This window comes from Ixodes scapularis, unplaced genomic scaffold (genome assembly GCF_016920785.2).
Source record: "Ixodes scapularis isolate PalLabHiFi unplaced genomic scaffold, ASM1692078v2 PGA_scaffold1__304_contigs__length_218370807, whole genome shotgun sequence".
In the NCBI taxonomy this organism is placed as follows: Eukaryota; Metazoa; Arthropoda; class Arachnida; order Ixodida; family Ixodidae; genus Ixodes; species Ixodes scapularis.
In genome coordinates, this window is record NW_024609846.1 from 213,546,090 (window position 1) to 213,618,178 (window position 72,089).

General features: G+C 45.3%; 1 long non-coding RNA gene across 2 annotated transcripts; it reads right to left on the bottom strand.

Moving 5' to 3' along the window:
- Positions 1–26,923: 26,923 nt before the first annotated feature.
- Positions 26,924–42,378, bottom strand: LOC121836204. Of its 2 annotated transcripts, none has more exons than XR_006077839.1 (3): positions 42,359–42,378; positions 38,673–38,815; positions 26,924–27,086 (listed from the first exon to the last, which is right to left on the bottom strand). It is a non-coding gene; the product is annotated as an uncharacterized LOC121836204 (long non-coding RNA). The 2 variants fall into 2 exon arrangements; XR_006077838.1 differs by having other exon boundaries at positions 42,318–42,370.
- Positions 42,379–72,089: the final 29,711 nt, after the last annotated feature.

Consider the following 72,089-nt stretch of genomic DNA (forward strand, 5'->3'; position numbering starts at 1 on the left):
GTCGTCCACGTCGTGCGGATGAAGCCGTACTACCTTCGATAGGACCGTGGACCTTATGTGTTCCAAATGACTCTTTACCGTTATTTCTGTTTGCTTTGTTTTCGGTTTGTGCTGCATCGGGGCGATGCGCTTTTAAAGGGGGGTATAATGCTGGGCGCAGACTTGCAGAAGGTTCTGGTTTATTCTTGCTGCGAACATAACTTCTATCGTTATCCCTGCTTTTGTTGTTCTAGAAAGTGCGTGTTCATTCTCGCCCCAAGCTCGCTACGCTCGAACCTTCCCCGCCGAACTTCGAGATAGTGACTCACTCTAGATAAGAGGCCGCCTGCGACCTTGTCCAGTCAGTTTTCGCCTCAACGTTCGATCCTGCTGCTCCGCCGCCTTCGACGCCCCCGACGCTCTGTTGTTATCTTTCCTTTTACGTTTTATTTTTTGGGCACAAGTTCGCCCCATTAAACGCTTCAGTTTCCCCAGTTATTCTTTCTTTCATTTGTTCATTCGCGACAGTATTACTGTCTGTGACTTAAGCCTAGGAGAGGTGGTGCAACCGCAAAGAGAACAATGTCGACAAGGGGAAAGTGCTGCCTTTGCAGCACAAGATCGCTCAAGCTGTCACCGAGGACGAGTATGAAGCCGCCCTGCACGAGCTGCTATCCTCCTCCTGATGGGAAAAAAGCGAGCAGCTTCAGCGCTACTTCTGTCACCAGTGGCTGACGCTAACATAATCTTGGGTGGGGGCTTCAAGACAGATCTTCGGATCACAACCAGCTATGGAACCGAAGCTCAGAATGGAAAACTGAAGGAGTGTTATCTCAAGAACTGCTCTGGACGCCCGTAACGGGTCTTGTTAAAGTCCTATAGCTTGTCTTGTGTGTAATATATCTGTTTCGTCAACTGTACCTGCTTTCGAGTCATTGTTTTAGTTCCTTTGCATGCTCTTTTCAGGAAGGGTGTAATGATTTCATTTCAGTGGATAGCCTCGAAATACGAAAGGCAGACCGGGGGTTGCCAGCTCACCTTTTTCTTAACAGGAATTGTACGGGTAGACCTGCATTACGGGCGGACCTGCATAACGGTTCGACCCGCATAACAGGTCGACCCGTATCTGGTCGGCTGCTCCTGTTCGCGACCGGTTCACATATAGGACAACCTCTTTGCATACGGGCCCCGTATGCAATTTGGGTCATACCTAAATGTATGACCCAAATGGGAATGCAATATTACATTTATGACATAGTAAAATAGTAACAAAAATAATTTTAACGTATTTCATGCGATATGACCGGTGAAAAATCAACTAACGGATTTATCAATTTATTAGTGTATTAAAAGGTAGCGATCAGCTGGGTTAATTTTTTAATCAAACTGCAGTTTCAATCAACATTCAATGTTTTGTGAAAGCTTTGTGCTATATGACGAACATATGTGGGACCAGCGGTTGTGTACAAACCACAACGCTAAGATTATGGATGCATCCGACTTAACAATAATCGCTTTGTTGAATTTCCACGCCTGTTAAACGATACAACGCAACCTTTGGTAGGAAGAAGCGACAATAAAAAAGTGAAAGCCGTTTACAACTCCCTGTAACACCGAATTGGAGCGCAGCTCTTGAGGAGGAGGAGGGAAGGGTACTGGGGTGGGGGGGTCAAGTGACCTGGGGGGGGGGCACGTGACCTGGGGGGGGGCACGTGACCTTGGGATGCCGATGATGCCAGTAGTGACGTCACTGATGACGTCATCAGTGACGATGACAATGCGGATTCCGATGACGTCTTCAGTGACGTCACTGATGACGTCATCAGCGATGATGACGATGACGATGCCGATGTCAGTGACGTCATCAGTGACGTCACTGATAAGGTCATCTGTGATGATGACGATGACGATGCGGATTCCGGTGACGTCATTAGTAACGTCACCGGCATACCCATCGTCATCATCATCATCATCACTGATGACGTCATCAGTGACGTCACTGGTGACGTCCACGGCATCTGCATCGTCATCGCCATCATCACTGATGACGTCATCAGTGATGATGATGATGATGACGATGGGTATGCCGGTGACGTCATCAGTGACGATGACGTCATCGGGGAGGTCATGTGACCTCGGCGGGGGGGTCACGTGACCTGGGGGGGGGTCACGTGACCTGGGGGGGGGGTCACTTGACCTCGAAGGAGGGGGGTCACGTGACCTCGGGCGGGAAGGGGTCACGTGACCTTGGGGTGACCTTGGTTACGCCGACGCCGACGCCGCTCAAGCCGGGAACGGGCCCCCAAGAGCTGCGCTCTAAAACAAGACACGTTCAATGAGGAGGGCTCAGCTCAGCCGAAAACACACGTCGTCGAGGTCCATGCTCCTGAACGTGCGCCCGTAGCAGACAACGCATGGCGGTATCCCCGCTTCATGGCCTCCGATATCCCGAAGTACGCGCGCGCTTCGGGATCTGGAGGTTATGCCCGCTTTTGCGTGCTTCCAAGTTCGGCCGCACGGTGGTGACACGGTTCGATCTCGAGGCGAATAGGAATGATTCTTGAGCGCAGACTAGCTTTTTACCTTCTGACCCATTCTGAAGCGAAGTGAAGTGAAATTAATGCTCTTGGCAATCAAACGGGTGACCGAGGAAACACATTTGAAACAGATCCAGATTTGTTTCTATATTCCATAAATTCAACTGGATTTCAAGGTTGGTTCTCAAAGAGAGATCAGGGTTAACCCAATTTTTATAAAACTAGATGAGGGGCAAAACTTAGGTAATATCGGGTTTTGCCCCAAAAGGAAGAAACCCATGTAACAAATACGGCATAAATATTGGCAAACACGTATTTTATTTAAAGTGTTTATAGCCTCTTCTTGTATGTTGTACACCCAACTAAGTAAGGCGACCTTCCTCTAATGAAGCAAAACAAAAAGTCTCTGTTCTTTCAAACCGTTTCACAAGGGACGACTATTATGTCAATTTAAAAAAAAATTAGAAAAAAATAATTGTGAAAACAGCACACAATGACTAGGCATCTTTAACTCACCATATCTTTTCTTGACATGCTATGGTCCCCCCTGCTAGAACGAGTCAGAAAAGAGTTTACACTACAAAATGGCCTGAAAACCACAGAAACTTGACGGATAAAAAAAGAAATGTCTGAACAATAGTAACATTGTAATACTAAATTTTGAAGGCTGAACTCTTAGTACAAACAAAATGAGAAAAGAAATACTGATATTTTCAAAGGCGAAGCAGCTTCTGTCTTGGAGAAAGAGTATTGACCCTTTTTGTTCACCTTATTCAGTGATTGCATGCGCCACCAACATAAAGAGCCACGTGGCAGCCAAGCAGATTGGTGTCGAGCGCCTCTTTGTTCTGATCATGGTATCCCTGGATAGGTAAACAAACATGGCCGCCATTTGGCATCTCCCTCACAGCTGCCGCTATGCTATTGAAAAGATCGGTCTTTCTTTTCTCATTTTCATTAGATTCAGAGTTCAGACTTCAAATATTTGCAAACAAATGTAGCCCAATCCATACAATCTTAATAAGAGTGACTACTTGATAAATAAAATTTCTGATTCTTTTTACACCCTGTATATTTGAAACCAGGTCTTTCTCTAAGAGAGAAAAAGGAATTGCACATCCTTTTTATAGAACTTATAAAATATTTAAAACCTCGACACTTCGTGGCTGGTTTGGTCTAACTCAGGCCGATCAAGGCACGCTCCACAAAAAAAAAGTGTGTTATGCAACTCTTTTGGGCACCTAATATTGGACACGCAGAAAAGTACAAAGATGTAGCTAATTCCCTGTAGGGTTGATGCAACCTTGAACAGACCTTAGCCATCAACGTGGAGGTTGATCTCGCTGGCCGTCTGCACCAAGCAAGGTGCAGGAGAGAGAGACCCCGTATAACTACAGGAAAATGATTGAATTATACTGAGAGGCAAGAGGCGCTGAATGTACCATTCGGAAGGTACCATGAATAGAGCTCCAAAATAGGTTCTCACTCATTACATCAAGAGACCTTTAACAATACCTGGTCATTTGTCAGACCAAGTCCGATTGTTGATTGTATGCTATATGAAACACTGAAGGTATGCACTTCGAAAATTGGCAGTCCTTCATGCAACGCATGTGAAGAACCAACCAGTGATACCTAAAGCAACACTTTTAGTTAAAGGTAATACAAAAGTCATCTCCACTCCGGAGCTCATATTTTCAGTTTCAATGTAAAAACGTATGCCACAAATATGAATAGATAATATACGAGGGACATGGCGAAAAACATATACTATTGTGTAACTGCGGAATGCTGAGTGCACAAAAAGCGTAACAGCCCAGAAATTTCGAAACATTAAAGCCAACCATATCTGCTAAATCGAGTGCAGGAAGCTCCATTGCGCCAAAGCACGGCAACCTGTTTTAGACAGCCATTTTTGTCGGGAGTGGCCACACCTATAGGTCGCTGAAGTCACGCGTAGCTACAAATACAATGTGCCAAAACCGTTCAGACTTGCATTAGAAAGGATTGCAATTTTGCATATTCATCTAAAAAACATTTTGAAAGAGACGGTGTCCTCACTCTTGCGTTCCCTTAACTTTTAATCAGTGATGAATCAAACTAATATTACAAAGACCAACTGCTTTCAATGAACTGAACCCATCTTACGACAAGGCTTTTTTATGCTCAAAGTACGTCGAGTTGTTGGCCATATGTGGTATTCGCTGGAGGCCATATTTGAGGTAACTCCTTACAGCGCATGCCCGAGAAGAGTAGTTTCCCGTCTGCTCTCGGGCAACCGCAAGAGAAGAGGGGAATGAGAAATGCTTTTATTGCCGGAACTCTCCTTTGTATGTCCCAGGCTTCCCCAGACGTCGCTATTCACCCTCTAAAAAATTATAGAAGATTAACTTGCCACTCCAAATTCGTACAAAGGCATCTCTCCCCTCTCTCTCTTCCCCGGTGGTAAGAAAACAGCAGCGAGTTCAGCAACGAGCGCCAGTGAATACTCCCTATACCTTGTCCCACCTTCAGACCGAGTGCAGCTGACGCTACAAGTGCTATGTGACGTTGAGCTCCGCGTGTCACTCCGCCCAACCAGAAGATCACGGGATACTCTTCCAGTGCTGGGCTGGCTGGGTTTGCACATAGCGTCCCCTGAATATAAAACAGTGTACAGTTAGCCTTACTGCTTCACTCACATACAGTACTTACCTCGGTTACCATCTTTAGTTTTTCGGAGCATCTCGATGCAAAGCACTGCAAGCCTGCGAGGACTCTATAACCTGAAAAATGAAAATGAACCCATAGTTTTTGCTTGCAAAAGGTTTTCACACTTGCACGTTAAACCGACAAAGGACACGTGACATGTGTCAAATGATAGGACAGGGCATATAAGCTTAGACCACAGGCATTTTATTAATCAGGTATATTAACATGGGGTAAAGTTTATTCAATGGGAACAACTGTTTTTTGTGAAGAAGCCAGGAAAAGTACTGTTGAATATGAGAAGGGTGTGGAGACCTCAACCAGCAAGAGAGAGCCATTTGCTGAGACGTCGCGACCATAGACACATTACCAGCCTGGTTGCATGTGCAGAGTTATTTAGATATTAACATGACAGAAGTGTGCCATAAACTACATGCGAGGCTGAGCCCTTGTGTCAACTACCTACCATGTTCTCTCCCAAACACAAAGTGATCATGGTTGATGCACACTATGACTAACCAAGGAGCTATTGAAAGTGCCACCGGTCGTTTGTGTGTCTATTCTCAATCTTTCTTCGTTGATTCTTTCACTGAGGAACGCCACGTCTTTAGATGCGCAGCACTTCCTTCGGACGGAGGGGTGCGTCTCTAAGCTCGTGTCAGTTTTTTGGCATGTTTACTATAGATGCTGGCATTTTGCACGGCACATCCTTTTAATAGAGAAGTGCGCCTCAAAGCGTGTTTGTAGGTTTTCGCAGTATATACTATAGGTGCAGGAATTTGTTGAATAGAATATGAAAACGATAAGTTTGATTTAAATTAGCTACAAACGAAATAATGAAGTTTTTTTTTGTTTTTTTTTTTTGCGCGAACGCCTCTGTTTTTGTTCTCGGCTTTGAACATACATGGTTGGAAACGCTGCAAAAACTTTGACAAACGAAGAAATTATGGCGCTGCTAGAGCAAAGTGACGACGATGACTCGATCGGGTACATGTTCAATGAGAATGATACGTCGTCACTTGATGACAGAACGAAGGGGACCTCCCTAATATGCCGAAGCCGAGGACGGTCTCATCTTCTGCGTTGTTGTCGCAAGACAACGAGGAGTCAGTATTCACTTCTGTAGAAGTAGAGGGTTAAAAAGTGCTGAAAAAAACACACGTTAGAATATTTTGGTGCATAAGCAATTTTCAAGATTTCCTGTGAAGGAACTCTAAGAGGCGTGGTCACGTACAAGAAAAGTCTAAAAGCAAAGGTTGACAGTGTGATACGGTCATATTCAAATGAAATTGCGGTTATGCTTTGTCATCGGCAAATTTCATGAGCACAAATTGAAAAAAAACCAGATTGTGTCGTTTCTGGCAAATACAGAGTGAAGTGACCACGGCCCAAAAAAAGAAACCGTTTTGAATGCGTAATTTACAGTAATGGGTAAGTGGGGATCGAGCATCGAGGCCGCGGCTCTCCTGAGCTGAAGCAAGCACATCATATACAATCGGCACCAGTCTCATCAGCCTGTCAAGTAACATTAGAAAGAAAAGAAAAGACGCAGCTTCTATATGGTGACGATCCCCCTTGGTTCCGTAGGTCATGTAGACAGGCGTTAGAAATTTCGAGAAAGGCTCCAGGTCGCAGGCCGAGTGCAGCTCGTCGTCGTACTCACGGGCGCTCACTGAAGTAGCCAGGTGTGATGTCCTAAGATTCTTCATTTTCAACATATACATAACGTAAGCATAAAATACCCAGCCCTCGACGCCGCGTCTCGTTTCATCGACCAAATCGAACTCAACGTGGCAATCGCCATGTCGGCTAGTGTCGGCGGCGATGGGTGTTTCCGAAATAGGCCACATGGTTATGCGTGTAAGACCTAAACAAAACACATTTTGTACAACCTCGCATGACCTTTTCCCAAATTAATCTTTACAAAATGTGTAAATGTTTACTAATTTGTGTAAATAGCGTGTATTTCGCTCTCAAATATTCACCAAATACACGGGACTTGCTATCAGTTTAGTTACAGAGGCCTGACGACAGGCACAGTACGTCATACATGAAACGTGAGCCCCGGCAGTGCTAACGCCTTCCACATTCCTTGGGAGACTTCGTTGCTGTTGTAATCCCAGTGCGTTGCAAATCCTCTTCAGCTTCTCTTCTTTGGCTGGTCCTTCGCTTCAGCAATAAAAAATTTAAGTGCTCGATGTTTAGACACTTATTGTTTACCAACTCGTCCGTGTGGTTTGTAATACGTGTTGGGTTAGACCCACAGTCCCCTACATTTAATTACTTTTGCAAACTTCATATGTTTCTGCCCACCCTGCTATGTAGTATGCGTTCCGAAAGTATTGGAAACATGTACGTTGCGGAAGTAGCAAGGCGCAACACACAAGCATAAAAATAAAAGTAAAAACACAGGCGAGCTGGTGAACAATCAAAATGAAAAATTAAAAACGTCGATACATTGAAGTCAATGGGACATACACACCACTGTCTCAAAGCCAGTACAGAAGACTGTTGTGGAAGTACAAGGCAGCTGTGTGCTGTGCCGGTTATGAGACGGTTGTGTGTATATCGTTTGCGTTTCCTAGCCTCCTAGTTTTAAGTTTTTAATTAGGACAAGCATAGTCTTCATTGTATATGCATGTGGCACCCCTGGTGGTAATCATATGAAGCAGGCGCAACGGTGCCAAACCATGAGGAAGCCGAAAATTGGGCAGGCATTGTCAGTATAAAGGAATGGCTAAGCCAATCAAGAGCAGGCATGCACTGTGATCTTACTGTTCTAGTCTGTGCGTTTGTGCTTGTGTTTATTCTATACTCCGTTTCACTGGTGTGAGCTAGAGCCAACGTTCCTAGAACAACTTAGTTGAGAAACTGCCATAGAGCCTGCTCTGAGAAAGTGGCTTCGATCTGTACTCGAGAACCGAACTATACTCCGTTTCACCTTATGTTGTACAGCAGAGAAGGCTAGAAGCGCGAGCTCATAGCGTTGGGCGCTACTCTTAACGCACGAGAGCTTGTGCCGCCGAGATGTGCCCTAGAGCAGGAGCTCGCGCTTGTAGCCTTTCCTACGGTACATCATAAGATGAAACAGAGTAATGGTAAACGCAACACCGCCATTTCTCACGCGGCGGCCACTCTAGTCATGAGACGTCATTTTCCCCGCTAAACTTAGCGGGGAATGAGATTACTATTGAGGTCACGTGACGTCGATTTCCCGCTAAATCTAGCGGAGAAACTGAATTTGTTCATAAGTGAGGTGACACCAAGTCATGTGACGTCATTTTCCGCGTTAAATTTAGCAGGGAATTCAGTTGGTGTTGAGGTAACGTGACGTAAATTTCCCGCTTAATTTAGCAGGGAATTGAATTACTATTGAGGTCACATGACGTCAATTTCCCCTTAAATCTAGCGGAGAAACTGAATTTGTTCGTAGGTGACGTGACACCAAGTCATGTGACGTCATTTTCCCCGCTAAATTTAGAGGGGGATTGAGTTAGTGTTGAGGTCACGTGACGTCAGTTCTTAGCCGCCCGGAAACAGGCGGCTAAGAGCTGCGCTCTAAAATGATTTCATGGTCTCTTTAAGCTGAAGCGGAGGATTTCGAGTTCGACACTCTTTCCTGAATGAAAATATTTGCATATTACCTTGCTTCCTCCAGTGCACCCTGACTCAGATTCTGGAAAGATGTGTGGCCGCTCACTCAAAAGGTGTGCTTTTTACATTGCCCCATTTTGGCCTCATTATGCTTGTTTTGAGACGATACTTCTTTTTTTGTGTGTGATGTTAAGGCGTTTCCAGTCCGTTTGTTTTGAACTGTAGACCTGAGTGACGCTGTTTCTATGGGGACTTTGACAGTTTGGAAACCGTACCCGTTTACATGCTGAGCCGCAACCGTCATTACGGTTCAGGCGGTGTTAAAGGGGCGGTGCAACGATTTTCAGGCTTTGGCCAATTAACTGCGGAAATTAATCTGTGTCGCCCAAGGAACGAAGAACAGAAAACCGTCTTTTCTTGCGAGCGCCAGTTTTTATGTAAAAAAAATAAAACGAATCGAAGGTCAAAGGGCCTCTCAACTCTCCACGTCGCCATTCGAGTGACGTACTCTGGAGGATCCCGTAGTTTCCTCTTGGGTTCTCTCTTCAGAGACCCCAGCCGCTTCCTCCGCGATTATCGACTTTTAAAGGATTAGCATCGCCGAAGGTCGCGGCGTGCGATCGACACATAAGACGGTTCGCCACGGAATGACGGCGAGTGTAGCAACGGATGGTGAGAGCTTTTGTTGCCTTCCGCGTATCCCCGAGAGTACGTCAAAGATCAGTTTCGTTAACCACCACAAGCGGCTGCAGATCGGCAAATATTTCGTTTTCGTCTTTGCGATTACGCACCGGAATAATAGTTTTTCGCGGCAAGGTGACGCGTTTTTGGTCTCTTGTGCTTGGATAAACAATATAAAAAAATACCGATTGCCAATTCTTTCAACTCTAATATCGTTGCACTACCCCGTTAAGAATGGCACTTTGGTGACCTTCGCCCGGGCTTGGCGATTTCAAGGAGAGCTCGCCAATCTCCCTATTGGGAGCGGAAACGACCCGACCGGTCATCCATTGTAGGGGAGAAAGCACTTCCGCCTCCAGCCACACCCTTGGGCGCGGGCGAAGAGTCCTGGACGAGCTGCTTGGTTGTCCGGCTCCAAGAGCGTCTTCGAAAGAACGGGACGACCCCATTCGAAGAGGATCAGGCGTGACATATTCCCCGGCCCAGCCCACGAGATGTGGTTTCTGAGCTTCGCCGCAGCAGAAATGAGGAGAGTTCAACGCTTTTCCCCGGTGGGGAAATAAGAAGATTTCCCCCGAACAAAAGGAACCTTCGCGGCAAACTCACCCGACTGCCTGGCCGTTCTGCGAAAACGAGTGTCCACGTGTCCGTGACGTCAGTGGGACGTGTGTGAGTGTGTTGGTGCGCCGAGGAAAGGCAGAGAGGCGTGGCCTAACTGCGCGCGAACGTTTGCTGCGTCTTCATTGGCGGCAGTTTTGCTACCCTGAATTTCTGCATGGAGAGTGAGGGAAAAACGGACCCCTTAGAAGGCGGAGTGAGAGGCTGCTCCGATGTTCTCTGTGATTTTGACGTCTGTCTATTAACAATGGAAATAAACCGGTCGTTACGTTACCAAGTCTCCTACCTACACTGAACCGTCGGGTTCTTCGCATCGGCGAATGGACGTCGTCGAGGGCAATGAAGCCTCTCAAACCCCGCTTCTAACAGCGGGCAGAATGGTGCAAAACCAAAATAAACAAACTGGTAGTCACCTTCATCCCGGAAGTCATGAAATGTAGTGTTTAAGGAGCGGTCTTTTGAATTGGTTTACTACATTGAAGAGTTTTTGGGGGGAGTGAAAAAGGAGCTATGACCGATTACTTGCCAAAAACCTCCTCTACATCACCATGCACTGCGACCGGCAGATCGTAACTGCAATAGTAGACGCAGGGTACGCATTACATCGGTGTGTGGAGAAAATCGTCGAACTAGTGCAGGGGTGTGGCATCGTGTTGCGGTCCGACAGGTTGTAGATTGAATTCCTGGTGACGTATGTCTGGAAAGTTCTTTAATTCTGAATATGTGATTGTGAATGATTTTTGGCATGTGTTGCTATGGTAACCAAACCAGCTGCGCTTACATGCCCTGCCATGGGGCACGCACGGGCGGATGAACAAATGGTCAGAATTCTAGGAGTGGGAAAGTAGGGTTCCAATATAACTTATAAATCATTCGAGGCTTTTAAAATTCTCCGAATAATGAAGCTTCGAATTGTGGTCTAAACGAACAACACGAACACGCCACCGTTTCACGAGTACAATTATGCCATATGTACAATTATGCCATTGCTATAACTATAACTATGGAGTTAATCGCAATCGTTAACAACAGGAATAGCCCAAGTATTGAATGAAATATAACAAGACGGAATATATATAAACGGCCAGGTTGTTCTAATCACGGAAACGGGTTTTCGAAATACTCTACAGGGCCATTTTCTTGACGTTTTAAGTGAACTGAATGAACAAAACAATGTATGCGGTTGCCTCGTGTGAATCTTTTTTAAACAACTCTGTGCCTTTTTATATTTAGAAAAGCGAGTTCTTCCGACGAAAAACTCGCTTTTTTTTAATGTTTTTTCTTTAAGCATTTGAAGTCAAACAATGTCTGCGTTTAAGTTTCTTCTTTTTTTTTTTTGCGTTCGCGTTTCCAAATGCCTTTTTGTTGTGGCCGGAGAAAGAGCTAGGACATTTTTAATGCCAGCTGATTTCCGAAACCCTTTTTAGAACATGCGGACAACCAAAGTTCGGCCAATTTCCTTATATCTTTGTTTTTATTTTTTTCGCTGGCGTTATCGCTGCGGTATTGTGAAGTGCCCCAATGCCGTATTTTTTTCGGTTAGACTTAATTTTAGATAACGAGAAAATTCGAAGAAGATAACGGACAGAAAAAAAAGCGAGGCCAAGGCCCCGCAGAAGAAGAAGAAGAAAAAAAAAGAATCAGCGAGTTGGGATAAAAAGGGATGGAGGTCCTTGCGAAATATTGCGGCTGAATGTCGCAAGTTCCCAATTCGATTTCCTCCGCGGTCGCGCCCTTCTGGCTGCGCCTTGGCTCAGACAACGAGTTGCTATCACCAGGGTGTCTAAGCGAACCCGAACCCGAACTCAAAACCGGATCAAAACCGTTATTCTGATCGAACCGGAAGAGAACCGAAACCGTATAATAGAATTCTCGATTTTGACCCTAAACAGGAGCGAAACCAAAATCTCATGTGGTGGTCACCAGTTCATTGAAAACGGTTCAGCATAATGAAATCTCAGCTGCAACTGTTATTGCAGGTGGCTGCGGGTGACGCAGTGGTGATGGGGTAGAGACAGTTCGCGAATAATGAAACAAATAAACGAATTTAGCGTCTTTGTGAAGCGCGACTTGGTGTCGACGAGTCGAGCCGGGGGAGTACACGACCTCTGCCTGACTAAGCCAGGGGATGTCAGAGCTAGTTTTTGTTTGTTTGTTTTGTTGCTGCCAAACTATGCACTGCGAGGAAGTAGAACGTGGATGACACAGCCACGATAATAAAAAAATAGTCCTACTGTTTGCGCGGGTTTCTTTTGCGGTGGACACTCAAAGCGGTTTAACGGAGTGTTGCTAGACGCTGTTTGGGGAGAAGTTTCTTTTTTTTTTTTTTTTCAGCCGGTTCCTCTTTTATTTTTGTTTAAACCATCTTTCGACTGTCTTTGCCGGCTTTTCTCGTCTTTAACTCAGGAACTCAGTCAATCCAAACGTGTAGTGTAATACCCCTGTCAGACGGGCTAGTTTAGCGTCACTACAAGCGAGTGCACTTCAACCCGTCGAAACACACTCCATGTGTCTTGGTGCTGCACGGGAAAAATTATACTCGTGCACACAAGCAACTCGAATGCCATTTACAACGAATAACATTCGTGTGATCAACGAATCGGCTGGCGATCTGTCGCGCGTGGAACGCCCCACACTCGGAGTGTCGCGCGCTGATTGGCCGATCGTTCAAATGTCAATCGTTGTAAATGGCATTCGAGTTGCCCGTATGGCACGGGTATTAGTGTCACTAGAAAATGATTGCAATGACGATGGGTAAAGTAATGAGCAAGCAAATCATTAAAGTGCATACGCACATTTTCATAAATCACTTCGTCGTTATATTAAAGACACGTTACCACACATTGTTCCGCTAAGTCACGAGCTTTAATCCAAATTTAACACCAATTTGATAATTATGATCAGCCATCACAAGCCAGTGATACACATCTGCACGCCGGTAGGATGCTTATCCAGATCGAAAAGGCAGGGTGGGGATGGAACACAGGATCCCTAGGTTCTGCAGCGCCACCTTCCGCTCCGCGTGCTCCGAGCTGGTGTGCACGAGGCGCCGCGGTCCCACTCGACCACATAGCCACTCGCCACAGCGAAACATCATGGAGTGTGTGGAGGGCGAGCAGGAGAGCGATATGTGTGATCTTGGACATTAGAAGCGCGTGGTGGGGGCACTTTTCTCCGTGAGAGCCCAACGCCTTTCAGATATTAAGCAGCTGGAGCTGGATGCCAACGCACAGGCAAGAATTTCGAGTGCCATCGATCAGCAGCTGAAGGTCAATGCCTCCACCATAGCTGCTATCATGACCGGCAGCCTACCCGTGATCAGTCGAGAACGGTGAACTTTTCAGAAGAATGAACGGTAGTTCGAAGACACCTTGCCCCGTTTGGGCGAGTTCCATTTCAAGCCAGCCTTTCGCGTCTCTACTGCCACCTTCAGATTTCTGGGGGAGTCTGGCAGGTGCTCCTGGCCGTCGCTGGCAGTCGCGAAGGGGCCAAGGCAGGAAACTAGATTAGCCGCGTTTTTTTCTGCAATGCACTACTTTCTTGCCAACAGAAAACACGTGCGCAACTAACATTACTCCTATCGAAATAATACTAATTTCACGAAGCGTTACTTTCTTCTATTGTTTTCACTGCTTCAACACTTCATCGGAAGTGTGTTCTTTGGGCAGGGCTGGGGATTGAGCTCAGGATCACTGGGTTCTCCAGCGCGAGCTTTCTCTCCATGTGCTCCGATCTTATGTGCGCTGCCCACTCGGCCACCAATACCCCTAGTAAAGACACTTATAAACAATTAGACGTTTACATTTCTCTGTAATGCCGAATCAGAGCGAAGCTCTTGAGGACGAGGAGGGGAGGGTACAAAGGGGAGGGTATGCAGGTGCTCCCGCTCTGTACCCTCCCATCCTCCTCTCCTGCTTCCATCCATAGAGTTATTATAATGTACGCTAGAGGTTCAACTGGCGCTAGTGTCTGTGCGACGTCCGTGACGCAAATTGAAGCAGACAGCAACTAGTCTACGTTTCCAGTCTTCCTGTGTATTCCTTGGGAAAGCGCGCGTGCATTTTGTCTCTTCGCCGGAAAATAACACAAAACACTTTGGTTATTTGGGTCGTACCGAATAGTATGTATCTTGATTAACACTGTAAAAGTGTGATTGCTTTAGTTAGCGCATTTTTCTTCATCAGTGGCCGATGTTTAACTTCGCTACATTTCAGTTCCAAACGTGTGTTCCGCAGCAGGTGTGTAGAAACAAGCGAGGATTCGAAGCAAAATTACAATCGAAAGGAATGTAGAGTGTGTTCAAGGCTCGCCAGCAATCCGGTGACGCTTATATATTGATAATATGCCAGTCCTCTCACTATATAAAAAGGACCCCGTCGTGAATGAGCGAATAAAAACATTCAAAACGTAGAGAATAAAGTCCGTGGGCTATAAAAGTTGTCTCTTCGTATGGTTTCCTCTGCCGGGCAGCTTTTATCGGGCATTTGTTCTCAAAGATTTCAAGCGTGCGAGTGATATTTTGATCGTAGAACAAGCAGCTTCCCTCAGAGCAGAAAGAATAAAACGGAACTTACTTATTTAAAATAGGAGGGTGATTTCAGATAAGATCGACCAAATGGTGGCTGGTCGACATTTTTTAATCAACTGATGTTTTTATATGACATTATCTAGTGTCTGGTATAAACGAATCCACACTTAGTTTTGACCAGAAAAAAAATTTGGAGACAAGAAAAATCGTAAGGCAGGGAGAGGTGGACAGTTGCAATAACGCGCACTGATGGAGGGGACAAGTTTGAAAGTGAATAATTAAAACAATAAAATTAGGAGAATTTTAAAACTTTTTACAAACAAACTATGGGTACAACTTGCTTGTAATATAAAGTAATAATATTTATTAAAAATTAATTTAGTTTTCTAAAAATTGCCAAACATGCCTGCTCGAACGACAAATGGCAAAATTTGGAAATCTGTATCTCATGAAATAATTTAATCATTACTACATAACTTGCAGACATTATTTTACTAATATATGGCTATTATTGAAAAAATAAATTAGGTATCTGAGTGACACAATAGTTACAATATCTTTAGGCAAACATGGGAAAAAAATCAAACAAAGAAAAATTCCAATGCGAATAAAAAAAAAACACCACCTTCGATTTTTTTTTAAATTTGGGTACCCTGTTATACTCTATTTCGGCATTCATTTCTATTAAAAACATGTTGCATCATTGCACTGTGAAAGAAGAAACAACTCCCCAAAATAGGGTCCTTTTTCAAAGCCGCAGTGTCCTATACAAGAAGTGACTCTGAGCTCCAGTTTCATGAAACTTGCACAAATCTTTTATATACATTTATTCAGATGAGGTCATTGATAAAAAGAGCGATCGGTCACACAGTAAAAGGGAGGAGAAACTATATACAGCATTTTACATAAGCGTACAAAGTGGTATCATATTAGAGAATAATGATTTGAAAAAAGATGATGCAGTGTGAAGTTGTACCTTCCGGTATATTTTACATCGAGAGTAAAATAAATAACTTTACTTCCACACACAAAAACAAAGATATAATAGTAAGATATTTAGGTTGGCTGTGTATTTACGATTACAAACCATTTCAGGTGACGGATGCCACAGTGCCTAACTGGAGCAGCTTCGATGCTCTCGGTGTATGAATGAATCGTGGCAAGCCGATATATTTTATCCTGCTCGAGGATAACATTTTGAGATTTCTTTTTTATAGTGATCAGATAAGAATTATTAGTAACCACCAACAAAAACAGTAGGTTAAATACCCCGTGAAGAAAAATTTGATAAATAAGATGTCCCTGCATTCAAAATGAGCAGTCCTTGGGAAATCAAATTCGGCACTTTACGCTAAGGTTTTCCTCGCTGTACCCATTTAATAAAGTTGCTTCCAAGCAGATCCTACTGTCCGTGCTACATATACGTCACAAGTCCCTTCTGTTGATGACTTGCTGAGCCGCCACGCGTGCCAAGACTGTATGCCAGGGAAGGCGCGCACCGTCAGCCACTCTTCTTTTTTTTGTTCACGATACCGAACAACCTCATTTCCGTCCAGATATACAAGATGCACGCCTTTCAGTTTCTTTGATAGAACGCTCACCATTGTCCTGGCCGTCTGAATTGCGCTTACTGAACGTTCTCTCAGGTTGTTCAGCGTGGCCTGGTGCTTCCCGAGTCCGCCAACTCCGTCACATGCATTTTTCCCATGTCCAGATGCAGAAAATAACCACTGGGCTTGTGGGCAATCGTCCTTTGCAAATTGGTGAAGCTGGTAGCGATTCTTGAAATGACTGGCGGCGCCGTCACTTACGTACGTCACGTACGAGTATACCGCAACGTTGTCTTCAACCCACTCCTTCACTTTTTCTAGAGCCAAGCAAGCGTGAGCGGCGTCGTGACACAGGTCCTCACTGATGATGGCAAAGCTGTTTGTAGATTTTCTTGTCGTCACTACACATGTAAATATCGAAACTTGTTTTTTTTTTCCAGTGATATGCTTGCACTTCGTCAGGAAGCACGATGGTCCAGTTTTCAGCAAAGTCAAAATGAAAGACAATGCTCCCGCGTTGCGTGCACTGTTTTTCATCGTAGATCGCTTTACCTTGCGTTTGCCGGATATGGTTGTGAAGTACCCAACTTCCAACCGTCACTTGGATGACTTTTAGGAAAGTCTCAGGTTCCAAAGTTTTTTTCACAAGGTCGCCGGACTCCCATGTTGCAAGCACAATCTCTTCATCCTCCGGGATATCAAGTTCCTGGAGTGTAAGAAACTGGCCTTTTGGGCAGTGATCACAGTCTCCTTGAAGGCACAGTTCTGTTGCTGGGTCGCACAGAAATGCCGAGTTCATTTAACCAGTGTTGAATGTTGAGCCTGTAATGTTCTCTAGAGCGGCAATACAAAGATAATAATTGGCGCAGCGCACACAAACGTACACTTCCTGGTGTGGAAAACATTGGACCCATCTAGGGCGCAACGAATAAAATTTCGTTAGCCCAACGCCGGAATCGGGATGCTTGTCTTTGTGTATACGCAAGGCCTCTCGTATTGAGCGTGTCATGAAGCGCTTTGGCACGAACGTTTTCTCTCCGTTGAGCATGACAGAGATGACGTCCTTCTGGTTGGGACTTTGGCGCGAACATTGTAGCTCGTCTTTCGTGAAGTACTCTAGGGCAGCAGACAGGTTCTCAGTGCTCACCTTGCACCTCGTGTAAGGATCCGGCTCATACCACACGCCATGCTTTTCCTTGAGTTTTCGGGATTTACTGATGAGGTACATTGAGGCCTGTGGAATCATCTTTTGAACCTCATTCTTCGTCAGTGTTGACGGCAGGAGTGTAAGCAGTTGACAACGTTCCCGGAGAGAGGTGGCGGTTTCAAAGGCCTGCCGAAAGTTGTCCACCCACTCAGTGCATGTGGAGCATGTTGGTTCGGACGACCCCGATGGTGCGCCCCTGTCGTACGCAATACGTAGCCTTGAGCGTATATTCTTGACAGCAACCTGCTCCAGTTCTGTCTGCTTTCTCTTGACATAGGACGGCCTGTCCCGACTTCTTACGACGCTTGGTTGTCTCAGCGGCGACACATCTGTAGGTACTATGCTGCGATTTAGATCTTCAATTGCTTCTTCAGCTGGCACAAATATGCCAGGGCACTGCTCTGAGCTTCGCATCGAGATCTCCTTAGTGATGTGCATGAAGCAATGGTAGCACAGGTAGTCCGTCGCACTCACTTTGGTGGAACAGTCAGGCGAAAGAATTTGCTTCAACGAGTTTAGGTCCAACTCGCCAACACTTCGAAAATTCCGCTGCTTTGGTATAGTCTTTTTGTGTTTGCAAAAGTAATCTGCACAAAACACTCGTTCGGAGCTCCAGGACGTCTTCATAATGTATACATAAATAATAGAAATTAAACCCCAACTGATGGCATATAATTGCCAAGTGAAAGAACTACTGGGTGCACAAGTGACAAGTCCGAGGCTGAGGAGCTCACTCACTGCAAACGTACATTTAAAAAGAGAGGTCACAACTGAGGCTGTCGGCAAAGCTTGATCCACGTCAAAGGAAGAAAGGGGGAAAGTCTCCAGACAAAAAATTGTGGTCAGCGGCCTTCGAAAAAGACTTTCCGTAATCGCACTGTCGTCCATCCACGCGCTGATATGAAAGCACCCGAGCTTCTACCACGTGGTTCATGACACAGCCTGAGCCATGTCGGCGACCGGTTCGCGAGGGGTTGGCGGTGGGGTTACGTTGATGGTCACTCGGATTAGCCCTTGCTGTACTGAGCTACCGCCTGCAGTGCCTTATCGCCGGCTGGTGTCAACAAGGAGAACACACACACCCTGTCTACACCAAAACTACAAGCGCTCACCGCACACGCGTCGCCGCCGCTTTTAAGCTTTTGTGAAATTGCTTTCTTTTGCCGCGGAGAACCGCCTTATCTTAACTACGCGCCTGAAATCCTTCCAGGCGGGCGTACACAATATCAAGCGTTTCGAGAAATGCCCGTGGAGTAGAACTATGGGAAAATTCGTAGCCCGCGATGTCGATATCGTCGCCGTTGTGTTAGTACGCCGTCGCGTACTGCAGTCCCCCGTTGGGGGAGGGGGGGGGGCGGTCTTACTACGATAACATGGCGACAGCGTTTACACTCTATGTATTTACGCGAGGCTCGAGTATTTGGGGATAATGCTGCCGGTCGGTGTGCCCCTTTGTGCCTGATATTATCGCCCGTGACGCCAGCGAGTGAGATGGCGACAGGCATGACTGCTCAGTAAACAGGCGTCGGCGGCCATGTTTTGCTGGTTAAAGCGAACCCCCTTGTCCTTGACAGCGAGCGGGGAAATGCGAAAAAAAGATTGTATCGGCCGTTTTGCCAGAACTAGCGACGAGTGTCGTCTGCGGTTTCCGGTAACTATTTTGCCATAATCGTGAGCTTAGCGAGGAAATGATTTTTGCTAGCCACAGAACACTACCACGCAGAAAGGGAATGCCTGAACATGTTTTTGTTCTGGATATATATCAGGGATATATATGAGAGAGAGAGAGAGAGAGAGATGAAGGTAGAGCGGAAGAGGGAATAGCATATAGTGTCGCAGGAGAATAAAGTAAACAAAGTTCCTTGTGGCCGATGGCTGCATGATCTTTACTCGGATCACTAGTCCGTAATATGATACCTCTTTGTACACAGTAGTTTCTCCTTAATTTAAGTGTGTGAACGATTTCTTTAGTTATCATTGGCCTCATCTGAATAAAAATATATAAAAGATGTGTGTTGGTTTCATGAAACTGGAACTCAGAGTCAGTTCTTGTATAAAACACTGCTAAGTGTAGGCTTTGAAAAAGGACCCTACTTTGGGGAGTTGTATCTTCTTTCTCAATAAAATGATGATACATGTTTTTAATGGAAATGAATGACGAAATAGAGTATAACAGGCTACCTAAAATTAAAAAAAATCGAGGGTGTTTTTTTTTTTTTTTATTCGCATCGGAATTTTTCTTTGTTTGATTTTTTTTTTCATGTTTGACTAAATATATCCTAACTATTGTATCACACAGATACCTTAGTTATTTTTTAAATATTAGCTATATATTAGTAGAATAATATCTGCAAATTATATCATAATGATTAAATTATTTCATGAGATACAGACCTCCAAAGTTTGCCATTTGTCGTTCGAGCAGGCATGTTTGTCAATTTTTAGAAAAATAACTAAATTTTAAATAAATATGATTACTTTATATTACAGGCGAGCTATATCCATAGTTTGCGCCTAAAACGTATTAGAGTTCTCCTAATGTTATCGCTTTAGTTATTCACTCTCAAACGGGCCCCCTCCATCAGTGCGCGTTAATGCAACTGTCCACCATCTCATGCATTACGATTTTTCCTGTCCCCAAGTATTTTTTCTAGTCAAAACTAAGTTTGGATTCGTTCATACCAGACACTAGACAATAACATATAAAAACATCAGTTGATTTGAAAATGTCGACTAGCCATCCTTTGGTCGATCTTATCTGAAATCACTCAGGAATAGATTACGTGGCCTTCAATTAATTTCGATCGTATTTGCACGTGTAGTTACTGATCCGGTGTTACTGCGTAGTTCTTGCCGTCTTTCTTAATTTCCAGATGTTTTTCGTTCGTTTGGCACGTATATCCCCCACGCTGAAAAGCTCCGACGTTGTGTTCGCGCTAACAGTGTCCGACAGTGCACATAAATGCACGTACGAAGCTGTTTTAGCACCGTTTTTAATGCGATTAACTTGAAAGAAAAACACCGTAACTGACCAATTATTTCGTCGGCTTGACTGAGAAACGTTCCAAGCTACCTAGTACGTATGAATTATTCGGGATATTTGCTCTTATGATCGAGCGCAGAGAGAAAATGCACTCACTTTTTCCCATAGAAATGCATTGCCGGAAGTCAATTTTCGACTGGTTGCTGTCTGCTTCAATTTCCGTCAGCACGCTAGCGCCACTTGAACCTCTAGCGTACATTATAATAACTCTATGCTTCCATCCCACTTAACGGAAAATTGTAGCTAAATTTCCCGCTAAATTTAGCGAGAAAATTTTTCCGCCGAATCGACGTGTGACGTCACATGACGCCACAAGGGCAATTTAGCGAAAACTTTTCCGACAAACTTAGCGAAAATGTTTACCGCCAAATTCAGCGGGAAAATTTTACCCTCGTGACGTCACACGTGACGACAGACGTGACGTCACGTGTGACGTCATTTTGGGAAACATCCCATAATGCAACGCGTGGTTACGCCGACGCCGACGCCGCTCAGCCCCGAAACGGGCGCTTAGGAGGTGCGCTAAAAAGCAACGTTACATTAATGAACGATTTTTACGCCAATCGGATGATTCTGATCGGTCAATGCAAGCCAAGAAAAGAAAGAAGCATGTCAAACTTTGGCGTTCCGCTTTGTCCCATGGAAGCCTATGAGGAGGCCCTGACACTGCCTAATTAGATAATAATTATCGTGTTCTCTCGAATAGTTACATGCTGAAACAAAAGTAGGCTCTATCCTTCTCTGCTAACCAAGATAGCCTTGGAATGACTGACACTTTGTCGTCGTCTTTTATCAATTCACTGCGGCGCTAATCTTCGTTCAGATCAGCCCAGGATTGGGTAGAAATACTGAAAAACGTATTTGGAAATAAAAATACAGGAGTACATTTTAGGCGGGGGGGGGGGGGGGGGCAGAAATACAAATACAGAAATACTGACACTGAAATACATTTACGATAAGGAAAGAGGGACATTGAAGACAAACAGACAAGACAGGCTTTCGACTTGCAACAAAATGTTTACTGGCTCGACTTCGTCTCCTGAAGCTCGACGGGGGCGTCCGGGAGGTTGAGAGAGAGGGTGGTGGGTGTGGGAAGCGTGGCCATGTGGCCCTGCTCCCAGCTACACGTACACGGCGTAAAATGGGGTCGGCTGTGTGTCAATCGACACGTCGCCGTTACACGCAGGCCCGAGTGTCGACGATGCCCTCTTGGGGAAAGGAGGGAGTAGGGGGGAAGGGCGCAGAAAAGAGGAGGAGGAGGAGAAGGTGCACCGGCGTGGTCTCTTGGGGACGGAAGGGAAGTGGGGAGGGGGGGGGGGGGTGCGCGGAGAAGAAAAGGAGCAGAAGATCTTCGGAGGAACCCTCTCGCCCCGCAGGTAGCCAATCTCTCGATCGGAAAGAGAAAGGGATGGGCTGGACAGGTTTGAGACAGAAGATTTGATTTGTAGAGACAAGAATGTCCCTGCCGAATCGACATTATTTTTGGTTTGTTTGAGACGCCAAGTGAGATGAAGATTGAAGTTGGAAGGGGAAATTCTTGATCCCGAAATTACTCTCCCGTAGGCTTGGCACTGTGCCTTGAAGGTAGTGGTTTCGGACGTCAAAAAGTTTTCAATTGGCTCAAAAAAAAAAAAAAGGTACCGCCAAGGACTGATTGCGGTCCCTTCCCTGACATCCTGTCTGTCTGACGAGGGATGCGAACATACTTCGACCTCTAAATTAATTCTATATCATCCTAAATCCCATCAAAACGTCCCCACGCCCTTGTCCAATCAAGACGCCCCTGTCAACATTGATCACATGACGTCACGGTAGAATGAACTGGTATTCTTGATCTGTAGATGTGGCCTTGAACATGAAACTTTACCACGCTGCTGTATGAAAGGACAATACGTACTTTCGTTGTAGGTTACCTTGTTGGAGATCATGCAGGCAGTGTCACTTGGAATTTTCGAGAATAGTGGACCACCTGAAGCATTCTGGAGCACATGTCTTATCTCCTGTTACGGGTGAAAAACCGATACAGTGGTGTCCCTATTGTGAAAGTCCTTCCTGCCGACCCTCCACCACCGACGCATGGATTGCAATCCTCAAGTTTCGCCTAGCACCATCCAAACAGAGACCTCGTGGATTCTGACTTGATATTGCCGGCACAGGTGCGAGCTCTCCGAGAAACAGCGCGCTCGAGACGAGTCGCAGGTGTACGAAGAGCAGAGGGTCACGTTCACGTCGGCTGATGACGTACCCTTGAGCCGTGCAATATTACGGGCGCCGCCGCAGACGCATTCGAAGATGTGTTGAACTGCAGTGCGTGAGTCATCTTATACTATTTGAAGTCAACCACCGCCAGGCTCGTGCTGCAACGGACTGTGACTCACCTTTGCCTGCTGGGTGTACTGTGTACGCTTAGGCAAGAGAGACGGTTAGCCGCGGGCAGGCACGTAGCCCGGAGAGGGGGGGGGGGGGGCACGGAGCCTCGCCCCCCCCCCCCCGAAATCTTTCACTTTGCTAAGACCTCCTCTCCCCTCCCCCTCATGCAGCCCTTTGTCATAGACGGGCCCTCCCCCCCCCCCCCCCCCCCCCCGATACAAAATCCTGGCTACGTGCCTGGCCGCAGGCATTGGATGCGAGCAAACAATGACTTAAGATATCCCTACCAAAGAACCTGTGGCAGGAGATGCTCCAACTCCGCTCCTGGAACGCCACCTGGTTCGAGTACTCGACTATCACGTTTTACTGTTGAAACACTCCTATCCAATCGAGGCCATGCACTTGATCAAGTGAGGTGAGTTCGTCAAACTCACTCGAACCCAAGTGTGTTCCTCAGGAAGAAGCCGTTTGGCGCACTGCAGAAATGACACCAAAGGCGAAGTACACTTGGTTGAAGTGCTTGGAGTTGAAGTGCTTGGACAAAAATAATTTTAGAAATTATTTTCGCGAGAAGGTTAATAAAGCTTGGACTTGGGTTCGGGCTAGTTGGTTGCACATAGCTAAATGTGCTGCGCTTCGCAGTTCTACACAACAAACGGGTGACCAGAAAATGAAAGGAAAACCATGAGTTACATTGAGATGAGGAGAAACACAACGTACATGAATGGGCGCAGACTAACACCTGTTTATTCTTTTCTTTTTTGTCCTTCTCCATGCGTACTTTTTCCATGCGTTCTTTTTTTTTTCAAGTTCACGCAGGGGAAATTTCATGCATGGAAAAGAAAAAAAAAAGAGAAGATTAAACAGTTGTTAGCCTGCGCCACGATGAAAGAAACACATTTAGGTGATGACTCTGGCCGCACTTCCCGCGAAGAGCGAGCGACCAGATCGTGTTCGGAGCCTCAAACCGGGAGTAGTTAGTTCAGCGCTGAGGTATGAGGCGCCGCCTCGGCGGCCCCGGTGTCGGCGGCGTAGCGTGCTCACCTTTTTCGCGGTGTTGTGGTGTGGTGTGGTGGTGGTGTGCGGCCAGTGGCTGGCCTCGTGTTTTGCTTTGGGGCTGTGCCCATCAGAGCTGGCACCATCGTGCGTTAACCCGAAGAAGAGGGAAGAGAGCACAGACTCACGGACCCTGGCGACTTGGTGTCGGCGTGGCGGCGGTGAGGCACTCCAAGAAGCGGTGAGCGAGGGAATGCGGGACCACTGCTGGGAGAAACAAACAGACTTTGGGAGGGGCGTCATATTTGGGCGCCATCTATCCCCGTGCGAGTGCAGCGCGCTCGGTGCGCCGAACATAATGTGGTCGCCGCATCGGACAGAGTCATCACCTTATTGTTTCTTGCACCGTGGTCTGCACCCATTCATGTGCGTTGTGTTTCTCCTCCTCTCAATGTAACTCATTGTTTTCATTTCATTTTCTGGTCACGCGTTTGTTGTGTAACTTCGCAGCGCAGCACATTTAGCTTCGCGAGAAGGGGTCGATAGAAATCGTCAAGTAAAACTGGGCTCATTTAAATCACAATTGAAATCACCTTGATTTTCATTCTTTACCACGTAGTTTTAATGCCGCTTTTTTTTTTCTGCCTTTGACTCACAGGCAGGGAACTCGAGTTTGGTACAATCAAGGTGGAGCCCGAAAAATCATGACGATATAAATTGTAATTAAACTATAGGTTAAATTAAGATTTTAATTTGATAAATCATTATTAAAATTTTTCTTGCCGAGAAAATTGTTTTGGCGCATTTCCACCTAATGATGGGTGTCCATTTTATTTTTTAATACAAATATTTACGGAACGTTTTAACCGTGCACTTGGAGTAATGGTTTCGATGTATATTTCCACCAGTCCTTGTAACTGGGACACCGTCCTGCCATTTGGGACCTTCGCCTACAATGCGTATGTGCAATCAACCCCTCGGTTCTCCCCTTTCTGTTTGGTTTACGGGCGTGAGCCATCGACTACACTCGACTCCGTCTCGCCTTACCCAGGTGACGCCACTCACAACGATTCTTCGTCTCATATCGCCTACCGAGCAGAAGCGAGCGTCAACTCACCAGATCACGTACACTCCAACACGAACAACAATCCAAACTCGACCACGATAATCCGTACCAACATCGCTACGGTAATCCCAATGACTTCGTGCTAATGGATTTCCCAACTCGCCGAACCTGACGGTATGAAAAATATTTACCAAAATATATTAATATTTGTTTATATTAATTTACGATTACAGGTTATGATGGGGCTGAGAAAATATATATTCGGTTAACCATTACTCGCAAAAATATGCAGGGCACGTCCCAAACGTACTGAGTATAGCAATTATGATTGAGACAATGTGATTATTATGAGAGCACCTCAACACGTGCCACCAATAGGGCTTCACATCAGGAGCGACGTTGCTTGAAAACGTTCGTAACTCAAACCTCACGTACTGCAGGAAGCGACCCAAGCAGCACAATTCACCGGCTCAAGCTTGAGCCTGCTTGGGCAGCCGGGGAAAGTTTCCCTGGCCCAAGCACCGTTTTGCTCCAAGGGGCAAGCTAGCCCCAGCCTGGCTAGCCGGCCCGGCAGTTCGGTGGGGGTTCCTTGTACAGCCAAGCTTGGCTAAACGGTGTAAAACAAGCCTGGGCCAGGCTGGCAGTTCAGTGGTCAGCCAAGCTTGGCAAAACGGTCTAAATGCATCCTGGGCCACACTGGCAGTTCAGTGGTCAGTCAAGCTTGGCAAAACGGTGTAAATGCAGTGTGGGCCAGGGTGGGAGTTCTCTGGTCATTCAATCTTGGCTATACGGGGAATTTACAGACTTCTCCCAAGGAAGTCTATGTTGTCATTCAAAGGATGTTTTAGAGCGCAGCTCTTAGGGGCCCGTCTCCAGCCTGAGCGGCGTCGGCGTCGCCGTTGGCGTCGCCGTTGGCGTCGCCGTCGGCGTCGCCGTCGCCGTCGGCATCGGCGTAACCGCGCCCCTCCCTCTCCTCCTCCTGCCCTCCTCCTCCTCCCCCTCCTCCTCCTCTTCCTCCTTCCCCTCCTCCCCTCATTGTGTAGTATGGTCCGGGCGGGTCACGTGACCTCGGGGGGAGGGGATCACATGACCCGTTTCCAGCCTGTGCGGCGTCGGCGTTGGCGTCGCCCCTCCCCCTCCTCCTCCTCCCCCTCCTCCCCCGCCAAGGTCACGTGACCCCGGGGGGTGACTCCCCTCCCCCCGCCGAAGTCACGTGACGGCCCGCCCAAGGTCATGTGATCCCGTCCCCTCGAGGTCACGTGACCCCCCGGACCTCTGCCGGGTCCGGGGGGTCACGAAGGTGGAGGAGGGGGGGAGGAGAGACGAGGAGGCGGAGGCGAGGGGAGGGGAGGAGCTTGAAGGACGAGGAGGTGGTAAAGGAGAGGGAGGGGGAGCAGGAGGGGAGGAGGACTAGCAGGCATGATCACGAGGGAGGAGGAGGAATATACCCTCCACTCCTCCTCCTCAAGAGCTGCGCTCCAATTCGGCGTTACAGGAACTTGTAAACGGCTTTCACTTTTTTGTGGCATATGATATAGTCAGACATCTCCAATTTTTGGTGCTGTGTGCAGAAAAAAACTGGTTGCTACCTTGTTCCGGATTTAGCGACCCACGATTAATGGAGCTGCTCCAGTAATTTTCTCAGAATACTTAAACAATAAAATGAAAGTTGAAAACATGTGCGAGCTGCTGTATTTATTGTGCAGTTGGCATGCAAATGAAGCTGCAAAATCAAGTCAAGTTTGATACAGTGGTTTTTTATTTCATGTTCAGTACACGGTGCTAGCTTATGCCCCGAGTCCCACTACAGCGACAAACAGAATCAAATGACGACAAGTCTCAAACTTGAGTCTTTCGCCATTTCACAGGCTTTGTGGAATAAAGGAGGCTATGCTTAAAAACAAGCATCATGCACGCGAGGGTATCTTTGGCAGGCTTAGAATCACTCATGCTTATTTCACGAGCACCAAACGAATAAACGCCTGCCAAAGGTACCATCACGGGCATGCTGAATGGGTTGGAGGCTTGTAGCTGTCGTTTGTTTCTGTTTGTCGCTCTCGTGTTCCACTAGAGTGACAAAGGCTGTTTGCTGGTCGAGTATCTGCTGCCTGGCAACTGGGCTTCACAGCTAGTAGGTGGCTCTGCCGATTCGAGTACTTATGACAGCAGTTGTCCATGGTTCACCCCATGGCCACTTCATGGCTGTGACGTAGAGCTGGATAGCAGCACCTGGAGAAGGAACAAGATAACCAGTGATGCATGTTTAGTAAATATGTTTTACATGAACCATGCTCCTAATTAAATTATAACACAGCAGAAAGGCCACCCAAAAGTCTTGGTGGTATGTTCAGTCTCCTTCAATATAAAAGATGTACTAAAAGCGCGTGGCCGTGATGGCCGTGGGTGCTATGTGCGCTCCACGAGATTCTGTTCTGCCTCGAGGAAAGGACGCTCACTCGGGGCTCAACTGGTCCTGAACTTGTTAACCGTTTTTGGTTTAGACTAAAAGTGTGCTTCATCGGCATTGCGCCCAGAGTTGTGATCATGGAGGCTCGAAGTAAGCATGCTCATTATTGTTTTCGTTATCAGTTGTTTCTGGTGTAAAATTTGAAAACGGGCACAAATATTAACGTTACACCCGAGTCTCATATTTGAAAAATAAAATGTCTTGAAGAGCGGATTCATTAATCAGAAGGATGGCATAGACCATGCACTTTAAAAGTGAAAATAATTGCCTTGACTCGGGCCAGTTTCTCTCGGACAGCCATTTCAGAATTAGTTGCTGTGACATAATGCGAATGAACTGCTCTCCACCGTCAACCCGAAAACTGATAAGTGTGCATTGCGCTTTAGCTGAGCACTAAGTGAGTTCCCCCTTGGGTAGATTGGGATCTCCCAGAGCACACACAGTGCCCCCACCAGTCACTGCCTCGGCCAGGCGCTCCCACGGGGTCTTTCATACTGCAGGAGAATACAGAACGCAGGAACTACAGAACTTGACAGTGACAAGCATGATTTCCCTCCATTTGTAGAATACTACTGTCAGTAAATGCAAAATAAAAGCCAGTTAGAGCACCTCAATGTGAACACCACATATAACATACAGTACTGTGGAAGGTTGCTCAGATCGTTTGAAAGCAGACTGAATTGCCCCAAGGGAATTTTTCTTGTTTCTCTTATAGTAAAACCAAGCCATAAGTACAACTTCACTGTAAAGACAATGTTTTCTATCTGCTTTTCTTTAAATGCATAGAAGTACTTTTTGGTATTTATGTTACCTACCTCTAAAAAGACGAAGGACCAGTAAAAGGAAACACACAGACATAGTTACGTAGAAAACAAGCGTGTTGGTAAGAGTAACTAAACATGAGGAAGAAACATAAAAAGGGGAGGACGGACGGACGGACAACTTTGTTGTCCGTCCCCCCTTTCTATGCATCTTCCTCATGTTTAATCACAAACACAGCGCTGTGTCTTTCCTTTTACTGGTCCATCTTTTTTGCACTGTTTTAACCCATTCAATATGGCCATCAACCAACTTGCCCAACTTTACACCTTGCTACCTCTAAGGTAGCAATATAAAGTGGTCTCAACTTCCACTGACAGCTCTGAAGCTATAAACCCACAAAAAACCAAATTCCCTAGTAATTAAAACAACACAAAAGAAAATCAGATCAGAAAAACATTCAGTCTGATTTGATTATATTGAATCAATAAATACAATGAATGTGAGCAAGAATTCTTGTGAAAATGTATTATAAACTTTGAATGTAAAATGGTATGAGAGTCCTACTAAAGCAACCAAGAGGAACAACCGACCCCAACACGACTTAAATACATTCAGCATGCACACGAAGATACCTTTGGCAGGCCTCCCATTTTTCGAGGCTCATGAAGTAAGCACAAGTTATTGCAAGAATGCCAAAAGATATCTTTGTATGCATGCTGCATGGTCTTGGGGCTTAAGATGGCAAGTTGGCTATTCATCACTGAATAATATGCAAAAAAAACACAGACACAACAAAGGAAGATCTGGACAGGACACGGCATAACCTTCAACTGAATGGTTCATATAAAAAAACAGAAATACATATAGAACCTTTCAGGCAACATTTCATGGGTGCGCCGCTGCCACCTCGACGTCATGTGATCCTGCCGCCATAGCCGACCTTCAGTTTCTCGCAGTTGCTCCGCGTTGTGTGCGGCACCGGCCACCACCGGAGCTTTGTTCTCGAGTTCTTTTACGTTCTGCGTTGAAATCTTGTGTTTGCTTTAGGTCCTTTTGATATTTCGGGCTTTCATTTAATCATTTGATATCTACATTTGAACATCGCTCTTGTATTTTCTTATTTATAGAATGGAATCGGACAGCGAATGGATCGACGATAAAAGATTATGGCCTAGGCTTCAGAAACCATTAAGTTCATCACATTTTGTTTTTATGGCTAATAAGAGCAGTCAACACCATTGCGACACATAAAAATTTCAACTGACGCTGTAAGGCTATCGCAGTCGTGCTTCTTGCTGCATGTGCGAACTTTAGACATTGTTTCCATAAGTAAAAGCCGAACTGCATGTAAGTGCTCAAGCGAGCGGCGAGACGAGCAACCGCGACAACGATGAGAGTCAGCGACGAAGATTTCGGCACCATGACAGAACAGCACACGACATAACAGCACGCGACCAAACAGCACGGTCAAAACAGCACAGCGTCAAAACAGCACAGCGTCAAAACAGCACGGCGACAAAACAGCACGCGTCAAAATAGCACGCGACAAAACAGCACAGTGTCAAAACGGCACAGCGACAGAAGAGCACATGCCAAAACAGCACGGCGTCAAAACAGCACGACGTCAAAACAGCCCAGCAACAAAACAGCACAGCGTCAAAACATGACATTGACAATATAGCAGGGTTCGGCGTTTTCGGTTTGTATTATTTGAAATTCCGCGCACTTATTTCGGTTTTTATTCCAAAAAAGTTTTCGGTTTATTGCGGTGAATATTTGTAGACTCATAAACGTCTCAGTTATATTAGGTTTATTGACGAAAACCAGTATACTAACGAAAATGCAATATTTAAAAGCGCTTGTGTAAAATGCATATTGAGTACCAGGTACTGGTCTTCTTAATTGTTGCCGTCTTTGGCAGCCGACGCGACCTGTTCTGTAAGATGCACTGGGGCCTTATCGTATCTGACATTATCGTCGTGCGCTCGTATTTGCATACAGGACGAGCATGAGATTCAGTGCCACTTCGGTCGGAGAGGCAAATATCAAAATGGAGAAATTAGCAAGCATTGTGCTCGGTGCGTTTTCCCCCATTTTCACGACTGTGAGAGGTGATAAATTCGCGCCGACGGCAGAAATGACAATAAAACACTCGTATTTATGCCCACCTCTAGTAGACGGAAGCTAGGGGTGTTAAACAATGCGCGGCATTTACGGACGCTCTTGATTACCGTTGTTTGATTTCACGATTAAACTCTCTTCTTTTAACAAAGAATTCGGCACAAATCCCTATCAGGTGAAGAACCCAGATTTCGTTCTGAAGACCCCTGCGCCCCCGGAGCTTATGTTGAAAGTTGAACCGATCTCGCAGACAAGCTGAAAACTGCGAAAGGAAGTGGTCATATGGTCAGTATTCAGTAGGGTTCCGTGTTTTCGGAGTTCGGAGGGTGTTTTTCTGAGTTTATTTTTTGCCGGAAATTCGGAGTTTTTCGGAGTTTATTTTTGTTTGATTCCGAATTCTCCGAAATTTTGAGCTCAATTTCGCAGTGTTTCTTATTCAAAATAAACAAATAATATCAAAATGCAAACGTATAATGGAAAAAAAAAACGCGATTGTATCAACTAATATTTTCTTCAGTTCGATTTCGCGTTGGTGCAATTACTACTGGCAATACTAATTTGTCCTAGAACAAAAGTGGCACACAAGTGTTATTTGGATAAATGTCGATACCTTTAAATCATTAACCTACTGGAGGTAGTCGCTGGGAAGCCTGTATTCATTCCATGCTATTCCATCAACCTACGGCGCGGCTGCAAGAGGTACAGTGGAAAAGGATGAAATAGGGAAGTTTCAACTGTCCTCTTCCCCACTTTATGTAATCTCTATGGTCCATAGCTTTCACGGTTACAAAAACACAACGTCTCCTTCCTCTCAGACACAAATAGTATGACCCAAACCGGAAGCATAAACAGTGACTTTTGTCTTGACCCGATAGTACAATGACCTGTTGTCCTGACCAAAATTCGAAAGATATTTATTTATTTATTTATTGTACATACCCTCAAGCGCCGAAGCATTGTAGAGGGGAGGGGCAAAGCAAAATAAAACAAACTGACAAAACAATAAAAAACAAACAACAAGAAATTGAAATATCAAAAACACACAGCCATTGGCAAAAGCGGCAAGCAATATATTTTACGGAAAAAAATAAACAAAATAAAATGACTCATGTTGGCTCACCAAACAGAAATGTAGACAAAGATTGGCGAAAAAGAGAATAATCAGGTATAGTTGCGATATCTGCTGGAAGGTGGTTCCAGTCGTTTGATGTATGCGGGATAAATGAATAAAAAAAGTGTTTGTTTGGCAACGTGTTAATCCAACTTTATTCCGATGGTCCAGACGGGAAGAGTAATAGCTAGGCAATGTAAAGAAATGGTCTCGCAGCGACTGATGATGATACACTTTATGAAACAGGCAAAGTCGAAAAAACTTTCTGCGCAATGATAAAGAGGGTAACAATAAACTGGATTTCATTGATGATATGCTAGCTGTTCGATTATAATTAGACAGAATGAAACGAACGGCGTTATTTTGTCGACAGCTTTATGCAGAATCGTGTGGTTAGGATCCCAAATAGAGGCTGCGTATTCCAATTTTGACCGTACAAGAGTGTTATAAAGAAGAAGTTTTAAGTTAACTGGGGCCGTTCTGAAGTTTCGTCGTAAGTATCCTAACATGCGGTTAGCGTTGGCGATTATTATATCAATATGAGGCTTCCTGGTTAATGTCGACGATATAGTAACACCCAGATAACGGTATGAATTTACAGATTCAAGTTGAATGTCGGTTAGTGTATATTTTGAAGGGCGTGCGCCTTGCCGGGAAACGCGCATTAGTTTGCATTTGTTAGGGTTTAATTCCATACGCCATTTTTTGCACCAAAGAGTAATATTATTTAAATCAGATTGCAAAATGCGTACGTCATCATCATCATGAACTTCCCGATAAATTACACAGTCATCTGCATATAAATGCATGGAGGAAGAAACACAACTTGGTAAATCATTAATGAATATTAGAAAAAGAAGCGGGCCTAAAACTGAACCTTGGCGTACGCCCGATACAACATCAGTCAGGGATGAATTAACGCCATTTAGAGTTACATATTGTGAGCGGTTGGTTAGATGTGTGGTGGCATTTTCCCAGGACCATTTACTCCACGCGCTGATTAATCCATTAATTGTAGATATATTTGTTTGTGTGTGTGTGTGTGTGTGCGGGGGGGGGGGGGGTATTGGAACATCGAAATTCAGAGTTTATCAGATAAATTGGAATAGACGAAACTTTTACCGGCGGGTGTTTTTCGAATTTATCCGAAAACACGAAACCCTAGTTATGGGTCCCACTCCCCCCCCCCCCCCACCCATACACACACACAAACACCACTCCAAACGCCTTCGAAAATACTGAACTTTTTCAGTTAAGACCGATTGTGGAAAAATGAATTCGGCGTACTTTTACCGGTTGTATTCAGTTTAACCCGAAAACGCTGAACCCTAAATATAGAGTTTGAAGTTAAAAAATGCCCGTCTCAAATAAGGCACTGTGAAGGAATTGAGGTTCTAGGGCAATTCGTCGAAAGCCAACTCGTCGATGGCCAATTTTTCGAATCTGTTCTTTTGGAAGCAAGTTCGGAGTGGGGAGTATACTCGATGCGCGCATGACGGTTCCCTGGGCAGTACCGAAGCCCCCGCTGGTCCGTATTCTTGCTATTTTGTAGCGAGAGCTACACTGGCCGAGGTTGAGCAGTTTCGCCTGGCTCGCATAATGAGCCGTGCTCCGTGCTGCGCATGCACGAGGACCACTGACGTCACACGGCGCACAGCTGGCGCGCCAGAGCCGCCGCCACCGCGCCCGCCTCGCCGGTCTGCGCATTCCAGAGGAGTGACGTCATAGCCGCGGCAGAGGCACTGGCGCCACCGCGTGCCCAGATGTGCGCTTCCGTTGCGCAGTAGCCAAGTCTGACGCTGCACCGAAGCCGCTTGATAGCGCCTCTCATTTTGTGCGCATAAGCTCACGCTACGTATATCCTGGCATAGCCGAACTAAGCCACCGTAATTTTTTCGAGCAGTTTTGCTCATTTTGACGCGCAAGTTGGCTGGTGATATTCTCTACAATAAATAATTCAATCGCACGGCAATGTGCTCTGGTTAGTTGTTAAAAGAAAAAATGAAAGAGTGTGCGGCAACGGTGTGTTCAGCCCATGATGCAGTGTAAGGCTCAGCATTGAGGCTGCGGCATGTTACTGCTTCACCGGTTTCCACTCGATCAAGGCCTTCGTCGGAAATAATCTGTGAATTTAACTCAAAACGTACAACTTCTCGCCTGCAAGCTCCAGTCGCGTGTTTCCGGGAGGTTTTATTCACGGCGAATGAACCCCGCAGAATCGGTGCCCATGGTACACCTTGAATACGCTCCACATTAAAGTCACCTTATCTTACCGGTTCTATCAATGCATCTGTAATCGGCGCATCTCCCGCTTTTTTTTCTTTTTTTTTTTGGGGGGGGGGGGGGTTTACGTTTAGTTGGTAATTACGAAACGACGAGTACTACGGAACCTCACCGGACCGCCACAAACCAGGCAGTTCATAACTTGAACTTATGGATATCTTTTTCCCAATAACCTTTCCTCTTTCCCTGATACTTAAAAAAAGGGCCAGACAACGCAGCCAACATTGACGCCAAGGTATCCCCTCTAACTACCCAGTCTCTTCAGAGACTAGCGTAGTGAAGTAGTAGTAACTACTGCTTTATTTGTTTTTAGCAATCAGACAGCACCAGCACTTGGGACACTTACTTGAGTGCGATCCCGTCGCCACAAGCGTGCATTTTTTTATTGTTTCTCCACTAGCTATTAAATAATGCCATGTAATGTCCAACCTCAACTTTTTTTCTTTACGTTCTGTTTTGTTTTCATAAAACGCTGCCTATTACAGCCTTTTTACATGCGTGCTCTTTTGTCGTTGTGCTGTTTTGACGCCGTGCTGTTTTGGCACGTGCTCTTCTGTCGCTGTGCCGTTTTGACGCTGTGCTGTTTTGTCGTGTGCTATCTTGACGCGTGCTATTTTGTCCACGTGCTGTTTTGACGCTGTGCTGTTTTGACGCGTGCTGTTTTGACCGTGCTGTTTTGTCGCGTGCTGTTTTGTCGTGTGCGGTTCTGTCGCGTTCCCGAAGATTTCTTACTGTCGCACGTTGCATCGCTTGGTTTTTGGATTTCTAGAAAACGTCGCTCATCGTCTTGGTCGCTTGCGTGCGGTTCGCCTCGTCGCGCGACTGATTGAGCGAAAGCGAAGCGAGTCGCTTGGCTCCTTGCTCTCCAAACCACTTGCATGCGGTTTTCTAGAAATCCAAAAGCCGAGCGCCGCGACGGGTGGCAGTGTGAAACTTTCGTTGCTGACTCGTCGTTGTTGCTCGTCTTGTCGCTCGCTAAAGCGCTTACATGCGGTTCGGCTTTTATCTACGGAAACAATGTCTAAAAGCGCGCACATGCACCGAGAAGCATGACTGCGATAGCCTCACTGCCAAAAATTTGGGGGATTTGCGTGCCAAACCAACGACGGGCATCTGGAGATAGCCTCACTGTGTCAGTTGAAATTTTCATATGTCGCAATGGCGTTGACTGCCCTTTATTAGCGACAAAAACAAAAGAATGTGATGAACTTACATGTTCTCTGAAGCCTAGGCCATGATCTTGTATCGTGATCCATTCGCTGTCAGATTCCATTCTATAAATAAGAAAATACAACATCTATAATGAAACATAGGTATCAAATGATTAAATGAAAGCCTGAAATATCAAAGACCTAAAGAAAACACTCGGCTTCAACGCGGAACATAAAGAACACAAAAGCAAAGCTCCGGTGGTGACCGGTGCAGCACACAATGCGGAGAAACGGCGACAAAATGAAGGTCAGCTATGGCAGCCCGTTAAGCACGCCGACTGGTGGCAGCTCGAGTAACTGACTCTCTAAAAGCATCTATACAGATAAAAAACTGACACCTGCTGGCAGAACACTGTAAGGTCAAAATGCACTTCCTCAGAAACCAGTGCCACTAGTTCCACAGAGAGTGAAATTCTGTCAGACAATGACACTAAGGGTGCACCTCAGACAAGAGTTGTTACCCTGGTATTTTATCCAGAAGGTCACCTAGCAATTCACTGTGTCTATTGTGAGTGCAAGTCTAACTTAGAAAAAGACTAGTGTCATGGGCTGCTACAAGACAAAAATAAAGAGGAAAATTTACAATGCCTTCTTGATGAAATCTTAGAATAACAACTCATGTGAGCACACCCTCACTACTAACACATGACAAAGAATTCCACGGTCTGCGGAGCCAATGACGCTCGTTTCTGGGGGAGTGTGTTAAGACGTCGCATCAGCCAACTTCAGACGGCGCAATTTCGCTTGCAGATTTACACCTGTGACGTCACGCACTGCAGCTTCCCCCATGCCTATATTTCGCTGCGTGAGTGACGTCACAACAGCAAACTCGCAAGTAAAATCACACCATGCGAATCAGGTTTACAGTGTTCTGACAGCATGTGCTACTTCTTATCAGTAGATATATTTTTTTTACCAAAGTAAACTATTCAGTTAAAAGTTAAGACGTGTCCTGCCCAGATCTTCCTCCATTTTGTCTGCGTTTTTTGGCGTATTATCTAGTCTTGAGGCATATCAGTGTCAGGTGTTTTTCTTTGTCGCTCTAGTAGGACTCGGGCAGGGTGGGTAAACAGTCATGTCTCAATAATATGGATACTCTGCTATATAAAAACCGTTTTCGGGGACCAACCGGGTAAATACCTGCATTTTGTCCTGTTATTATGCACAGCTCACATTATGGACGCTTCTGGGTAGGAACGGAGGTGTCCATTTGCATGAGACATCACTGTCAAATTCCCTAGTGTTGAAATTAATGACTGCATGCTCTGAAGCCACGTAGCAGGCTTCTCCACTGAACACTAATGCGTAGTGGTGGCATGGCAGATATTTGTGGCTGCAGAACACACCGCAGGCAAATGATATCCAATGTGGACAATCATGGATATTTGACATTAGAATCAACCAACAAATAGGCCTACATGTTGCTGTCACAGAATTGAACGATTTTTTTTCATTGTTAGCTTCCGTTTTGTGTAAGATGCACGAGTGCCGAAAAACACGAGCTCGGAAGAGAAGAAAAAGAAAAAAAGAAGAAAGGAGGAAGCTGCGTAGAGCTAGGCTTCAGTGGTTGGAACAACAAGCAAGGCTTCAGTGGTGTGGGAGGTCGAACCCCAAACAAGGCTTTGTCAAGATGGTTGGTGGGCCCTGAGCAAGCTTCGACAACGTGCATGTGCTTGTGAGCGAGCGCTGTTCGGCACTATAACCACCCAAGCCACCACAAGTTCTTGACTCCGACTGGTGCCGCAAGGGACTGGGACCACTACCGACATCTTGCGACCATGATTCGACTTTCCTCATACGAAATGTATGGCGTCTTTGATTTGGCTTCTGTTCCCTCTTTGTTACGCTTTCGAAGCTTTTGTGATTTTCTTGCCGCTGCTACGAAGAGCAAAAGGCTTCCAAGGTATGTTCTTTTCCTTTATTTTCATTTTTTTACGTCCGTTTGTGCGTCCTGTGCACCTTTTCTTTAATTTTAAATTTCATTACTAATAAATAGTGTTTCGAAATGCCAGGTACAAGTCACTCTCAATTCCTACCGCCTCTAAGGAATCCATCACCTAGGTGTGGCCCTAGCACCTGGACAGCGGTCCAATTCAGATTACAAGTTGGTTTGTTTATGGCATCTTTTCCAACCGAACCTGTGACAAACTGGCATCCACTTACAGGTCTTGAACCTGACACAAGTTAGTCACAGGTTCAATTGGAAAAGATCCCATAAAAACAAACTTGTAATTTGAATTGGACCGCTGTCCAGGTGCTAGGGCCAAACCTAGGCGATGGACTTCCTGAGAGGCGGTAGGAATTGAGAGTGAGTCGAGCCTGGCGTTACGGAACACTATTTAATAGTAACGAAATTCAAAAGTAAAGAAAAGGTGCACAGGACGCGCACACAGTCGTAAAAAAAAAGAAATAAATAAAGCAATAGAACATATCTTGCAAGCATTCCACTCTTCATAACCGCGGAAGGAAAAACACAAAAGCTTTGAAAGCATAACAAAAGGAACAGAAGCCAAATCAAAGATGCCATACATTTGGAGGAGGAGGAGAGTCCAATCATGGTCCCAAGATGTCGGTGGTGGCTTGGGTGCTTGCAGCGCCACACAGTGCTCACTCACAAGCACAAGCACATTGTCTAAGACTTGCTCGGGGCACACCAACAGTCTTGACGAAGCCTTGCTCGAGGTTCGACCACCCAAACCTACGAAGCCCTTGCTTCGCGTTCCACCACAACCACACCGTGCGCGGGTTCCACCTTCTTTCTTCTTGATCCCTTCCTCTGAGCTTGTGCTTTCGGCACACGCACATTTTGCTCAAAACGGAAACCAGTAAAAAGAGTACAAAAACCACTGAATTCTGTGAGAGTTGTTATGACTGTGAATGTCTAGAGGGCAAAGTTGACATTTGCAACAAAACTTGAAATAATAAGGCATGTGGAGAGGGGGACAAAGTTTTGTGTCACTGGAGCCCACAAGATCTTTGTAAACTACTCAAGAAACGGTGTGACATAAAAGCACGACAAAAGACATTCTGATGCACGGCATATTAAGACATCGAGAAACCACTACAGAGGTGGTTTAGAGATGTCGGGGCAAGCAACATTCCTATATTGGGACAAATCTTCTAAAAAAATGTGAAAAACTCCTTTTACTCTTGAAGTGAAGAATCTTCTAAAAGAATGTGAAAGATTCCTTCTAATTTGATGTGAAGAACTTCACTGCAAGTGGATAGCTACATTAACTTAAGGGCCACCATGGCATAGAAGAAAAGACCATCTAAGGGATGGATAGATAGATGCAAACGGCTGTACCTTTTGTAACGGGCAGTAGTGCCAGTGTATGTGATGGGACTATTGTGCTGGCAGTGCCAGCGTCGAAAGAGAAAGTCAATGGCTCAACAATCAATTGAAGCCAAGTATGAAACCAGAAATAGTTAAATGCTTTGCCTAGGAAATTGGCCTGCAGTGGCAAAAGCATCCCTGGCAAGCAATTCACAGTTCGCATGGAAGCTAACAGAACAAGGCCCAGATATCAGAGCTTTTGAAAACCAACACGGATGTCACCACAAAAATGTACCCTTAGTGATGGGAAAGTTTAGAATGCCAAATAGTATGAGCTGTTGTAGTAAAACCATCATATACGTATGAAACATGAAATCATGGATGACTCGGGATCTCTTTGGCTGGGTCTTTGGTGGCTCGTGGACTGGGAAGCCGAGTTTGTGGATAAGCGTCCCAGCGTGTGCTTACTTGGTGACATGTGCCACTTAACACTATCCAGTTCTATTCTAGCAGCCAAACACGACATCCAAGCTGCATCCGTTAGACCAAGGCATAATTCAAAGGTAGTCTAGATTGTGTTTACCATTTATAAATGTCCAGGCACATCTGCAATATAGCCCATCCAGAGACTTTCAGAGACAGTCACAAGAGCCAGCAGCTTGCTTGGGCAGCTCACTGTCAGCCACTCTGTCCTTCCATGCACCGTGCCACCTCCATGAGCTCCCACTGAAAAACAAAAGAAACAGAATCGGAAATTATACTTGCAATAAGAACATCTCAGCAGCAGAGGCTATGTTATGGTGCCTGGAATGCACCATAACGTAGCCTCCAACTGGTTCGTTTCATGCTGTTGGATGTTGCAATCCTGGCATGCTGTTGGAGGTTGCAATCCTGGCAGTTGGTCGTACAACTTCCGGCAAAAAATATATGAGCTAAGGGAGCCGTGATTGTCCTCGCAAAATTCAAAATCCTGGCTGACAAAGCTTCTATGGACTGTGAAGCTGAGGGATGCCCTCTCTCCCCCCCCCCTCCCTTTTCAAGCAAAACTACCTCAACTGCCATGATGTTCAGAGCCCGGAAAAGATCCCCTAGAAGTTTATTCAGGAGCAACTAGGGTAGCTATAGAGACAAGCTCTCGCACTATAAAGCCATTCCACAAATCTGCCATAAGCAGCAGCAGTTCATTGAGAGTATAGAAGTTTTCCTTGTAAATACATCTTGAGATGAAGTTGCATCTCTGGATTCTACCAAGACTCTAGTTTCCAGCAAAGATTTACGTTGGCAGGCCGGCCGAGTTGCTGAGTAGGAGGAAGGTGCATGTGCCACACCACACGAATCTTTTGCTTACATTCAGAGAAAGGAAGGCTGAACTTCCCTGATCGATACTGATTAGGCTGAAAATCTTGAGACTTTTCCAATTGCCGAATTCCTCAACAATACCAATTTTTCAGCTCATAGACACCCTGCACAGGGTTGAGTTAGGTACTAGTGGTCATTAACAACTGCGTGAATTACTGTACGCATATGCTGTAACTATACTAAAGCCCAACTTATTCTAGTAACACACAACACTATAAAACTACCAAAAAACACCGAGCATGCACCCGTGGCAGAGTAAGCACTCCAACCCCTACTTTTGAAACATATCACCTCATCTAAGGACATATTAAAGCCTATTCCTCTATTTTAAGCAAGTTAAAAAAATATATGAAAGAGACATCAAGCACCCTGTCCCTATGGGCGTTTATCTCCACGACTGGCAGACAGAATGGGGATAGAACGAGTAGAACAGCAAAGCAGGAGAGGAATAGGAGGGGTGCAGTCGAAAAGAGCTAGAAAGTGATATACTTGGGGACAACATTCTGTGGCAATGGAGCTAAAGCTAGAGAGCCAAAGGACACCATTTCACTGCATAGCTGAATATAGTTCAACCATAATAATTTGCTGGGTGGAACGTAACCAATTAAAATATATGTAAATTTGTTCTGTTTAGCTTTGACTTTAGAATGTTAGCATAACATTAGCCAGGATGTGCCAAACCTAGAGCATTTCTTATTTAGCTATTTTGTGTTTTCTTGGTTTAAATTCACCCTAGGTTTTCTAGCTCCCTGCAAAATTAAGATGGCATCTTTATCGTGCGCACCTTTGGGCATCATCAGTGTGGTGTATTGTAGGTACACTCTGTGAGCTCGCCTCTTTGTTTGACATGTAAGATTTTTACGAAGTTTGGCAACCAAGAAATCTTAAAACAAAGCAAGCAAGTGGTGTGCAACGTGTATGACAAATGGGACAGTGGCAACCGGGACTCCTAGTTATTTCCGTATGCCGGTTGGCAAGCAAGCTCACTGGTGTGTGTGAGCAGGGGTGGGGACCGAGCTCAGGACCCCTGGGTTCTGCAGTGCAATCCTCGCTACACATATTCTGAGCTGGGGTGTGCCAGCGACCCCCTAGGGCCAGCCATACCTGAATGCGATCCAAATGGAATGCGACTTTGAGTCGTGGAGTGTGCATGCTTCTATTTCTGTATATTCCTCCCGCGCAATAGTTTTTCAGCACCAGAAGAGTTTACAGATAACTGATCTCAAAACATGGCAGCACTCATGAAATTTGTTCATGTGGCGATTTGGGTCAGGTGGTTCATGATCATTGACAAGTGCCAAAAAAATAGACAGGGTCAAGAAGTTGCCACTGGCGCACTCGCAACTAACATTATTGAAAAAAAAAACAATCTGTTACATTGCTGTGAAAAATGTCAATCATGATCACAACCAATGTAGACCTCTATCAAGAAATCCATATTCTTTTGCTGATAAGGTTATGGATGTGTCACTTGTACAATTCGTGCCTTCGGCTATAATCTCAAACACCTTGTGTAGCTTTCTAGACATTTTATCTGAGTATCTGGCCAAAAATTTGGTGTCATTAAATGATGGGAAACAAGGGCAGCAGCTGATGTGTGTGGTCGCTGCAGCAGCGGCCCTTGGAAAAGACAAATGCAAAACTAAACACTGCAAAAAATTCACAGAATGCACGACCAAAGTTGTGTACCAAATCCCAATGTCATATGGTTCTGTGTACACAGGTCAGACAGGCCTATGTATAAATGATTGCGCCCACGAACACGAGTTGGCCACACAAGCGACTTCCATCACGACATCTGGCCACACACTGCAGACGCTGCTTTTGCTCCCAGTCGTTTAAGGACACCAAATTTTTGGCCAGATACCCCGAATAAAGAATCTAGAGAGCTACACCAGGCATTTAAGATTAAAGCCAAAGGCACCAGGTGTACAAGTGACAGATCCATAACCTTATCGGCAAAAGAATTAATTTTTTGATAGAGGGTTGCACCAGTTGTAGTCATGACTGACGTTTTTCACAGCTATATAAGAAATTTTGCTTTTAATAAATGTTAGTTGCCGGTACACCAGTGTTCACGTCAAATTTTTGTCTAGGTATTTTTCCGGCGCTTATCTACTATCATGAAGTTCGCAGCTTTTCCTGATTCGACACTGCCTATCTTCGTCAGCTGAGAGACAAATTCTAGTAGATTGACCCCGGTGAAATCTACCTTGCAAGTCTGTCCGAGTGCTTCAGTCAAAGTGTTGGCTTACGTTTAAAAACGGGTTAGCCTTCAGAAATAGATCTGAATATGCCTGCATGCTCGGCAATCGCGGTTCAGCTCCCTCAACCGCAATCCTCGTACAAAAACATGCACTGAAGCAACTGCGTGGTTGACACGCCAAACCCTAACTAAAACCAAAACAAAACAAAAAAAACTATTTGGTGCACTAACACAGAGCCATTAGCACTGCCTGCCTCCCCCCTCCCTAGCTTTCTCTTCATTGCCAAAGAAAGTTGTGCCCAAAAAAAGATGGGTTGCTTTTTTGTTCTAACTCGGAAGAATAAATTTAAGGCTTTATAACAAAAACATGCAAATGCCTATGCAACCATTCTTTAGGATGTTAATTTGTAATCAAAAAAAGAAAAAAAAACAGACGGTTTGTTTTTACATGTTTGCACAGTCAACTAGCTTTGCAAATGGCAGCTGTTTTGTAATTCCGTGGTCAGACCAAAGGACCACCCGATCATGTACACCTTTGCTTTATCACCTACCCTATCCCCCAGCTCTCCATGGTCATCGCCAATTTAGAGTGGGCAATTGCTCGGTATATTACAGTTTGTAATGGTGTTATTTGTTTAGGAAAACAAAATGTCAGATAAATACCAGCAGGGCCCTGCGGAAGCGGTGCATGGGCCCCGTTTCACCTTTCACAAAGCATGCTGTCTTGAATGGCAGCAGAGAAACAGGTGGGGCTGATTCAACTGCAGGCCTTTGCTGAGTTGATGGCTACTATCCAGACTGGCAGCTGATCGGCATCTTCCAGCCACCTGCAGTTTTTTCATGATGATACAGACTTCCTGCAATACCATGACTAAGAATCAGACTGATATTATGGAACAAAAAAGAAACCAAAACTTGCTTCACAGATCAACCAAAAGAACAAGTGCCAACATTACGCTTCTCTTGTTGTCGACAGTGCAAAGACCATGATGACAGCACCATTAAACTCAACCAAACAAGGAAAATGAGCTTCTTCATGACGTAATTGTATTAAGAACTCAGGCATGCAGCCGGAGGGGGGTAGGAGCCTACCTCACCTTTGCTTTATTACCTACCCTATCCCCCCTCCAAAATCGGCCATTTTGTTGGGCCCTCCTCTCCCCCTCCCCCTCATACAGCATTTTGTCTTGGGTGCCCCGCCCCCCCCTTCCCAAAACAAAGTTCTGGTGAAGTGCCTGTTAAGAACAATGTGCATGTAGAGCTTAGATACCTACTGGTACCTTAAGAAATCCCAGGAAGCTAAAAACAAATTAAACACCACTTAAAAATAGCACAGCTCGCTTGATAGGCACATGCACAGCAATCAACAAGCCTCTTGACGTGTTCTGCAGTGCAGGGATACAGATCAAAAATAAACACCGGGGATGTGATCGAAATCCTTTGGGGCAGTGCAACGCGCAAGTTTATCCTGAAGCTACTGTTTGCGGATGCGCCTAAGAGGCATTAAAGCTGGTTCACACTGTTGCAACTGACTACGACCGAGTTGAACAAAACAGGGTTTTAAGCCGCTTACGACTGCCATTACAGGGGTGGAACTCATGAAATGTGCTTGGGAGCAGCCACGGGAGCAGCTAAAACAGCTGTTTTGGAGCAGGTTGGGAGCAGCTAAAACTACACTCTGGAGCAGGCTAGGAGCAGCTCAGATCAGTTTTCATTGCACTCCAGCTTGTGTCTTAGACAAGCACGGGAGCAATTTCAGTTGTGCTTAGCAGCCCAGATAAACATGAGTGGTTAGGGACCTAGGCAGATGGGATAACAGTGTAACAGATGCGAAAACTTGGAACTTTGTGAGCCTTGATATTTTCTGAGTGGCTCTCAGCTGCTCAAAATGCAAACCAGCACCGCTTATCGCACAGTCCACACGTCCTCGACAGAGTGATTTTATGTGCGAACCACGTGACGTGCGTAAGCAACGGACGTGCAGTTGCGCGGAAGAACAGGGAAACAAATTTCGAGTTTCTCATATTGCGCAACTCAATATCGCAACAAAATTCGAGTTTATCCTATTGTGCAACTCAATATCGAAGCAGCAGACTACGATTAACCGAGTTATCGTATTCGAAGCGATAAGCAGGAGCAAGGTTAACGTATGCCGAGCAGATCTACCGCTCGCGTGAGAGCTGCTGGCCGGCAAGGTTTCGGATCGGACTGCGTTTCAGATCTATCAAATCACGATTTATCTTGCAGGAATGCGGTTCCAACTTCTAACGATGAAGTGCTCAAAGGAATCTTTTGCTCATTTGTTTTCAACTGACTGACGTCCGGATCCCGGGCTTCGGAGCCTCAGGCAATCTGACGCTTAACGACTCGACCTTACCTCGACCGACTTGTTCAACCGCTTATGGTTGAAGAATAACAATCCAGAGGCAGATGGTGTAGCGCTTGGAATCCGAACCCCGAGTTTTTTTCGCACACTTCCTACTCGGGATACACAGGGAGAATAAAGAGAAAAAAAAGATTGCAAGGCCGACCAAGCTAAACGCGATCATTGTTGCCAATCGAGTCGATAGAAACCGAAACCAAGACAAAATACAATTTTTTTGGCGCACGTTTTCCAATTTGGTGCATAATGGCGCGAGGTATTGACTGTGGCGCAGTTTCCGAAACATGGCGCAGGATGGCGCAGACAAATGCGTCTGGCGCAAAATGGCGCAAATGGCGCAGCCGTTCCACCCCTGCATTACTGCTGGACGGTGTGGTCATAAGCTGTCACAAGAGGCTTAAAGACTGGTTTTGTCGGAGTCAGTCCTAGTCGGGTGCAGGAGTGGACCAGCTTTTAGACTGAAATTGTATCCAGCTTTGGGTCTTTCCACAAATGCTTTAAGAGACTCCCTTCAACTTTACCAGAGCCTCAGGTATTTATATGTCTTAGTAAGTAAGGAGACATCACATTCAAAGTTGCATCTCCTTGATTTGTATGTGTCTCTGCAGTACATTTGAGAGCGCCTGCCAGATGTGTGTGCTTCTATTGCAACTTTTGTACCACTCAACGTTCTATACCAGACCAGAGCATTTTAATCAAATCATTCAACCTCTTTCCTCAGCCATGTAAACTACTTGTGCACCCACGAGTTCCACAAGTCACGAATGTAGCCGGGGTAAATTAAAACGCCGCTAAGGCAAGCAATAATAATCTTTATTAGCGACAGTAGTACTCTGGATGGCTCGCAAGGCTAGACATATATACAGGGGCCCGTGCGCACGATCGACTGCTAGCCAATCAACCAGAGCAAGATTATTAAAATAACAAACAAGCAACAAGGAAGAAAACAACAAGAACGATGAGATTAACAGGGCTCTGTCAACACTTTTAAGAAACTCTAGGCCCGCGCACCTCAAACCCAACGCCACGCACCGCAGGCCGGCGCGAGGCACACGCCGTACACGAGCACAACGACGACACCCAGCTAGGAGCCTGTCCTATCGACCCGCCAAACGCCAGCGCAGCCAGCGCCACACGCCAGCGCCACTCGAACCGCGCCATCCCTCTGGACGCGGCGCGAAAACCAAGTGCGCGCAGGCCGGGAGTTTCAAGATACTGGGCACAACTCAACGCTGTCGCTAGCATGACAAAGGACAAGACGACACGCCAAAGTCAAAACCACCCGAGTGCCGCCATCCCGAACACACCCATGGCGTTCGTTCCAACATCCGTATTCAAGCGTTTGACAACACAGAGCAGTTCACTGATAGCAACGCGTACTTTAGAAACGATCTAATCAGCGTCTCTGCAGTGCTCCGTTGTCGCAGAGCATTCACAAGACTTTCAAGATAGCGGCGTCGCCGCCGCCGGTCAGTGCTAAGACGATTTCACTTTTTTCGACTCAAATCGCAGAAAAAAGTGAAACATTATCCGCATTAGGGTGGCAACGTGAGCTACGTTGTTCGGAAGATGATCTAGCATATCTTGGATATTCTTCTAGCATGCATTATGAATATGAAATCGGCAAAACTTACCTAAACTCGGACCGACCGACACACTCCGAGAAACAGGCCTGCCCACAGTTTATCATACACAGTTTGCCCACTGTAGAATAAGCCTGTGGTAATCGCAAACCACGTGATCGAGGGCCTTGTGTAAATAAAAGTACATTGTAGAACTAAACTCATTATATATTATTCACACAATATAAATTATATTGATAACCTAATAATTCAAGAAGAGCGAAAGTTTCTTAAACAATTATTTAAACTCGTAAAAGCGCCCTCTCACCACGGATGGGGTAACTAACCACATTTTATGCTTCGTTTTTATTGTTTTGCTTTTCAAGATGGCGGCCCCCATGGCATTTTGTGTACCCGGTTCTCGCGTCCGCTTGCGTTGCGCTTTCGCTTTATTGTGACGTGCGCACCACTGGACGACAATCACAGGTAATTTATTCACACAAGAGTTATTTCAAGCAGGCAAATGTTTATTTTCGCTCTACATAGTACAATTTATAAGAAAATGTTACAAACAGCACATGCAATGATGCGGTTGCTGACGGGTATTATCGAACATACACGGTAGTACCGTTTGAATGTTAGCCTTCAAGCTATGTGCATAAACAATGATAAACCTAAGATCAACAAACATAGTCTAAACACGTAGAAGTCGCGGTAAAGGTATTTCAAAACAGCTATTCATAAACCATGCAAAAAAAAAACTGCACAGACGCGACAGTTTTACATAACGAGTGCGATTACAAACCAGTTGCTTTAACAGTAACTACAGGCTAATGTGGTAAAGAATAAAGCTGTGCTTGGAGGTGCATTTGACCTGCCTGTCCTTTCCCCCAAGATGAATGTTCAACACACCTGAGGGCTATGTTCGACGACAAATGTTTCGTTTCTCCTAAAAAGAAACGGAAGTGATGGAAGTGAAGATATTGCGTCTGATTGGTTAGAGGCTCAAATGATGAAAGTTCCCGCTTTCGTCATTTGAGCCTCTAACTAATCAGACGTGATATTGTCACTTCCATCACTTCCCTTTCTTCTTAGGAGAAACAAGACATTTGTCAAACATTGCCCCCCTGGTCAGTTTTCTATGAGATATGTCGGATCTAGCCAGAAAATTTTTTCAGCACAATGTTTAGCTGTTAGGTTCAATGACAGCGCGCTTTTACAACTCTCCGTCTCCTGATCTGCCTAACGGGGCTACTGGCCCTTCGACAAAAATATCACCTATCATCGACAAACCGTAAGCACCTAGAATGCCACTTTCTGACTGCAGCATCACCATTGAACATTGTCGTCCATGGAAGCAACCTCCTGGCTCAGCATTCTTCACTCATCGCCCTTGCCAACCTCACCTAATCTCGTTATTGCTGATCACTGGTGAAGCACACCCGCCGGCAATATGAAAGTGAACACCTTACCTGGATTCTTGCCCGTTTTACGGCTCTCTAAAGCTATATTAACTCTCAACGTCTCAAATAGTATTTGGCTTGGGGTCTAAACTTTGCGTTCTAGCCCTCTTCTGGAACAGAGCTTGTTCCAAAAGTTGCAGGAGCGTCAAAAACAAGAAGAGGCCTGTTCACCATCATATCGCTCACGGGTGTATCTTCCATCTCCGGCTCACGTCCCACCTGCCCCTGCTGTTTCCTGTCTGTCGACAATGTCGCCACTCTCCAATGCGACATTTATGATTTGTGGTTCCACCAGAAATGTGAAGATGTATCTCTCGCTTTGTATAGACGCCTCTCCTCATTATCAACCGAGTGGCTCTGTGCGGCGTGCCAGCTCCCACCCCTGGCCGATGACCTCTTTCCATCCCCTAAGCAGCACGAAGCCCCTGTGTACCCCACAATCATCGCCAACACTACCAAGTAGTTCTCCGACCCGCCTCCGGCGAGCGACATCGGCAGCATTCACCGTTGGCACGACAACTCCGCGTTTGGCATAGTTGTCGTGTGAAAAGTGCGCGATCGGAGGCTACAGACTCCAATCCCGTTTGGTTTTCCAACATTTGCTTCCTAAAAAACAACCTTCCTGACTTTAAAGCGCTGAATTAATCTTTCCCTAATACAATATTCGCTGTGTGCGAGACATGGCTGGACGCCTGTCTTTGGTGGGCAATTAATGGGGAATTAATCAATCTCGCACAATTCTCTTTATTCCAGCAAAACTGTCTCTCCTTGGTGCGAAGGAGTCCGTCCTCGCCATGCCATAACAGCTGCCCTGCCAACGTCTCGACCACCTCACCCCTCCGGGTCTAGAAGCCATCTTTGTCGAGGTATTTTGTAAACATGGAAAGCTTCTTCTGGTGTCTACCTACCGCCCACCCTCCGTCCGTGAACAATCGTACGCCCTCCTCTAAAAGAGCCTACAGCGCGTCGACCCCAGCAAGTTCTCTGCACTGTTCATCTGATCCACTTGATGACATGCTGTAAGACGTATTGGAAACTGCTGGCCTCACCCAACTTCATGACGCCTTATTCTACATTTCTCAAAACAGCAACGCTACATTCCTCGACCTCGTCTGCACCAATAATCCCACCTTATCCTACCGCTGCACAGTGAAATCCAGCCTACCAGGCAGTGATCGCAGTGCTCTCCTCACCAATATCCATTGCCCTAAGCGAGGTCATCATGCCAAGAAGTTCCAGCAGTTCTAAAAAACCGACTTCCCTCATCTCCATCAGCTCATCCACCTCGCTCCCTGGTTCATCGTGTTTGATCACCCATCGGCTGACGAGGCCGACAACCTCTCACTCAACATATCAGCAATTCAGCACAAATGTGTTCACCCTAAGGATCAATAGGAGGCACGGCAGCCTTCCATGGATGACAAAGGAGATTGCAGTCTTAATCAAACGTAAACACTGACTATTCAAAAAAGTGCCTCTAAATCCCACTCATCTTAACCAAGCCCACCAGGCACGTACCGAAGTATATATCTCCCATAACGATTACCTACCAACTAAGAGCAAAAGCAGCCCAAACTCTTGGGCATGTTTTCACTATAAAAAAAAAAAATGTTCCACGCGTCGGTCTTCACACATCACGGCAGGCCTTATTCTAATCTTGACATAGCAGAGCTCTTCTCTTACCACTTTTCTCGGGCTGTAGCATTACTTGACCCTACCGCACCTAACCTTTGTCCCACCCAACCCACAACTCAGCCAATCAAGGCCACACCAGCAATCACATTCTCTTCCATAGTCATTCTTCAAAGTGAAACCTACGAAGCCCTCGCCTGTGTCAACTCCTCTCAACGCCCTGAACCAGACAGCCTCCACCCTGCATTGCCTAAATCCTGTGCTGGCTGTATCTCCCCCGTCCTCACTCGCCTCTTCAACGATTTTCTCTCCTACAGCTCTGTTCCTAAATCCTGGAAAGTTGAGTCAGTAACGCCTCTCAAAAAGGAACACGGTGCCCCCTCAAGTCTAACATCCTCTTGTGACGAAGTGTATTACCGACTCATTTGGTGCTGTGCGTGCGGGCATGTGTATGTGTGTGTGTCCCACCGTGGCGTTCGCGCCAGATTACAAAGAATCCTCGCCTCGCGGCCAGGGGAAGAAAAGAGGACAAAGAAGAGGGACAGCAAAAAAAGGGCGGTTTAGCCATCGCAAGCCTTCGGACGGAGAACGTTGTAGCAGTTGTCTGTGTCGCAAACTCAAGCAGAGTTTAGATAAAGTTATATGTGCCGGAACTAGTCCTGGGTATTGTCTCTCCTCAACGTCGGGGGAGACAACTGCTACGACGTTCTCCGTCCGAAGGCTTGCGATGGCTAAACCAAACAATGGAGCCCCCGCCAATATGGTTTCCGCCCGGCAGGAGCTGCGAATCGGCCCTTGCAGCTTTCACTTATGCACTCAGCACCAGCCTCGACAACCGAACTCCGTGAGAGATTGTCCAGTTGGACTTCAGAAAGGCTTTTAACAGCGCAGACCACAGCTTGTTCCTATCTAAACTCCAACAGATGGGAATCTCCGGCATGAGGAATTAAAAATTTACTTTTTCACACTACCTTATTCTTCAAGGGCTTTTTTCGTGATTTAGCACTAACTGGAAACACTACTAATAGGTAGGGTGTCCACTGAGCTAGGTTATGTGTGCCATTGCGTGTCAAAGGGGCTTTGAGAAAACTAATTGAAGAACACTTTGTCCAAGCTCAAGAGAAAAAATCTTGTTCTTGACCACTGGCTACCACAACATGATGGCAGCAACCGGTTATTGTTGTTTTCTTCCGGTGACTTTAGAATGAGGTCTACTGGCACGACAACCAGCTGTGGTTGTCGTGCTGATCCCTAAGACGGATCGTGATGAGGAAGAGCTAGAGCCCTCCCAGCCACTGTTTTTTCCCAGATATGCAGAACTACCTTTACTACACTTATCCAACCATTTACGCAGTTTGTCATATGACGAGTTGCAGATTATTGTCAAGTGACCACTTGTGGCTGCGACATTCATAATTGCATAAGAGATCATAGAATAGATGCCAGAACCCTCATGAGGAATGTTATGCCGCAATGTCAATTTCGGTGGCCCTATTACAGCTATAATCAGTTTCAGCCTAATTTTACAAAAAAAAACACTGCCACCCTTTGGAACTAATCAGAGCAACGAAGCAAGTTTTGTGAGAGCTCTCCGTAGGAGGAGTATACTCCCACAATGTGTTGTCCCATCCCTCTGCCAAATGTTCCGGTTGTCTCGTTGGTGCCGTAGCTTTGGTAACACCCTGTAAGCAGCAGAAGGATCAGTCAACCTAGTTCCAGTAACAGTTCACCTCACGTACGAATATGACCAGAAAATGCTCATGCCACCCAAGGATGAGGGTCGATAAATTTCCCAGGCGTACGGTCTCCGATTTTCTTCTTGTGGCCCAGATGATGAGCTGCCTCTTGAGTTTTCTCACTTCATCACCCTGGTTACTGATGGTCCTTGTCTCTGGTGTCCGGCTCTTGCAGCTTGCGTCCACAAGTTTGTCGCCCTCGTGGTATTCTCTGCGATCCTCCGAGGAACCATCGTACTGGAACAAGAAAGTAACAGCATACAGTGAATGGACGAAGTGAGACACACCTTATACTCAGGGGCAGATCCAGAAATCCGTTTGGGGGGGGGGGGGGGGGGGGGCGGGCAGAAAGTTTGTAAGGATGCTATTCTCCCCTTCTTTAGTGTGCACCGGGGGGTCCAGCCATGTCAAATTGCCCTCCGAGATGGGGAGGGGGGGGGGGGGGGCCGGCCGCCCCCGTCGCCCCCCCTTGGATCTGTCCCTGCTTATACTTCTAAATTAGATAAGTACAGTGGGTCTTACTGCATGTCGTGCCAAGTGGAGATAAATAATGTCTGGAGCTTGATGGGGGGAGGAGGGGTCTCGACGCATGCTGGACGACAGGTGCCGGATGCTGCCATACTCACAGGGTATCCTGACGAGAGAGAGAAGACAGGTGTGAGTCCAGGAAATTGGCATGTTTGAGCAACACTTTTTTTAGAGGTGCCTTCTGTTAATTCCCTTGAAGGGACATCCATTTGACTATTCAATTCAGAATTATGTTCAATGTGTCCAGTCAACTTGCTTAGCCGGTTTGCAAATATATAACAACTGGTGAATTCACTTTTTATAATGTTGCGGTTTTTTTTTGTTTTTTTTTTTATCTTAAGCTATGATGCCATCTTCTCTTTTATGATTTTACAGATTAGCAAATCCCAGGTTCGGTCCTGATCCGCGTCATTTGCCACGATATTTATATTTTTCCAGTAAAGTGGTGTGCAAGCTTCGATACGTGGAGGTTGCGCGTGAACAAGCAATTCATTACGTTCGACCGTTTCACAAGTCACGTCCGACGTACATACGACTAAGAAATTAACCGAGTCACATTCACTGCGTTGCAGAAAAGACGATCGTGGCATGGCCTGACGCGAAGGACAGCACGAGCACTTTAAAATGTTTGCACTCACCAGCAACGAACTTGAAGCGGAATCCCGGAATCTCGAACGGCGAAGTGAGTCCCCGGCTTTTAGGCTTCTTGCCTGAGCAGGCCCATTTAGAACACATTCATAGCGTGATTCGGTAACTCACGTGACATTAAAACGCCAAGCGAGGATCCAAATGAAAGGGAAATGTACAGAAATTCGCAGAACAGCAACACCAACAACGCCGACAACGCGACATGGCCAACAGGGCTTCGGTTAGGGCAATGAACTTTTTGAAGCTAACGGTAACTGCTCGATTTTTTCTTTCCATGTTGGTCTATTATTATTATCTAGCTTATTATGTTTTCTAAAAATATTAACATTAACGCACTCAATTTAGTCCATTACGATTCTTTTTTACCCTGTTTTTTTTGTTTTACACCTTCAGTTGTCGCCATCCGGCTTGAGGAGCGCTGTGTATGCGCGATTAACGGAAGTGGCCTTGAGTGGGACCACTGGTTATGATTCCACTGTGGGCCTGCCTTTGTCTCCGCTCCGGCGCGAACAAGGATCCGGAAGCTGCTTTGTGGCTTTGGATTAGCACGAAGCCAAGGACTGAATACGACGTAATAGTTTCGGTTTCGACCCCACTCTATCACAGTTCATATTTTTGGGGCCGGTGTCACTGCTGTGGACATTACCGCAGTTATCGTGCTCTGTACGAACTTCGAAGTGAATCGAAGGCGAGCAGACATAATTTTCCAGCTTCTTCTCCTCCCTTACAAAAAATTTATATCTGGCCAGATCTGAAGACTTCAGATATGGCCATATCAAAATTGGCCACATATAACCTGATATGGTATATCTGCCAAATATAGGCTCATAATGCCAGATATAGCCTGATACACCTGGCCAGGATGGAAATCCCAGATCTGGCTAAGTAAGGAAATTCCAGATCTGGCCAGGAATTTCAAAAGGACACAAGCCCGAAATCAGCACTTTATATATTTTTATTGTCTACAATTCTCCCCAGTGTCCCGGCCCGCACTCGAGGAGTTATGGAAACGGTGATCCTCCAGCTCCCTAGTGATCGCTAGTTTTGACCAATTCCGTGGTTACACAGTTTCGAGTGTAATTCGTAGTCACCCTGAACAAGCGTCCCATAATGCTCAAGTACCTGTCATATCACTTTTAAATTTTCTCGACAATGCAGCGTTTATGATGCTGTGCATTCTGTCCAACTTAAAACAAGCTGAGCCGCCGAAATCTCTTACCATATTATCATTGTCGTGATTGTTGTTTTAGCAGGAATTACTTAAACGCCGAGAAATCACAACAACCAAAACCGGGATTTATCTCGGATTCAGCGGAGCTGTTTGACATTTTTAGCGTTTCTAACTTAATATCAGCGTCTTTGAAGCTGTACGAGAATGATAATAATGTAAGAGATATGTCTGCAGCTTATCCAGGTTGAAGGTTGGACGAAATGCACAGTACTGACATTGGCGGGACATTTTTGAAAGTGGTATGGCAGGTATTTGGGTTCTGTACGGCACGTGTTCAGTGTGACCCAAATCTGTGTAACCATAAAATTGCTCGAAATTTTCGATCACTAGGCAGCTGAAGAAACACCGCGCCCCATGATTCCTCGAGTGCGGGCCGAGGCGCTTGGGGGATTTAGCAAATTGTCTATTCGGGCGTTACGTTAACACTTTGAAATAATTAAGCTACATTGAAATCCTCGTGAAAACTATGGAAACTAGCACAAATAATCTCAAACTTATGCTTGTCAAAGCTGAAGTTTGGTATTATTGGTGCTAATATTTAGCTCGCGAACAATGAGTCATTCACAATTTGCTAGCAAAAAATTTTTTTATTATTTTTTTATTTTTTAAGATATTGAAATCCGGCCGCCAGATAAAGATGCATATACGCCAGATAAAACTGTATATACGCCATATCAGGCTGTATATATGCCAGATAAGTCTGTATATATGACAGATAAGTCTGTATATACGCCATATCAGGCTGTATATACGCCAGATAAGTCTGTATATACGCCAGATATGGCTGTATATAGGCCGTATATAATCATATAATGTTTGATATGGCCAGATATGGGCCAGATATAAGATTTCTATACGGGCTGTTATACGTTGCTTGATAACCTTTGTTTGCTGATTGAAATCTACATCAACTTACGTCCATCTCGTCCTTCAAACATACGGTGTTCATTATCTTAATTCAACTTGATTTCTCATTTGTAAAGACATGTAATTGCTTAAGCATTCACTGGATGTTTGTTTTGAGTTTTTATTTTTGCTAAAAAATGTACGTTTTTTGTTGTTTTTTTTGGGGGGGGGAGGGTTGGTTTGAATTACACGTCGTGCTTTGCGGCTCAGTAAAACGGGTTGTTTTGAGAGATTCAAGATCACGTACAGCCGACAATACACCAGTGATGTAGATAGAGGGGAGGAGGGAGAAGCTTTCAGGGTCCCCCCCCCCCTTCCTCCCCCTTGGAAAATATTCGTGGCTGCGTCGCTAAATGGGCAAAAGAGAAGAGGCACTGCGTTTTTTGCCTCATAAACATACACACAAATATAAAGAGGCGTGCATTTTGTGCTTCGTGTGGGATTTGCTGAGCACGACTTTCGGTTTTGAGATGAAGCAGCTCCTCCCATCTCTTTCCACTTTTGCAGAGCGAACGCTCGAGAGGAGCCGACCCACTCCTCAACGTTTACTTTTAACCTGTCACCGAGTATGGCTTTTTTCTTTTTTCGTGGACCTTTCAAATCGCTACAGCTCGCAGTTCATACAGCGGTGTAATCCAGTTGCGAACGTGCTGTGCGTGTCGAAACAGAAGACATGTTTCCCTCCGGAGCGGGATCGGCGGCCGAGTGGGCTAGAGTAGAGCCACTCTATATGGCAGCGTAGCTGCCAGAGTAGCGACACGACGCAAAATTATCTAGATGCACGACGTCAGAAGCGCTGATAGTGATCTCCATTTTGGGCCTGGGAGGTTGCCATGGTAACCATGCTTCTAGCGACGCCAAGCGGCAACCTTTGTAGTCTAGTTGATATCTCCATTCGTTCATTGAAATGTGGTATAAGACGCTTGGCATCGCGGTACGGCAAGAACCTCTGGAGGAACGGTGCCTGTTTTCTCTGAAAAGTGAGACGATTTGCAGCCCAGGGACTGTCGGGCGACGAGAGCTGCTATGGTATCGTACGTGCACGGAGAAGGCGAGTGGTTTTCGGCGCCTTTGGGATGGCGGCCGCTTCGTGGGACGAACGTACCGTCCTAGTACTTTCGGACTTCGCTCCGATGGAACGAAATCCGATTGCGCCGGCCTCGACGGGACGATTGGCTCGGAACATGACTGCTGCTCGACTGCCCTATAGTGAGCGAGTATATATGTTTAGCATCATACTTCTTCAAGACCCGATCATCCCTTCAAGATGAGATTTTGTAACCGACTGGTGAGGAGCGACGTCGACGGGGTTCAACCAAGAAGTACGGCATGGTGGTCTCTAGGGAATTGTTGACGCCATCAAAAGAGACGGACGCCGGATATGAGGTGTTCTTGCCGACAGGCCAAATGGTCGTTCGGAAGTTTACCGGCATTCAAAAGGTCAATATTTTTATCTGGTGTAGCACACACATCCGTGTTAAAGGGACCACAAAATTATTTTTAAACTTCTTCTTCCTTACCTGTAATCCTCAACTCAGAAGAGAACTGTGAAATCACGCAGTCGTGACATGCTAGGGCACCGGTGCGATGACCCCAAGCTTTCACCGTGCTTTTTAAGCACACCGTAGAACTTGGCATTCGCCAGCAATGATATGTTCCGTCAGGGCACTCATTTGACAGAAACGCGAATTCAAATATCCATGGACGAATTGATTGCTGACGAGCGCATACATCCGAGCGACGCAGTTTTCGTGTCCAATGCGTGAGTTGGGGTCGGCTGACGTCATTTTGGCCTTTGTAGGCCATGTAAAGAGGATGTTTAGAACCATACACACATGATGATAACGTCATAGCACAATGACATTAAGGAGCACAAAACGGGCCCAGCTACAGAAAATAAATATTACACGCGTAAGAAATAAATACGTCTGTAACTTGTTAGTTACAAAGACGAACACACCTCTGAGCATCTAACTCAAACTCTTTATTTCTCTCCGTTTGGAAGTTTAATAGTATGTGTTGATGCATTGTCATATAGCAGGACATTTCATATACGTCACTTGAGCAAACGCCAGCTTTTCACTTGAAAAACAAACAAAAAACACTGTGATCAAATGCAAGCTATTGCAACAAAAGCAAGTTATATCGAAATCTTCAGATCTGCCAATTCGTAAAATTGGCGATTATTAAAAAACGTTAAAGATCGCAGGAGCTTCTTCGCTGAAAAATGCTGGGATTATTCGGTAACCCAGGGCTGAAACAATTTCCTTTAGGTCCTACACGCGCCGTATACCTTTCTTTAGGATTCTCCGAAATTCAGACTTTCAAAGGAAGCTAGAAAAATGCGAAAATGTTATCCTAAAAGCTATGTGGAGCACGAACTTGTGCTCCACATAGCTTTTAGGATAAAATTTTAGCATTTTTCTAGCTGCTTCTTTTTGCAGGGGTTGTGGTGACGTCAGAACGCCGAGATCTGAGTGGCTCCGATTGAATGAGAGTGGGTAGACCTAAAACCAAGCTGCCTTGAGGTCTACCCACTATTCTTTATTCAGAACCAATCAGAGCTCGGCATTCTGACGTCACCACAACCCCTACTAAAAGAAGCAGACGAACGTGCGCTGCGCAAATCGTAAAATCGTTGATTAGTATACTTGGGAGTTGTGTGAATATTTATACAGCGTGTACTTGGTCAGCCATTTCAAAGTTGCGACGAGTCACTCGATGTAGATGAGCAATTTAGCCAATGCAGTATAACCGCTAGCTTTATAAGTGTTTAACGTGCACCACGCAGTAGCGATACACAACCGCAGGTCGGTACGATGCTCATCCAGATCGAAACGGGCAGGGGTGGGGATTGAACCCAGGTTCCCTAGTTGATTAGTACAAAACGTAAACATTGCAGGAGCTTCCTCGCTAAACGTTTGTGATCATGCGGTTACCTGTTGCTGAAACAAATTCCCCAAGACCCAACATGCGACGCATAGATTTGGCATCGATTCTCAGACACTCCAACGTTCAAATGAAGCTAAGAGAATGCGAAAATTGCATGCTAAATGTCTTATCGATCCTTAAACACATCCGGAAACCCGAGCACCGCTAAGGCGATATTAATGATGCTATCGCACAGGTGCTAATATCCAGAGCGGTCTTGCACAGAAAGGGTATAAAGTATCATTCTTTCAGATCTTCACGTTATACCTACGTCAGAAAGCACGAAGAAGCACGGCAAGCTGTGGCACATCACGACTCCGCGCATCGAACAAACTCGCATCCACCAGCTCTGGGCGCTGCCATCTTACCGATGACATCACGGCTCTTGAGAGGTCACGTGACGAGTCGTCACTCGGTTGCTACGGAAACCGAGCCAGCTCAGCTGGTTGCTATGGTACCGCGTGTGACCAATCGCGGTGAGAGGCGGCACAGGGAAAAGCGTGGCGCTACTCTGGCAGCTACGCTGCCATATCGAGTGGCTCTAGGCTAGAGCACACCAGCTCGGAGCACGTGGAGCGAAAGCTCGCGCTACAGAACCCAGGAATCCTGGGTTCAATAGACCGATCCCACCAAGTGTTCCACGCATGCGTGACGCCGAAATTAGTGTAAATCATAGAAGCAGACACCAGTTCACGAGACAGCTCATGCCACCTCGTGCTCTGCTCGCGCAGACCTCCACCAGAATTGTCGCGCGTGCAGAAAGACTACAGCTCCCACGATGCATGGCGGCAGCGGCGGCGTACTCAAACTAGATGGTGAAATCGGTCCATCCGCACCCCTGCCCGTTTCGATCTGGATGAACATCCTACCGGCGCGCTGTCGTGTATCATTACTGCGTGATGCACGTTAAGACCCCGCGCAATCCGTTGTACTGCATTGTCTAAATGTTTAATCTACAGCTGGGAGACTCGTCGGTCATTGAGGTAGACCAAATTCTAGGCTGTATAAACATAAAACAAACCCCAATTTTTCTCTGGAGCCATAGCTACAGGCTGTTTTCAGCGCACGCGATCAGCGCATTCAGTAAACTAAGAACAAGAGCGCGCCCACGAGGCTTTGTGTTGCCTCTAATTTGCACGTGCTCACCCCCGCTTTGACGAAATTGGAGCCCTGCAGAAGTTACGCTAACCTCGTGCACCGCCGAAACGTGCCCTACATGTCCTACACTTCGTTTCACACTCAGTGCGAGCGAAAGCAATGTGAGGTCGGTGTTGACACGTCAAGAGCTCTCCTTCGCTCGCATTTATGATGAAAGAGAGAATAAAGAGTCATAGAACAAAGAAATGATTGCCATATATTTTCTGTTGTGTAATAGATGGCAGGTTAGATCTATGTTTTGACCGCTTAAGCTAAGCCTATTTCGTATTTACAAATTCTGATAAGCATGAGTCCATGTGGAACCTATCCAAACGCGGATTAAAACCCGGCTTGATTAATTTTGAGATGAAAATAAAAATGTAAATAAATATTACATTCGCGGTATCCCTTACTTTGTTCCGATTCCTTACATTGTACGCATCAGTGACATTAATGCGATGGCTGATTCGTAAATGCGATTTTCCGTGGAATAAACTTCTTTTTTATGCACTTGATCACTAGCGCCACCTGCACATACCTTTGCTTTACGCCACGCGTGGCCAAGGCTTTAGTAACTTTGTGGTGCGGTTTGTGCGGACCGCATTCCACGTGTGTCGGCGGTGTCAGGTGAGTCAGGTGGGTCGTTCCCACTTTAAATAAATACTAAAAATCAGTTTCTCATACTGCGAAGTTTTGACGTAGGTGCAGCGAGAGCAGTCTTGCCTCTTCTTGAACTTAGAAATACCAGCCAACATCCAAGCCTTTCTCGTGGCGAAGTTTCGCGTGCCGCGTTTCATTTGAAAAACTAAAGGCTTAGCACATGTCGGTTTTAGAAAGCATTTTTTGCTTGGAGCTTCTGAGGCAAGTTCACTCTCGCGAATAAAACGCACCACCAGGCTGCAATTACGAATCATGTGAAACTGATTTTTGTTGTTCATTTAAAGTTTGGGACGATCAATTTGACTCAAGCGCCCGGTCATTCTTTTCAGTCTGGAAAGAACGCGGGGTCTGAGCGAACGGAAAATTGAACACGCCTGTTCAACGCCGCGGCAAGGTGTGCAGATTTAGTTAAGCAGCATGTTTTTCACAATATTTTTCTTGAAGCGCCGACTGATTTGCGATTAGTTAATTTGTTCTGGAATAAACATCGGCCTCTGGAATCTGATGAAATGTGTTCTATTGTCTTTTCTAATTTACACATCCAGTGCAACAGTTTCTTGTTTTTGGTGTTTTTATGAAATCGGACAGGGGGGGGGGGGGGGGGTGCTGTTTTACGGACCCTGCTTGCGGTTGCGATGTACTGTCGGCACGGGCGTGTCAATAAAGCCCGACGATCGCGTCACGCCAACAAACAATATTTTTTGAAACGAAAAGGAGGAAACGGGACCTGGCCCAAGGTCTAAGCGCAGATACTCGTGGACGAAGCTATGTCACTGGCTATGTGATAATAGCGCAAGAGTCAAATTTAACCGTAACGTAAAAACACATTGTAAGTTTTAAGTTGATGTTATATAAGTAAAAGTGGCGGTATCGAGCACTTCAGGGTGCGATGAAAAGCAAGTTCCAGCCAAAAAATAATGAACGACGGTAATTGCCCGCCGTTCCTTAGCGCGCTGAATCTTGCAAAAATAAACGACACCCGAACAGTGGCGTCACTAGAGTGAGCGGCACCCGAGACGGTGGCCCGCGGCGACACCCTCCCCCCTCCCCCCCCCCCCCCTGCTCGTCGCTCGCCTCCATCCCCCCCTCGCCCCTCCGCCCGTCGCCCACTGCGCCCCCCCCCCCCGCCCACCCCCACCGGCCCGTAGCGACACCCCCACGGAGCGCTGCACCCGGGGCGGTCCGCCTCGCCCTCCCCCCCCCCCCCCCCGCACCCCCCTTCACTGCACCCGAAGTCACTCCCCGGCAGTTCCGTATAATCCTGGGGCCAGTGAATACAGTGAAGCGCCACGAAATCCTTAAACGTTGGTAGCCGCCTGTCTTCCCTGGTCGGCTCGGACCAGGACAATACAAGGAACGCCAAGGAAATCACCTCCCTGGCAGTTACGTAGAATCCCGGGGCCAATGAACACGCTGAAACGCCACTAAGACTTCAATGTTGGCGGCCGCCTGTCTACCCTGGTCGGCTCGGACCAATAAAATACAAGGAACGCCAAGGAAATCACTACCCTGGCAGTCCCTTAAAATCCTGGGGCCAATGAACACACTGAAGCGCCAATGTTGGCTGCCGCCTGTCTACCCTGGTCCGCTCGGACCAAGAAAAGACAAGGAACGCCAAGGAAATCCCTTCCCTGGCAGTTCCGTGGCATACCGGTGCCCGGGAAATACGGTGAGACGCCAGGCTGGCAGTTCACTGAATTTCCTGGGCGGTCCCGGTCCAGTCTACTACGGCCAAGGCCCAATCTTGGCCACAGCTAGCCCAAGCAAGTGTGCTGCTTGGGGAGTTTATATTGAATGGACGTCTTTCACGTAATAAATAGCTTAATGTAAAAGGCTCGAAATAATTTAATCGCGAAATGTGTTTTATGAGGTTAATTCAATGAGAAAACCTCCATAGAAAATCGTCACCGAAGACCGTCAAAAGCGACCGTCAGGGAAAGGTGTCACAAAGGGCTGTGACAAGAGGTCTGGTGACACCATGGCGCCACAGCCACGTGACGTCATAGGGTACTACATGACGGCAGGGTGTCACGTCATAGCAGGACGTTACGTGGCATAATGACGTCACTTGAAATCATGACGTCACGTGAAACCAGGACGTCGTATGACGCAACAGGCATGTGACCTCATGACATTCAGTGACGTCACTCACACGTGGCATGCACTCAGTCCATTCGCAACAAATATGTGCTCCACGGTATTTGTCAGCCTGATGAAGCTAGTTCAACTGTTATTATGTAGCTGTACGTCTAAGAACGATACATTATCAAGCTACTTTCCTTGTCTGGTTCTGCCTGGATTTTATGATTATAAACGAGCAATTGAACGCAAAATAGAATTTGCATTGGAAAGGGTCCAGGGTTAGAAGGTAATAGCTTGGCGGAGGTCCACTTGAGCCATATAAATAAAAACAGCAAAATTAGCAGTAGACTGTGAAAGATGTAGTTCTGCTCAAAGCAGGATAAAAAAATAAATGAGAAAACTGGCGTCCCAAATTCATGTGTTTAAGGGTTTTAAAAAGCTCGCAAAACATTCTTACCGCACGCAATGTAATATATATTTTGACCAACATTCTCACATTGCAGGACGCCAATTCGGACTTTGAGAACGTATCATGAGGACAGCTTTACTAGCTCAAAAAGAAAATGAGATAAAATCTCCGTAGAAGCTTTGACGCTTGGTGCATTTTGAGAGTCTAGAAAAGTTCTTTGGTTGGCGTAGCCGTTTAATATTACGTAAATAAATATTCTTATATCATTCAAAAATTTTCTTGGCAATATTAAAATTACATGTACAACAATGTACACTGCCCGTGCAAATCAGTGTTCCAAGGTTCAGATATTAAACTGTTTAAATGTACCATCAAAAGTTCTTCAAAACAACCATCCTGGGCAATTTTTTATATATAGATGAGAGGGCGAAGATTAAATGAGATTGTAAATAAATTATACATGAAGGCATAATTATATCTATTCAGAAACACGAGAAGCTGCCGGAACTTATAAATAAATGTAATGCGTTTTTCTTGAAGTTAAAAGCCCGGGTCGAATAAATTCGCAAAAAAATTGATGTGTCAAAAAGAACTAAATGTTTCGTCAATGTGGTTTAAGTCATATAATCACGCACGTCAATTTTTTGATTTTTTGAAAATTAAGCGTGTGGTCAGTGCCGAAAAGTTGCTAAAAGGAATGTTTGGGCTAGTTAGTGAATGAGCATCTTGGTTTAAAACAGCGGTGTCGTCTGTCTCGTCTCTACTTTGTCCTCGTCTGGTCGCGCGGTTTTAAACCGATGAACAAACGCTCGGACATATTTTTTCCCTATAACGTTCTCTAGGGAAATCATCGCAAATATATGTATGCTCTAAACTGAAATAAAGCTGTAGGGATTATCAGCAAGCGCATACATATTTCACAACAAGCGTAGATAAGGTTTTATGTAATTATGTAATTTATAATATTTTTGTTTTAGCTTGAATCAATATACTGTTTTTCATTAAACATGTAACAAATTTGCAGCAAAATATAATACGAATAACACCCAGTATTTTCTACTTCCTTTCGTACAATAGGTGTTTAACTTTGACAAAAATGCTTGACACAAAACGAATCCGCGATGACAGAACTAGTATAAATAAGTGGGGTTTCGAATTTTGAGGGTATTTTGCTCTTTGAATGAGAGGACCTTTTTGTTTCACGCATACGGTATTCTTCAGTTTAAATGTTGAGGAGAACAGGATTCGGGCATGGGATTCCCCAACCCCCAGGAAACATGCGTGCGACTTGAATACTTGGAAACCGACCCTGGCACCGATTAGCAAAGGATACGAGATAAAGGGAGGGGTACGGAATAAAGAAGCAGCACCTCGACGGACAGCTCAGTACAGGCTGTGTTTCGGCTCAGCACAAAATAAAGCTGTAGATGTGGTACCGGACATTCCGTCGAACGACATAATTTCTACACTGTTCATCTGTGCGGTATTCGATGAAAAGGCTTCGATGAATGGTGTTTGACAAAACAGCTTTGATAAAATGGTGTTCGACGAAGTGGCTTCGATGAAATGGCTTGGATGAAAAGGTGTTCAAAAAAACATCTTCGATGAAGTGGCATTCGATGAAACGGTGTTCGACGAAATAGCGTTTGATGGAACGGCTTCAGTGAAATGGCGTTCGATGAAGCTTGGGGTTTTTTGCTTAATCCAGGGCAGCTCTAATTGTTTTTTTTTTCTTTTCTGCGATTTGCACGAAACTGACTCCGGGGTTAATTTTCTCGTTATTTAGGTATTTATCGAATGCACGCCCCCTACTCTTAGGTATGCGGCATGTGGGACATTCCAAAACAGTCTCCCAGTTATCTGATAAGAAAAAAAGATGGAAATATTTTACATAGTGGTCTCATTGCTACTTCCGAAATGTAAAGCTAATTATACAAATAATAAATTAGATTATGACTCGCATTTTCTATTCCACGATTATTTTATTAACAATACACATATTTTACATCTGACCAAAGGCAGCATATTCAAATGTTTTCTTGACCTTGTTCTCTCATGTTATCTTCGAGTTTGTTCATTGGCTATATTGTGTCAGTACAGTAGGTATACCTACGCACACACTTTGTACTTGCTCTAAAAAAGACAGTGAGGGCGCTGGCGAGCCGTTGTAAGTGTACCATTTTGTTACGACACCTGAAGCTGGGTGTGAAAAAAAAACTTGAAAAACCTAAAAGTAGGAGACAGATATTTAGATATCGTCTCAAGGACTTTTTCCTGTCTCTTCTACCTTTGGTTGTTTCAAGCTTTTCCAAACCCAGTCTGAGGTGTCTTAACAGATTGGTAATGCTCTCTAAACATATCTAAGGTTTTTATGCCGCCGCTGTTGCTGAATGGTGGCTCCGGGGCTTCATCAGGCTTCATTTCAGCAGCCTTTTCTCCAGCCTCCGATTTACCACATGGATCTGTTGTGAGAGTAGAGTTCGTATATGTTGTCGTACCACAAGGTTCGTCCGTTATCGTAGAACTAAAAATATATGTTTGTTCTCACCTGGGTACTCTATCGACGCCGCCTGGAAATCTATATTTTACCGTTTAATTACGTCATCTGCGTACCTTGCTCCTTTTCACCTGGAAGTCAGTAATACATATTGTCAACAAGGACAAATGATGAGGCTGCAAATAACTAAAGTAACTAAACTTTTAATTGGGCGAACTGGTGCCAAAAACAAAATAGAAAAAGGCTAGCGTGGCAGGCGTCGATGTCGGCGAAACACCTGGATCGAGCGCTGGGGCGAGGCTAACTCCGACTCGTCACGGGGAGCCCCTTTTGTACACGTGTGGGATTCTAGAACAATTGGCGGAGAAGGTTCGGCGTGGCGAAGACAGTCTCCTCTCTATCCCGTTCGTCGACCCCGTTCTGCCAGTGCCCACTCTTCAGTTCCATCGACGGAAAGTATCGGGTGTGCCGCAGCTGGTCCAGAGTGTCGTCGATGCGCGGCAGCGGGTAGACATCCTTTTTTGTTACGGCGTTTAGCCGGTGATAGTCCACGCAGAACCCAAGAGTCCCGTCTTTCTTTTTCACCGGGACTACCGGTGAGGCCCACGGACTGTTTGACGGCTGTATGATGCCGTCGTCGAACATTTCTTGAACCTGCTTCTGGATAACTAGATATTCACAGCCGCTAATATGGAGGTCCGGAATAAGGGCGTTAACATCCGTAAGGGCGTTAACGCCCTTATGACGCCCTTATGACATCCGTTAACGCCCTTATGACGAAAAAAAAGAAATTAGTCTATCTGTAAGGTGTTTCTCGAAATGCGAGCCAAATTTCTCCTGCAAAAAGCATGCATCACACACAACAAAGGCATGTTCCATTCCTTTCGGTCGTGGTGTTGCGGGCAGACAAGGGAAACGCCACCGTCCTCATGGACAGGGTGAAGTACGACCAAAAGCTGCTTGAGCTCCTTGGCAGCAGTGCCTACACTTCCTTGCCAAGAGATCCCACGAGAAAAGTGCAAGAAACGCTCAACAAAACACTGGCAATCATCTTCCAGAAATACCCTGACTTCCGCAGCCTTTACATGAGGCTCATCTGCAGGAACGGATCTATTCCGGCGTTGTACGGCCTCCCCAAGATACACAAGGCCGGTGTACCACTTCGACCTATTGTGGACTTCACAACGTCACCTTTGCGCGTCCTCTCCAACTACCTCCACAGGCTTCTCTCACCCCTCACCGGAAAGACTCCAACGTACGTGCAAAACTCTGGTAACTTCATAGAGCTTGTTTCCGATTTAGAGCTACGTGACGACGAGAGCCTCGTCTCTTTTGACGTGGTGTCTTTATTCACCAGCATCCCGGTGCCATTGGCGGTATCTGTTGCAAGAAGTGCTCTCTCCGCAGACGAAAAACTCCCGGAGAGAACGTGCCTTTCGGTTGACGAGATCTGCCGACTACTAGAGCTCTGCCTGAACAGCACATACTTCTCATTCAACGGGAAGTACTACAAGCAAACCAGCGGCACAGCCATGGGGGCAGCCATATCTGTTACAATGGCAAACCTCACAATGGAGGCCATCGAACGCCAGGCTCTCGACACTTTCGAGCCTAAACCCAGAACGTTCCTGCGTTACGTGGACGACTGTTTCTGCGTCGTTAAAACCAGCGAGGCGGATCGTCTTCTAAAGCACCGGAACTCGGTGGATGACTCGCTACAATTCACGGTTGAACGCGAAGACAAAGGTTCCCTTCCCTTTTTGGATGTACTGGTAACCAGGAATGGCAGTGGGCTAAGCTTCTCTGTTTACAGGAAGCCAACTCATACTGGCAGATACTTGGGGTTTGATTCCCACCACCCCCGATGTCATAAAGCGTCGGTGGCCTCTGCACTCTTCAGGCGCGCCTTCGCCACCTGCTCCACAAAGAAAAGCCTCCAGTAGGAAATCAAGGTCGTCACATCGGATCTCCGCAAGAACGGCTACCCTAAACGGTTTATTCTTCGGATACTCGAGAAATCAAGGCATCCACCCCTAGGGCGCAGCAGTCCCCCTTCCGATCGCGTCTGTGTCCCCTACATTAGCCGCACCAGCGAGACCCTTTCCCGCGTCCTCGGTCGCTACGGGATCGCGGTGACTCATAAGCCCGTGTCGACAATCGGTCATCGCCCCCCCCCTCCCAAAGGATCGGCCCCCCAAAGAAAGGGCCCAAGGCTTGGTCTACCGCATACCTTGCAAGGATTGCCCGGCTTCATACGTTGGCGAAAGTAAAAACTTCGCAGAGAGGCTTACGCGACACAGATATGATGTCCGGAAGAAGGATGTGGAGGCGAGCGCCCTCGCGGAGCACGCAGAAGCAGCCGGCCACACTGTCGACTTCGAGGGAAGCACCGTGCTGGCCTTGGAGAAGAATTGGCGAAAGCGGCTCTTCGTTGAGTCCTGGTTTATCCAGCGCACAAAGGGGAACGTGAATCGTTCTGGACGACGACGACGAAGCTACTAGTTCATCCCTGGGTGAGCGGTATCGTTCTGATCTTTTTTTTTCTCCTATATAACTACCTGAGAGTGAAGAAAAGTTAGCGATAAGATAGCAAAGTTCCCCGCGATCATTTTGATACCTAAATTGCCTTATTAACATTAATATTTTCACCGGGAATCGGATTCGGATTCCTAGCCCTCGTCGTGCCCTTCATTCGGGCACGGTGATGTGTTCCTGGATCCACTTCGCGCTGGAATTGTAAAAAATAATTGATCGATCTAGTGAAGCACTAGATTGTGGGGATCTAATTGACGAAGCAAACATTTTGAGAACGGTGGAATTAACTTTGTAGTCACTGGGAGTCTTCTTTGCTGGCCTTCGCTATGCAATTAAGACACCCTCTCATTCGTTCTTCTTGATCGGTTAGCAAGCTTGGACTTCGTGTTTCCGCAAGGAAACATGCAGGAAGGTTCGAGCGGAGTGGGGGAGGGAGGGGAAAGGGAAAGTGGAGGAGACGAGGGAGGAGGAAGAGATGGAGGAAGAGACGCTGGGGGAGGAAAGAGAGGAGAAACTACGAATAATGAATCAAACAACTTCTCAGATACCGTAACTGCCATTCAGATGAAATTGATTCAACTTCTGAGTAATGAAAAAAACAAAATCAGCAAAGAAACTGGAAGCCAAATCCAACAACTATTCTCGCAAATGCTGAACATTAATATTAAACAGGAAATAGAGATCGCATCCCTTCGTGCTACAGTAACAGAAAAGTCCAAATCTCCAACATATGCTCAGGTATTGGCCGCCAAATCATCGGGGCCACCACCGTCAGGGGGAGAGACACACGCGGCTGTCCCTCCTGGGCCGGCGGTTGTAGGGAGCGCTGGTCCTGCTGGACAGGCACCGCGGATGGGCCATGCTCTTCTCATCTACTTGCGAGACCCTACCAATTCACCATCTAAGGATATCAAAGTCATGTTAAAAAAACACTTTGAACCCCAAACTCTCGGACTGGGTGAGGTGACCCTTATAGATATTAGGAACGGAATTGCGGTGCAGTCGGCATCATGGGAAGGGCTACAAAATCTGGCTGATGCCATTAATGAACACCCCAGCACTAAAGATGCTTTTGTTCTCCGAAGACCCGCAAAGAGGAGGCCCCAGTTCAGGGTGTCTGGGGTTGACCCAGACCTCCTGTCAGCAGAATTTTTAGTGACTTTTCGGGCCCAGAACCCAGATATTCAAATTGAGGCTGACGAATTCACCATGCGAACCTTTTTTAAAGAAAAATCTGGTAATCAGACTTTTATTTTCGATCTTACCCCTTCGGGGTACAACAAAATCAAACATGTAAAACGCTTAACATTAGATTGGACCTCGTGCCCATTATATGAAAATTTTTCTGTTCCAAAATGCTATCGCTGCTCTACATACGGACACACTAAAAAATTTTGCCCATCTGAATCTGAGTTCTGCGTGAACTGCGCAGTTAGTCACGCGACGGAGCAATGTCGCGTCATTCGACAAGATGACAAACGATGTCGTGCTTGCGTGACGCGTCGAGTGGATGCCCGGCACCACTTCGGAGCGGCGACTTGTGGAACTTTAGCGTTTCACGAGTCGCGTCTGAGGGGGCGCACTGAGTACCCCACTTAGAACAATACTGTACATAATGTATAGTTTGTATATAGAGAACCAGAAAAGTTGGGTGTACAAAGATGTAAATAATTTGTATATATGTGGTGTGCAGGGATGTATAGAAAATGAAGTGTTTAGAAATATTGCAAATTAATTTAGGAAAATCTAGAGCAGCTACGGCTCATCTAGAAGAGACATGTTGCGATATTAATCCTAATTTTGTTTTTATTCAAGAACCCCATGTATATAATAATAAAGTAATAGGAATTCCACTACATTACACTACCATTGCAGCAACATCTCCAAAGTGCGCAATAATTGTACGGGACAAAACATGTTCTATTTTTATATTGCTTTTACAACCAGACATGATAATAGTTAAATGTAATTACGCAGACATAGAAATTATATTAATAAACGTTTATCTCTCCCCTAGAGCAGATTTTCAACATTTTCTACTAAATTTAAATTCCGTAATTAGCCCTTTAACTAACCCTAAGTTCATAATTGCAGGAGACTTTAATGCAAAAAATACGCTTTGGGGTGGGAACATTACTGATGATAGAGGAGAGGAGTTAAATGAAGTTTTACTCTTAAAAAATCTATTTCTTTTAAATAATAGGGATTCATTACCCACTTTTGAGTCAGCTAGGGGCACGAGCTGGATAGATCTTTCAGCGGTTTCAGGAAATTTACTTTCACAGGTTGCTCACTGGGATGTCCTTGAGATTGATAGTTTAAGCGATCATCAATATGTTTCATTTGGATTGTTTAATGCCACAAATACACCAGTCAAGAAGATCACATTACAGGGACTAATCAAGTTATATAACATAATACAACATGACTCATGGTTTGAAAATATTATCATTCATTCAAATAAAGAATCAATAGAACATGTATTATCTAAATTTTATGATAAATTTAATAGATGGGTTAAACAATGCGAACGTAATGCAAAAGGACAAAAACGAACAACACCATGGTGGAATGCTGAACTCCAGCAAACACGATTACGTAATAATGCCTATCGTAGACGCTATCAAAGATGTAATTACTTCGAATTAAGAAACTCCTATAAACGAGAATATTATGACTATAAACAATATTATAAAGACTTAATTATTTCCGCCAAAATGACCTCATGGCATAGTTTTTGTTTTGAAGCAACTAAAAAATCGTTATTCGGAATCCCATATAAACTAGCCTTTAATAAAATAACCACTACTGCACCATTACCTCCTATTATTAAGACGGATCATACATACACCACCTCTCACACAGAATCCATTATGTATATACTCAATAATCTTTTTAGAACGGATAGTACCGAAACCGACTCGCAGCTAATTAGCACCCTCAGAGAGCGTATAGTCAGCCCTCATTTAGGCCCTTCTGACCCAAATTTTACATACCAAGAAATAAATACCATTATAATGAATTTAAGAACAAAAACAGCACCGGGATTAGATAAAATTACTGCATCTATGGTTAAGCAACTCTGGCAATATAAGTCTTCGTTTATGTTGTCCCTATTTAATTCCTGCTTAAAAGCTGGACATTTTCCTCACTGTTGGAAAAAAGGTAAAATAATTCTTTTAAATAAACCCAATCGACCTACAGACGAAGTTAATTCATATAGACCAATATGCCTCAATTCAATCTTTGGAAAGGTCCTAGAAAAGTTAGTATATACAAGGCTTTATTTTTTTCTGGTACAATCTAAATTAATACATCCTAATCAATTTGGTTTTACCCACCATCGATCATCTACACTAGCGCTTTATAACCTGAGTCAGCATCTTGAATACATTAAAGAAAGCTCCAACATAGCGATATTAATCTCTTTGGATTTCTCAGGGGCATTTGATTCTCTATGTTATCCGCTAGTTTTAGATTATTTGCAAATTCATAAATGCCCAAACAACATCTATAGCTTATTATCGTCTTTTTTTGTAGATAGGTCAGTATCCTATATATCACCAAATCTAATAGAAATTAATAAGGAAGTGTCATTGGGCTGCCCTCAGGGTTCCCCTTTGAGTCCGGTTCTGTGGAATATTCTAATCAATGATCTTTTATGTATAAAATTCCCATTACATGCACACTTACAAGCCTTCGCCGACGACGTAATCTTGGTTATCAAAGGAAATTCTAGAAGAGAAATCGAAAATCGGGCTGAAAGTATATTATCTATAATTTATAATTGGGCTCAAGAAAGGAAGTTGCTCTTTAATTATGCTAAATGTTTATGTCTTCTAATTTCAAAAGGAACAAAATATCAAAATCGACCTTTATCAGTTATCTTTAATCACCATCGACTCACTTTTCAAAAAGAATTAAAGATTCTGGGAGTAATTTTTGATTCGCATTTGTCCTATTTACCTCATGTTAAATACCTTAAAACCAAAGTTGTGCAACATACAGTTAATCTCTCACGTTTCTCATCAGAACAATGGGGAATCACTTCTTCTCAATTTCGAAAAATCTATCTTCTATCAATTGAGAGATATATGGTTTATAGAGCTCCGGTATGGTGGAAGCCAGAACGGTCTTCTCATTTGAAACGTGGAATGATATCTGTCCAGCGAGTGCCTTTGCTAAAAATATGTCATGGTTTTCACACAGTACAGAATTTAAGTCTTCCAATATTATGTAATATAATACCTATAAATATCACCTTAAATATTGAGGTCTTCATGTTTAAATTATTTCAACTGAAACAAAATGCACAGTTTTATGATTGGAATGTATTATCTAGTGAAGTAGACTATCCCTTTGATATATGGAATATTCACCCAAGTAAAAGATATGCTATTCAATACCAACATTACAGCCAACAACAAACTATTGAATGGCACAATGAAATAAATGTTTACACTGACAGATCCGCTTGTCTCGGGCGCGTGGGGGCAGCGTTCGTCTCCCTAAATCAAAATCAAAAAATTTTACAAATCGGCAGATATACACTAACCTCGTATAGTACAGTCTTTGATGCTGAGGCCGTTGCTATTTTAAGAGGTCTTGAATACTTAAAAGCAGTAAATGGGGGCCGGGACTGCAATATATATACAGATAGCCTTTCGGTTCTACAGGCCTTAGCAAACCCAGTTAATGTAAATCCCATTATATGCAGATTAAAAAATAATATTATCTCTCTTCAACAGATATGCAATGTTAATTTTTTCTTCGTAAAAGGTCATTCTGGAATTTTCGGAAACGAATTGGCCGACCAGTTTGCAGATTCCGCTCGTCGATTTGGCATCTACGTCCCAATGAAAAAGTCAAAAAAATCTATTAAAGCTCATCTCTTAAATCAGGCCCGGTTAATTTGGAATAACGATTGGGGGGCGGATGGTGCCCATTGCAATTTATATCAATGGGTCCCATCAACTTTGACCATCCCATCTTTCTTCCCTCCTAGCTACTATCTTACACAATTGCTTACTGGACATGGCAGATTTCCATTTTATTTTTATCGGTTTTATATTAAAAATAACAAAGAATGCTTTTGTGGAGAAAAATGCAATGACCTGTCCCATTATTTCGATTCATGTCCCGCGACTCTAAATCATATAAACCAGCTAAATGCTACATTGAATGATACTCACCAGAAACAAAAGATACTTAAATATAATGCAAAGGTAGAAATTTTGATAGAAATGATTAAATACATAAATGCATCAATAGATTAAAACAGTTAGGAAAACAATATTCTCTTGCACTGGCTGCGAACATGGTTTGGAACGTCTGCAGAAAGAGCTAAAATGGTGGAGAAGGCTACACGAGCTTGATATCATTTGTTCCAACAAATCTGAATTTTGCCACCACATTTTACGCTCTGCCCCTGGCGGGCGACAAGCAAAACATGGCTTAAAAAAAAATGCATGCTATCTGCAGACCGCATAACAATGGAGGTACGGACTAGATCCGGATACCAGATTGCCATCATACTTTCTTTGCATGGCTGGAAGACCCTCCAACTTCGAGGACACGGACTAGCTCCGCTGTCATGGTCTTCTCGTTCTTCATAAATGACTGCCATTAAAATGCTGGAACACATTGCATGCCATCGGAAGACCCATTTCTGGTTAGGGGGCACGGACCAGATCCGGGGCCCGGGCTTCCATTAGATATATATTTACTCAACTCTCGCTTGCTTGGAAGACCCTTCTGATTACGTTAGGAGGACACGGACTAGATCCGCAGTCCTGGGCTTCCCATTAGTTTCCGTATACTTGACCTCCACAACCCATGAAAAAAAAAATGCTCGATGCCGTCATTTAATGCAGTTTCTCCGATAATCTCTCAGCCAGTTTTAATACACAAAATTAGGCTAAGAAGTATGATAAGAGCTGCGGGAGTTGGGTTGGGGTGATGTGGCGGTTAATGGCTTTTCTGAGTAGGGTAACGAGAAGGGTGGGGGGGGGGGGGGGGGAGGAAAGGTGAAATGGGTGAGAAAAGAAAAAAAAAAGAAAGAGAGGTTTAACAAATTTTTCATAAAGTCGTCGACC